This window comes from Lactuca virosa, chromosome 6 (genome assembly GCF_052849685.1).
Source record: "Lactuca virosa cultivar CGN04683 chromosome 6, Lactuca_virosa_CGN04683_v6, whole genome shotgun sequence".
Classification (NCBI taxonomy): domain Eukaryota; kingdom Viridiplantae; phylum Streptophyta; class Magnoliopsida; order Asterales; family Asteraceae; genus Lactuca; species Lactuca virosa.
Window position 1 is genome coordinate 82,568,166 of NC_136431.1, and position 72,089 is coordinate 82,640,254.

Consider the following 72,089-nt stretch of genomic DNA (forward strand, 5'->3'; position numbering starts at 1 on the left):
GTCCAGCTACCTTATCGTGGGTTTTCTCTATAATTGAGTTGTCCACTTAAAATCTTGTATAAATAAGTGTGTTTATTTTCCGATAGAGAGGCATCGAAAAGCATATACACTTCTCTCTCTATCTCCCTTGTAAGAATCATATTGTGTGAAATATAACTTGGAAGTTCTTAAACCTTTTTTTTTTCAAGTAAGTTTTAATAAATATGTTTGAATATTCTAAGATTTAGTCTTTGTTCTTAGAATAAAAATACTTTCTTACAAGTAAGTTTTAATAAATATGTTTGAATATTCTAAGATTTAGTCTTTGTTCTTAGAATAAAAATACTTTCTTAGAATAAAAATACTTTCCTGGTAAATATTTTTCAAGGATCACGAATGGTAACCTTTTGTTTGAATATCCTTATCACGAATGGTAACCTTTTGTTTGCAGGATCACGAGAAGCAGCCAGAGGCCAAGATGATAATGAAAGTAGCCGAAGAAGCAATCCAGGATAAGAGAATTAGTAAAGACCAAAGGATGGAAGAACTCAAGCAAATGCAAAGCCTTTTGGAAGAATTGAAGTTACTACCAAAACCCATAATCAAAACCAAGGACCAACCGCAGGAAGTTACTTACCCTTTAGCCCAAAGATTTACTCAAGAAAGTCTTTTTTTTTCAAGTAAGTTTTAATAAATATGTTTGAATATTCTAAGATTTAGTCTTTGTTCTTAGAATAAAAATACTTTCTTACAAGTAAGTTTTAATAAATATGTTTGAATATTCTAAGATTTAGTCTTTGTTCTTAGAATAAAAATACTTTCTTAGAATAAAAATACTTTCCTGGTAAATATTTTTATTTGGTATCAGAGCTTATGAACAAAGCGTTTATAAGCATGGTAGCTTAAAAGCCCATTCAAGGTTTGCAGGAAAAGGATATTTGTACCTTTCTTCTAGTTTTGTTTAAAAATCTTTGGTTATTTAAAGTAATATCGTCTGTATTATCCTAAACGGTTGTTATTGGATTTCTTATTTATGTGGGTCCTGTTTTCAAAAACTAATGTAAAAGCCAAAGTACACGCGATCAAGTACCCAGAAGGGGGAATTATGTGTGGAAACGTGAACATTTTTCAAAGAATTTTAGCATCCACAAGTCCAATAAGAATAGTAACTCCCTTAGTATAAATACAGAAGTTATTATTTTCTATGACTGATCGTTTTGAACAAGATATAGCAGATTGGTATAAACATTCCCGAACTGCTAACCTTGAATATCTCAACCTTGAAGAAACTCAAAAGGTCAAGCTGCCAGTTTTAAGTAATAATATTTCCTGTATTCATGATAAACTACTTTTACACGCAAAAGTTTGCATCAAACGTTTTCATCAGATACTTGAAAATCAAAAGGAATTACAACTTCGTTTAGAAACCTGTGAGGAATTGATAAGAAAAACCCAGAGTGAAACCAGAAAAAGCCTACAGCAAATCTCGTTTGAAGTACATCAATATCAACCCCTCACTAAAAGTCAAGTTCTCGATCTAGTTCAAAGAATAGCCGAGCAACCAAAATTGGTTGTGAAAGAAGCACTCAAACTCACGGAAGACCTTAATCAGAAGATCCAGAAGGTTGAACGCCTTCTGCATGAAGTAAGAGCCTTCTTAACCTCATGAGCCTAGCTAGTGTCAGAGCTAGTTCGGACTATCAGGAAGCCGTCGGTGCAACAGAAGACTTTGATTCACCTGCAGTTGGATTTGCAAAACCATCTGATTACAAAAGTGGTGTAGCAGCGCAAAACGCAGCCATAATTAAACAAAACAACACCCTATTATATCTAGTAATAAAGCAAAACCAGAAGCTTTCAGAAATAGAAGAAAAGGTTGAAAGACTACAAAAGGAAGTCAGTCGTGGAAAAGAAGCAACACCCGCAGACCTTGAAGAATCCATCATCAGCTTATCCAAACGGTTAGACAAAGTTTCAATTACGGAAAAAACAGTCACTTCAAGAAAACAAGGTCCTATATACTTTTACCAAGATCCCAACATAATATTTAAAGAAGAATACAAGAAAGACTCGAGAAAATGAGCCACAGGGCAGCCGTTCTTAACAGAGAATCTGTAACCCAGACTCAACCACCAACACAAGAAGATCAGATACGAGGATATCAACAGATTCAACGACTTCAGTACAACACAAGAAGAAGTCTTCAGAGGACGTTTGGAACAAGGTACAACAGAACCTTAGAATCCATGGTTAGCCCAGAAAGACAACTAGAACTTTCAAGAAGCAGAAGGGCAAGTCTCGTTCCGGCAGAAGTCCTGTACTCCAACAACAGAACCACAGTTCGTCACAGAGTGTATCAACACTATTCAGAAAGAAGGATACTGGTAACAGAAGGGCAACAGACAAATATAAGGCTCTGTAATGATCAAAGTTACAGACAACTTCAAGAATCAGGGTTGCAACATGTACACATGGGATTAATTATGATCCGCATACATGCACTCCATAGGAGAGGAGCAGGGACTATGGCACTAGCAGTACTCCGTGATACTAGATGGGAAAACAGTACAGCCATCATAGGGACAATGGAAATAGACTTATCTGCAGGAACGCAGTTAATCTATATGGTGCCAAATATGATGATAAGCACAGAAGATTTCCATAACCACATTGAAGTTGCAATCCAAACTCATGGCTATGAAGCATGGCAAGGAGGAGAAAGCAACCTCCTGGTAACCATTAATCTCACCGGAAGATTATCAAACACCAGCTACATGGGCTTTGAATATGAAGTCCAAAATGCAGTAGACCACCTGGAAACAAGCGGAATCATAGCAATTCCAGGCGAGAATCTAAGCATATCAGACCTTGAGGGAAGAAGTTGGCACCTTCAACCATCAACTCAAGCAACAGTCAGAGTTCCAATCGGAGTAGCTGTCAATAACAGGCTTGACAGATCACAAAGCTTAAAGTTCACAAGATACTCACGAAGGCCAGAACCTAGAAGATACTCTGTTGACAATAATGATAGAGAAGTCCTTGAGCAAGATGAGCCTGAAGAAGAATTTATTGGGGCATTTATTCAACAAAACAATTGGGATACTCTAGGAGAGCCATCTGGAAAATTTGACTATCTGGTCAAATATGATCCCCCTTCTGAAACAATTGCAATAGAGGACATCATACCTTCCGGCTGGGAGACGGATGATGAACAAGACGAAGATGAACATGATCAGAAAGACCCCTTTGGTGCGATAAACACAGAAAAAACAGTTGCCGTCACAACCGAAGAAGACGCTATGGAATATCCAAGAATCCGAAAGCTCAGAAGAGACCTAGAGCAGTTAGCCTTCCCAAATACAGAAGAAAGCGGACAATATGATCCTCCAAGTGATCATAATATGGGTCTCCCAACCTACCCACCTGCTAGACAGCAACAACAGCAGCAACCCACAGGGTTCAACTATCCAAGAACCAATAGAGTGTTTAAAGGAGGATATGGTGAATACTATAATCAGCAGTGGACATTACCACCAGCCCACCTCGGCACAGGAGTTTTACTAATCCTACCAGCAGATCCAGGCTTATGGGCAGACGTAATCTCCAGATGGGAGTCTATAACAATTAATAGACTCAACGACCAAGATTGGCCTGACAACAAAGCAAAACTTGCATTTGTTGAAAATCTATTTGGAGAAAATGAAAAAAGAATGTGGCAACAATGGCGAACCATGTACCCTGATGCCTACACCACACTAGAGGCTATAGCGGACGACCCACAAAACATTACTTCACCAGTTCGCCAAATTATTCTTCTGGAAGACCCCTACCGAGGATCTACTGAAGAACAAGATGCAGCCTACAGAGATCTTGAACGACTCACCTGTGAACACACAAAAGACCTATGGAAATTCCTTGATGAATTCAGGATTTTGGCTTCAAAATCAGGCAGGATGTTCTTCCCATCCACAACAGAGAAATTCTTCACCAAACTTCCACCAATATTATCAAAGAAAATTGAAGAATTATTTAGAGCCAAATATCCTGGTCTTGGATCAGGAGTCCTACCAGCGATCAAGTTCACACATAGCTTTGTTGCAGAAATGTGCAAAGAAGCTGCCCTACAAAAAGAATTAAGAGCACTTGACTTCTGTTCTAACATCCCAATCCCCGGATATTATAAAGCAACAAAGAAATACGGCCTCAGAAGATCAACAACATACAAAGGTAAACCCCACAAAACCCACATCAAGGTCTTCAAGAGGAAATATAAAAATGATAGGAGCAGGATTTCCAAATGCAAGTGCTACATCTGTGGAAAGGAAGGACACTTTGCACGAGACTGCAGAAGTGAAAAAGGGAATATGGCTAGAGCCGCCGTATTTCAAAATATGGAACTTGGTGATGAATGGGATGTCATTTCAGCCGACAATGATGATTCTAGTGTTTATAGTTTTTCCGAAGGAGAGCAAGGAAAAACAAATCAGAACATTGGGACATTAATCAATGAATCACCACTTGAAGAAACATGTTTTATGTTCCATCCAGGAAGTTCTTCACAAATTCAAAAGCAAACACAGGAAGTGGGCTCATGGAGGCCAGACAAACAACTTCCTCAAAATAGCAAAAATTGTCAGCATAATTGGGAAGAAAATGGTCTGACAAACCATGTGATGTGCTATTATTGTGGGATAGCTACAACACATAGGTCCAGGTTACATTGCTCACACTGTAAGCTCACAACATGTGCTCTTTGTCCCTTCAATTACCTTGGCAAAAGGATAACAATCAAAAGAGAAGAAAGAATTGTTGAAAGTACCCAACGAGAGGTTCAGTTGCTAAAAGAACTTTTGCAAGAAAAAGACAAGAATTTCAAACAAGCCCTCCAAGATCAAGCCAAGGAATATGCAGAAAGACTCAGGACTGAAGGGCATGCGCTCTTAAATAGAGACATTGACACTCTAAAACTGCAAAATGAAATACGAAGCTTAAAGGAAACTCTAATGGAGCAAAGAGTTGAAATAGCAAACATGCAGAAAGACTATGAACATCAGCTGCATAATAGAATTATGGATGTTCATATTCTTAAAGATCAGCTTAGAATGGCAAGAGAAAAGATAAAAGATTTAGAGGAAGAGATAAGATGCTTCCAAGAAATAAACACGCCCGAACCAGAAACCCCATACCAAGACTCTCAAAATCCTTACTCGAATGAACAATTCCCACCCTTAGAAACCCAGAAGTCAGCCAAAGTGTTCATCGAAACAGAAGTCCACCATTCAATGAATACAGTTGAAGAACCCAAAGTAAGAAAGGTGACAAACAAACTATACAATGTCACCGTTGAATTCGAAATCCAAGGCGTCCAGATGTTCAAAGTAAATGCTATTTTAGATACTGGTGCAACCGCTTGCTGTGTAAGCAAGGCAGTCATACCACAAGAAGCCTTAGAACCACTTGAACGAACTGTTTATTTCAATGGTGTTAACTCACGGCAACCTGCAGATCACAAAATTAAACCTGGCTACTTTGTGATTGAAGGTAATAAATTCAGAATGCCTCTGATCTATGTTCTTGATATGAGCATAAGTGATGGGATACAAATGCTCATCGGAACGAATTTCACAAGAGCCATGAATGGAGGAATTCGAATTGAAGGGGACGAAATAACCTTGTACAAAAGGGTTACAAAAATAATATCTTTCCCCCAGGCAGAGGTTGCTGCAGTCGAAGAAGTTCAAGGATGGGACTGGTACGACGATGAAGCTCATCAAATGTTACAGGAAGCATATGTAACTTCACCTGCTATACCAGAGATTAGTCTAAATCTCTCAAAAGATTTCAACCCAGTCATCCAAGAGCTTAAGCAACAAGGCTATATTGGTGAAGAACCGTTGAAACACTGGCGAAAGAATGGAGAGTTGTGCAAAATTGATATCATCAACCCTGATATCACATAACAAGACAAGCCTCTCAAGCACGTGACACCGGCCATGGAAGACGCCTTCAAAAGGCACATTGATGCTCTACTACAATTAGGAGTTATAAGACACAGTTCAAGTAGACACAGGACCATGGCCATGTTAGTCAACTCAGGCACAACAATCGACACCAAAACTGGTGAAGAGATAAAAGGAAAGGAACGTATGGTCTTCAATTATCGAACATTGAATGACAACACGTACAAAGATCAATACTCTCTTCCAGGTACTAACACGTTGCTACACAGAATCGGGAGATCCAAGATTTATTCCAAATTTGATTTAAAATCAGGATTCCATCAAGTAGCAATGGAAGAAGCATCCATACCATGGACTGCTTTTCTTGTACCAGGAGGATTATATGAATGGCTAGTTATGCCATTTGGGCTAAAAAATGCCCCAGCAATCTTCCAACGAAAAATGGATCGATGTTTTAGAGGAACGGAAAATTTTATCGCAGTTTACATTGACGACATTTTGGTCTTCTCAGAAAACGAAGAGCAACATAAACACCATTTAAGGATATTGGTTCAAAAGTGCAAAGAATTTGGCCTCGTCCTCTCTCCAACAAAAATGAAGATTGCAGTAACAGAAATAGATTTCCTCGGAGCAGTCGTTGGAAGGCAGAAGCTTAAACTCCAACCACACATAATTAAGAAAATTGCTGATTTCAATGAAGAAAATATGAAGACAAAAGCAGGCCTACGATCATTCTTAGGAATTCTTAATTACGCAAGAGGATATATCCCAAAGCTTGGTATCTTACTTGGACCCCTATATGAAAAAACAAGCCTGCATGGAGACAAAAGGCTCAAACCTTCAGATTACGAACTGATAAAGAAGATAAAGAGGCAAGTTCAAGAGTTACCAGACCTTCAAATCCCACCAAAAGAAGCCTATTTAATCCTAGAAACGGATGGATGCATGGAAGGATGGGGAGGAATTTGCAAGTGGAAGAACAAGAAAGGAGACCCAAAGTCTCAAGAACAAGTTTGCGCCTATACCAGTGGGAGGTTTAAAACTATACAATCCACCATTGACGCTGAAATCAATGCCTGCATAAACACACTGGAGAAATTGAAGATCCATTACTTAGATAAGAAGGAAATAACCCTCAGAACTGATTGCCAGGCAATAATTAGTTTTTACAACAAAACTAATTCCAACAAAGCCTCAAGAGTCCGGTGGTTAAAGTTTACAGATGCAGTTACAGGAACTGGAGTACAAATCAATATCGAACATATTGATGGGAAACAAAATGTTTTAGCAGACTCCTTATCACGAATGGTAACCTTTTGTTTGCAGGATCACGAGAAGCAGCCAGAGGCCAAGATGATAATGAAAGTAGCCGAAGAAGCAATCCAGGATAAGAGAATTAGTAAAGACCAAAGGATGGAAGAACTCAAGCAAATGCAAAGCCTTTTGGAAGAATTGAAGTTACTACCAAAACCCATAATCAAAACCAAGGACCAACCGCAGGAAGTTACTTACCCTTTAGCCCAAAGATTTACTCAAGAAAGTCCTTCAACCTTAAAACCACAAAGCATGGCAAACATGAATTTGGCCCAATTTCATGAAGCCCATAAAAAGGAGAAAAATTGTAAAACCCAATGGTATGAAGCAGAAACCCATGACGATAGCGGAAGATGGGAATGGTATGGAGCACGTTTTGGAACATACTCAATACGAGCTAATAAAGTTGAAGCCCAAAGCCAAACCAAAGCCCAAGGAAAAGAAATCATAGATCAGGCAAAAAGAGCCCAAAGGCCTAACAATTCCCTGTCAATCAACTGCATAACTGAAGAAGAGGAAAAGCCCATTTTCAGAAACAACCCGGTCCATGCATACAAGCCTAAAGGAGACTGGACTGATGAATCACAAGACACGAATAAAAAACTAGGCCCATATGAAACTCACAAATATTATCGTACGGGCCTCGGATACGTAAGGGATGACGATTCCACAGGAGACAATAACAAAGAGGAAGAATGTAACCGTACCAGTTACATTCTTGAAGATGACGGATGGGATGACGCTATACTCCATACACTAGGCCTTCTTTCGAAGAGAACCAATATACGTGGAGCCAGATACTGTCGACTCTAAAAAGCAACGTGTTCGGACCACTTTACAGCTGTTTGTCTGTTTGTTTAAATTATTATCCTACTTTGCCTGGTTTGTCAAATTTTCGCTAGAAACCTGCCCCACCTCACAGCAGTCCTGAGAATTATTGAAGCCAGCTGTGAATAAGTTTGAATAATAGGTGGTCCAGCTACCTTATCGTGGGTTTTCTCTATAATTGAGTTGTCCACTTAAAATCTTGTATAAATAAGTGTGTTTATTTTCCGATAGAGAGGCATCGAAAAGCATATACACTTCTCTCTCTATCTCCCTTGTAAGAATCATATTGTGTGAAATATAAGTTGGAAGTTCTTAAACCTTTTTTTTTCAAGTGAGTTTTAATAAATATGTTTGAATATTCTAAGATTTAGTCTTTGTTCTTAGAATAAAAATACTTTCTTACAAGTAAGTTTTAATAAATATGTTTGAATATTCTAAGATTTAGTCTTTGTTCTTAGAATAAAAATACTTTCTTAGTCGTGGAACTAACTCCCACGTATCATTTTCTTTTAACGCATTAAATTCATTTTTCATGGCATCTAACCGGTTAGGATCCGAGAGGGCTTTAGTGTAGGAAGAGGGTACGGGCGAAATAGTTTTAGAGGATTGAGTATGAAGGTTAAGCAGTTGTCTAGGTTTGACAATACCAAGCTGGGATCGAGTGGTCATAGGGTGTTGATGGGTACTGGGTGGAGGAGGTGGGATAGGCGGTGATGGTGGTGGTGGCGTGGGTGGTGTCGTTGTGGTAATTGGCGGTGTAGGAGGTGTGGGGCTGGAGGATAAGTGAGGGAATAGGGATGGCGGGAGGGAAGAATCGATGTCAAGGAATTTATACAGGAAGAAGATATGAGATTAGAAAAGGGAAAAGAGTGTTCGTCGAACACAACATGGCGGGATATGAGGACTTTACCGGTAGTGGGATCATAACAACGATATCCTCGAAAGTTGGTAGGGTAACCGAGGAAGACACAACGGATGGATCGAGTGTCTAGTTTGTTTGTTTGAGTAACGGAAGTATTAGGGTAGCATGTGCAACCAAAGACCCGTAAGTAATCATAAGTAGGGTGGCGGAGGTAGAGGGCATATGTAGGGGTATAGAAGTTTAATGTTTTAGTGGGTGTGATGTTATGAATGTAGGTGGCTGTATGTAGGGCTTCGACCCAAAAGGATGGGGGAAGATGGGCATGAGCTAATAGTGATCGAACGATGTCGTTTAGACGACGAATCATACGCTCAGCCTTACCGTTTTGTTGGGAAGTCTGAGGACAAGAGAAGCGAAATGTCAGACCATGTTGAGAGGCAAAGTTTTTAAACGCGGTATTGTCAAATTCTCCCCCTAAATCACATTGAAACGATTTTATTTTCCGGCTAAATTGAGTGTGTATGAGGGTATGGAATTTGGTAAAGTTGGTAAAGGTGTCTGATTTAAACTTTAGCGGGTAAATCCACACATATTGTGTGTGGCTATCGATGAGCACCATATAATATTTGTAACCAGATTTGCTAAGAACAGGTGAGGTCCATAGATCACAATGGATTATATCAAATGGTGAAAAAGTAATAGAATAGGAATCCATAAAAGGTAAACGTTTGTTCTTAGAAATTTGACAAGAATGACAAATAGGTGTCATTTTATGTTTATTACAAGAAATAAAGGAACGAGTACGAAGGAAATCTAAAGTTGCAGTGCCGGGATGTCCAAGACGGTTGTGCCAAACATCCCAAGAGAATCCCTTAGCCAGAGCAGTATGATAAGATCTAGGCGTGGTGAGTGGATAAAGGTCACCAGAGCTATTGTGGCGTGAAAGCATCCTCCCAGTCTTGAGTTCCTTCATAGAGAAACCATAAGGGTCAAATTCGACTGATACATTATTGTCACGTGTAAATTGACGAACGGATAATAAGTTTTTGATTATATGGGGGGTATAACAAATATTTTTAAGAGAATATGTATGGTTTGGGATTTTAAAATGGGTGTGCCCGGATCCTAATACAGGAATATGATTACCATTTCCAACGAAAATAACTTTGTTAGAAGAAGATGCAGAAGGATACAAGATTTTACCAGATTCGGCTGTCAAGTGAGAGGAAGCGCCTGTATCCATATACCATGAGGGGTCTGGTTTGTTGAGGTGCATTGCTTGGAATGCATGATGGAGCTCTGTAGGTTTTAAGGCATCGTAAGAGGGTTGGTGGTTCTGAGCAGTGGGCTGGGGCGATGGGTCAGTGGAATAAGCAACATGGGCCGCCTATGGATTGTAATTCGTTGTTGTACCGGAGGTTGGCGGGTTTGACCAAGGTGTGGACCAAGGTGTCCGCTGAGCCGTGGGGTGCGGGCAGGGAGGAGGAGCCCACCAGGCCCAAGGAGGGTATGATGGACCAAGGTATCGTTGAGGGGATTGGGTTCCAGTAGGGTAAAACTGTTGAGGGCGACCACGGTTGGAGGAACCACGTCCCCCGCGACTGGAACGACCCGGTTGGGTGTTACGACCACGACCCCGACCAGGAGGGCGATAGGAAGCAGCTTGAGAGCTGGTAAGCGGACGTTCATCAAGGGCTTGAGAAGAAACCATAGCGCTTGGGGAAGAGATGTTATGTCGAGCCGATTGGTGGTGTTGTTCTAATTGCAACATGCTGCGTGCGGTATCCCATGACGGGAGGCTTTGATTGATGAAGGAGGCGACCGTGTCGTATTCTGGTGGTAACCCACGGACAAGTTGTAGGACGAGGCGATTTTCAGTGACGGGGCTTTCAACGTCCGAGAGTTGGTCCGCTAGGTCCTTGAGTTTTTGGCAATACTCGTCCAACGAGGAGGCCGACTGTAAGGTGAGATTGGTAAATTCGTGTTCGAGAGTTGCCGCACGAGATCCTTTGTTGTTGGTGAAGATCTCTTGAATTCGTAGCCATGCTTTATATGCAGTTGTATCTGTGTCCAGAACTCGAACGAGGAGGTCATCGGAAAGTGTGCCATATATCCATTGAAGGACGATGGCATCAATTTCAACCCAAGAATCATAAGTGTCGCTGGTTTTAGCAGGTGGCGCCGTACCATCAATGTGATGAAGGACCTTATACCCACGAGCATGGAGCTTAAAAAGCTTGACCCAGGAATTGTAGGTGACCTTGGTACCGTCAAGAACTCTAATTTTGTGTTGAATATTAGTGACAGTATAGACCGGATGTAGGGGAGGTTTAGGTGGTTGTTCATTGGGAGCCATGGGGAAGGCCGTAGCACTTGGCTGCAGGAAGAAAAGAAAAAAAATTAAGTAGCTAGAAACCTAGGCTCTTGATACCATGTGTGAGAGGATAGAATTCCTTGCCTCCTATTGATAATACCGAAACATATATATATATATATATATATATATATATATATATATATATATAAAATAACAATAATCAAGCCTAACTAATAGCCTGACAAATAGGAGGTAATTATCTATCCTAAAAATATAAGATATGTACAATATTTACCATATAACAATATATACTAATACTAATAGCAGGTTGCTTAGTCATCAAGGTACAAAGATCGAAAAATAGACTCTATAAAATAAAACTCACACCTGGAAAACAAGTAAGCTTGGCGATGAGTATAGATGATGACTCATGGTTATGACATTCACGTATGGGTCACACAAACTTCAAGATGCTTGAAGAGATGACACGAAAGGGAATGGTGATAGGTATACCTCAGCTAACTAATCAATCACATATGTGTGAAGGTTGTATGATAGCTTAGCAACCAAGAAAAAGTTTCCCAAAAATGACCCATTTGAGAGGTAAAGAACCACTCCAGTTGTTACACGAAGACTGGTGTGGCCCCATTACACCTACAACAAAAGGAGGCAATTATTACTTTTTATTGATAGTGGATGACTATTTACGATAAATGTGGGTATATCTAATTAAAACTAAAGATGAAACCTTCAATATTTTCTAGAAATTCAAGCCACAAGTGGTGAAGGAGAGCAGTCATAGAGTCAAAATGCTATAAACTAACCGTGGGGTGAATTCAACTCTAATCAGTTCTTGGAATTTTGTGTGCAAGCTAAATTGAAAAAGGAAATTGAAGACACCATACACGCCACAGAAGAATGACGTTGTGGAACATCCCAATAGAAAAATATTGGAAATAACAAGATCCTTGCATAAGGCCATGGTGGTACCAGACCAGTTTTAGGGTGAGGCGGTGCGACACTCTGTTTACCTATTAAACAACGGAATTGGTACGAAGGAACTCAAGGCGGTAACACCATATGAGGCATGCAAGGGATTTATACCTTCGATTGCACACCTAAAGGTTTTTGGGTGTGTGGGATTTGTCAAGGAGCTGTGGGGCCTAACCAAGTTGAGTGATTGGAGTAAAACGATGGTTTATTTAGGAACGGAAGAACGAACAAAGGTGTAACACCTGCAAATTTAGTCTACACGTAATAAGTAAAAATTATGAAAATTAAATCCATAATTAAGATAATCTATTGTCGTGTGTGCTGCATACTATATAATATAAGTTTTGTATTAAGAAAAAAAAAAGGAAAAATCAGTTGCATCATCCATAAGTCGTAAAAATAAGAGCGCCAAAACATATATATATATATATATATATATATATATATATATATAGTACATGTCGTGTCGATCTCGAAAATATAAATTTTGTACAAATCTGACTCGATATGAATTAGATATGATTGACTTTAGGGTAAAGTCAGTCGCACATAAGGAATGTGTGACGTTAAAAGGTAATAAGAGAACGGTTGACTTTTGGTAAATGAAACACCAAAATCAGATTCCGTACGAGAGAGTTATAATTTTTGCAAAATCATTAAATCATATAAAAATAAGGGCTAAAAATAAAGTTAGAATTTGCCGATGGAGCCTAAAGAAAATTTTTAGTAATCGTCGAGAGCTAGCGTGGAAAAAAAGAACGTCAAAACAGAGTCTGTATGAAGAAATTATGAAATTTACAAAATCTGTGATTTGCGCCCCGCGCAACGAGCCAGGGGCATGCCGGGTACGCGACGCGTGCTTCTAGAAGGTGAAAACGCAAACCATAGAGAGCCTGACACATAGTACAAAGTGGCTGGGGAGACGTCGTACACCCCAAATTTGGCTATAAATAACTCATTTGTGCTCCTTTCCTTCCACACACATCTCCACAACTCCCTTCTCGATTTCCTTCAGTTCTAGCCTAATTTTCTCTTAGTTTTAGTCTTTGGTGAAGCCCTGCGACCCCTGCAGTAGTAGTAGCTAGCGAGTAGAAGCTCTGCCAGTGCAATTTCCTAACGTTTGTCAACAAGAACCTCTATAAGTTAAGCTACACTCTAATCTTTTCAGTGTAACTTATATTTATAGTCATAGTCGTTCTTATGAACTAATAAATAAGATTTATCAGTAGTTCCATGTCGTTATACTGATTATTCTACTTACGAGAGAGGTGTCTAGAATGGTCACGTTGGCTTGGTTGTTAGATTTCAGAAAAGCTATTATGTTGTAATGATCTTGCCTCCCAACTCACATGCCTGGTTGATCCTTACTTGATAGATCTTGATGTAAACATTTGTATTAGTGAGGAATCTCGACTATAGTTATAGTTGCCTGGATTATGAAACTAGACTAAGACTTAGTATTATACATTTAGGTCATTGAAAGTGCTAAGGCGAGGTTCTGCCCAAATTCTGCGGTATCCATTTTTATAAAGTGAGTGCATAGTTACCTTCATCTTACACATAGATATGAAATATCTAGATAATTACATGATTTATGTGCTTATTATTTGTGCCAAAAATGTTATGTGTTAGATAAAATAATATGAGATGACATTTAAATTGATTCGAACATATAAGTATTATGCACTTATAAATATATATTGGGTAGAAATAGGTGATGATAGATAGGAGATGATAGATATGTGATGGTAGATAGGTGATGATAAATAAGAGATGACTAGGAGATGCCCTAACGTTGACTTGAGATGTGGCAATGTAGTCATCTATGAGTGTATAGATGGCACCCAATGACTAATCTAAACAAGTCATATGGAAACACCAACAGGCTCATAGCCTGTAGGTGATGAATTATGAGTTCAGGCGATGTCGAAACTACGTATTCATGCAATGATACTCTAACACTTAACACTTACTAAACACGTATTATGGGAGTAATCCTCGAAACAGTATTGTCTACCCACACATAATTTAGCCACACATGTAAATGTGTGGGTAAATACCCACACATGTTTATATATGTGTTGGTAATCTTCAATAATATTTTTTTCATATTGGCCTCCACTTAATATATGTTGGTAATACTTTTTAGCCACATTTTATATTGGTGGGAAAATTTCCTCCCAAATTTATGATCGACTAAATTTAGAATACCCACACATGTATCAAATTTTAATTATGTGTAGGTAATATACCTACACATAAATAAAGATTTGAAGTATGTGTGGGTAATATATTGTCCTTTACCTACATATAATATTTATATATAAATATGTAGTTAAATAGATTAAATATTTTTTTTATAAGTGACGTGGAAAATTAAATACCTACACATGTTTATATGTGTGTGGGTAATAAATGTATATTCCGTACACATAGTACTCTTAAACTAAATGTGTGGATGAAATGTAAATAACGTGGAAGTCAAAATTATAATCGTCAAATAAAAGTTATACCTTATAACCTTATCAAAACATAACAAATATCAAATTCGGAGAAGATCGACACGATCTCTTCCGAAATTGGCGTGCCCATGACTATAGATGGACGGAGACGGTTGTTCCATTTGATTCGGCCTCAAAAAAACCTATCAAAACCTTACAAATATCAAAGGAAGAAGACAGTTCTAGGAACGAGGAAGGAGATTAACGATAATGAAATCTAGTGCTTAGAGTTCAATGAAATCTAGTGCTTAGAGTTCAGGGCAGTGTGACGTATTCAACAATTCCAGGTACGTTTACCATTTTTAGCTTCATTTCTATTTGGATCGACCCTTTTATTGGATTAATTTAGTTGTTGTCTTGTTAATGTCCCTAGCATACAGTACTTTTCCATATCTGTGATATCTATATTGGTTATGCGTACAAGATTCACCTTTATGAACGCAATTAATATTCTTCTACTTATTCCAATTGATTTGATGTTTAGGGATTTAGGATATGTTATGCGTATATAGTCTCTTCAATGAATCATCCATCCAAGCAGATTTGAAAATTTTTAGTCAGATTACATTATTAAAGTGTCTCTTTCATTTGACATTGTTCCTTTGGCGGAGTCATTTCTTTTCAACAAGTATCTTGGGGATTGAATTACATTATGCCTCGTTAAGTTATATAAAGTTTGGTTGTTGTCAAATTAAATGCAGTTGTTTTCAAATAATTAAATGATAAAGACTAACTACTCATGCAATATGGCATTGGTTAAGTCACATCTTGAACACGAATGTTGGCCTATTTTTGATGCTTCTAAAGGACCCCTGTCTCAACCATGTATCTCATCTTCGAATTAGTTTAGTTTTACCTTGAATAATAATTTATCACAGTAAACTATTTTATTCTGATTGGGGATGAGCATCTAGCACCAATTCCTAATCCCGTACCGGTCCCGAACTGGAACAGGTCACGAAAACGAACAAATTATATATGATAGGTCCGGTACCGGTTGTTTGATTTACATGGAATCAGTATTTCAGGTTCTGGTACCAAGAAAAATTATCCCGAATTAGAACCAAATACCAATTTGTATTTAACAATTCCCATATCATTTAAGAATTAGGGACGAGCTATAAAAAAATCAAGATTTACACTCCCTTGATTTCCTTATAATATAATAACTTACAAATCCTTACCTAAGATAAACATTATCATAAAATAAGAATCCTAAACCTAATACGTTTATTGAAGCAATAGGTTTGACAAACAAACTATATAATCTAAAAACTGAATATAAACACCACAAAATAATCTCAAACATTAAAACACTACACCTTATAGCCAACTAGACTCTACAGGCCATCTAAACTCTGAGCATGGTTAAAAAAATAAAATTGTCTACAAGAATCCAATAGACTAACATAGTGTCTTGTGAACAAAAACAAATTCAAGAAATCTTTGTCAAATAACTGCCCTATAATAGCAGCAGACATCACCTTGCCACTTTTTTAATATTTAACATTGTTTTATTTTGCATACCCTATAATAGCAGCAGACATCACCTTGCCACTTTTTTAATATTTAACATTGTTTTATTTTGCATACACTAGCCAACGATTCTCATTTTATATAATTAACTCTTTAACATGATTTTCTTTATAATTATCGGTTAGATTTATGTAACAATATTTCTATTGTTAAATTTATTATTATCGATTGAGTTATAAAATATTTATTTTTTTTACGGTTGTAAAGAGCATAATGTCAATAAGAGGCGGAAGAGGTAGACGTTATTTTTTTTACAGTTGTAAAGAGCATAATGTTAAATAGAGGTGGAAGAGGTGGACTGGGCAGACAAGATGGAGAACGTACTACTCTTTACAACATAGCAAATTCAGGTAACATTTTGTTCCATTTTCCTCAAATAATATTTATTACCTGAAATATGTATGTTTCTATCACACCCTTCTATTTTTATATTTTTATCTATTCCACCACCTCACTAGTATTTTTTTTATTAATAATTTTTACTTTTTGGACAATTTCTACACCTCTTTACTAAGATGACTGCTACAACGAGATCCAATCCCTCGTATATCAAGCTATCAACTTCATCCAATATCAGGTACAAGTAACAAGTTTTGTTCATATTTGTTACACTAATGTTGTGATCGTGACTAATTCTTTATCTTTGTAAATAGGGACATCTGCAACAAACGTGGTTATAGAGCGATCTCAAACAACCGAGCAACAACCTGGTTAGAAAAGATGTTCAATTTTACACTTTAATATAATTTATTATGTCATTTTGTAAATATAAACTTACTTTTACTTGCTTATAGACCCAAGTTCTGAGACCGAACAAGAACTTGGTACTGAACAAGAACATGATACAGATACTACAAGCACAAACGTGGATTGACATGTGGCAAGGGTGCACGAAAGACAATGAAAGCAGCCAAGAAGAGATTGACAGTGAAGTTCAATTTTAAAACAAGGCAAGTAATATGTGACAATGCCTCAGCTTTCATGTACGAGTGTGGCTACATTTTGCATAACAATTGTAGCATGCAATACAAAGAGTGGAGACATGTACCAGAAGAAGCTCCGTTGCCGTTATGCCATAGGCTAACTGTAAGTTTTGTTTATACTAATTAAGTATATGATTCTTAAAATTTCATTCACTAGTCAACTAATTATATTTGTTTCTTGAAGATACTTTTTGAAATTGATGTGGAGGATGCGAATGTTTGCAAAGTTATCGACAGCCACGTGGCAAGGGCTTGGAGAACCTACAGATCTCAGTTGCATGATTACTTTAAAGGGATTGGAGGACCAGTAGATCCAACAAAGGCAAAGACTACACCCCCTCCAAATATGGGTAGCAAAGATGATTGGGAGTATCTTTGTGATATGTGGTGTGAGCCAAAATACATGGTAATGTTTTAAAAATATTTGAAGTATAATATTATTAATCATTACTAAATTCCATCTAATATTTTTTTTGATTGATTTGGTTGTTAATCCTTAAAGGAGACTGCAGAAAAGAGGGTTATGGCTCGTGGAAAGCGTAAAATGAATAGTAGAAATTTGTTCAAAAAGTACAATAAGCTATCACATCGAACGTGGACTTGATTTGGATTCTTCAACGGGTCAAATTGAGACTTGGAGGCTTACACATTGGGATGAGAAAAAAGGGTGGAGATTTACCGATGCCGCTGCAAAATATGTAAGTTTACTTGCTCATTTCTTATTTGTACTTATTGAAATGGATTAGACTTTGTAATTGTAAATTATTAAGCATCATGCTTACATCAGACGTTGACAATGCATAAACATATTAGCATTTTAGGCATTGTATTTATTTAGCATTGTAGCATTGTACTTACATCGGTCCTTAACAATGCATAAACATATTAGGCATTGTAACTATTTATAAATGCCTAATGTAAAGAAATAATCTCATCTTCTCTATACCAACTGAATAACTAATTGCGACAGACTTGGACATTACATCATACATGGACATTTTGTCATGTTAGACATTGTACTTGCATATTAGCATTATAATTTGCACATATGTACCTAATTATTCTTTTAGTAGAGGATGTGGGTATTTTTCACTACTAGAAAAACAGCCTTTTACGACACACAATTTATGACGCGCACAGATTTACAATACGCAAAAGTGTGTGACGTAAAAATAACGTCATCTCTCCAAAATTTTGAACGATTTAGAACGCGCATTTTTGCGCGCCCTAGAATTTGTGTCAGAAAAAAATAAAAATAAAAACACGGAAGACACCCATCATAAGCGCGTGTCCTATGCACCATGTCGCTTTATAATTTTTAAACGCGCATTCCTATTACAAAATGGGGACCAAAACTAGGGCTTTTTTTCAAGAACGTCACGAGGACTATCATTCTCTCATATCTCACATCCTTCGTCTCTGCCCTAACCCACCACCACCGCCTCCAACACTCACCGTCTCTTTTGGCCTCACACAGCGGCGGCGCACCGGCCCTATCGACGAACGCTTCATCCACCACCATTCTTACAATCATACAAGCCAGTATAAAGCAAATAAAGCAGATAGAAGGTTTTCAAATTTGAGAGTTATGGTATCGGGAACATCGATAGGGTTGTTGAAACCTTCATGTCTACACGTGTATCGGGAACGTCTCTTCCACCTCTGCATACCACGAGTGACTGTCCTGCCTGCAATCTGCTATCAGGTTTCTTCTTCTTCACCCAAATTTTCTCCATTTTTTCTGCTTCGTTACTATTCCGGTACAGAACTCGGAGGAGGAGGTACGAGTGGCTCTGGACCAACTTCCTAGAGACGCAACTGATATCCTTGACATTCTTAAGGCCGAACAAGCGCCTCTCGATCTCATTTCACCATTTATAGTTCCATTACAGAGTTCATAACTATGAACATGTTCATTTAACCATTTATAGTTCCATTACAGAGTTCATAACCCTAAACAACAATCAGTGTGCTATATTTCATGGTTGCTAGCCCTAACCCTAACCCTAGCCCCCAAATTCTAATTTCATTGATATGTATATATAATATATTCCTTATTAGAACTGTTTGATGCTAGGGTTTATTCATTGGGAGGTCTAGTGGAATCAAGAGCTCCCAATGTAGCTTCTTAGTGAGAAACAAGTTGAACTTTCCTAGACAAAGAGTTCAAGCCTCTCAAAAAGCTCGTAAATGTAAGTACCTTATTACTATTACTATTATCTAGATTACTTAATCATGACAGGTGTGTTTTTTCAACTTATGTTGGTTGCAATAGTTATGATTTTGTTTAATGGATTCATGGAGGTTCCTATGTTGATAACTAAGCTTCCTGTTGTCTACAAGCATAGAGATTTACATTTATACCCCTGTTGGACTTACACACTTCCTTCATGGATTTTAAGTATTCCATCATCAATTATAGAATCCGGTGTTTGGGTTGTGGTTACATACTATCTTGTTGGATTTGATCCCCAATTTTCTAGGTATATTTTCAAGATTCCCTTTTCTTACTTTTGTTATGTTGACATCTTATTAAAATAACATCTTTTCTATATGTAGATGTTTGAAGCAGTTTGGGTTGTATTTCTCTTTGCATCAAATGTCAATAGGGCTTTTCCGTATGATGGGAGCTTTAGGAAGAAATATGATAGTTGCTAATACTTTTGGATCTTTTTCCATGTTGGTTGTTATGGCAGTTGGAGGATTCATACTTTCTAGAGGTATAAAAAATAAATATAATTATTTACATCTCAATATTATTACTAAATCAATTTTTAACAAATATCAATGTAGATAGCATTCCTTCTTGGTGGATTTGGGGTTATTGGGTTTCCCCTTTGATGTGGCGTGTATGGAAAGAAGGTGGGACCGGGTTTCTGTACTGAAGTTTGAGTTGACTTTTTCTCTTTCTCTTTCTCTTTGCAAGTTTCATATTATTGTTATTTCTATCAACATGCAATTGTCAAGTTAATAAATCAGATGTATTTCTTGTTATTTACAGGATTTCTTAAAATACAACGAATCATCTCTAATGAAGCTGCCTTGTAAGATATTTGATCCCATTCCACTTGGTGAAGCTGCTGGTGTTGGGAGGATGAAGGATGCAGATTCAGTAGCAATGTCTGAAGGTTCATCTTTATATGATTTGGTTCAAACCTGACATGATTTTGTTTTTGGGTGATTATTTTGATGGTGGCCCTGTTCTTTCCGATGATGAGTAAGGCAAAAAGAACACGTATCTTTATAAATTGTTATAATAGTGAAAAGGTTTGAAGCTGATCTTTTGTTGGGTGTTTCAGATGGCAGGATTCTTTAAATCGGTTCAGACATATTTTCGACCTTAAGAATCTTGAAAGAGCTACTGTGGAAGTTTCCTTCAAACTTCAACATTGGATGATTTCTAGAATACCATTCTACACATGTGGTTTTAATTTTTCAAGAATGGGTGGTAGCATGTTTGTCAAGAATGGATGGTAGCATGTTTGTCAAGCTTAGATGGTAATAGACAATTGAATTCATACATTCATTTGCCTATAAAAGGAAATGAAACCAAGCTTATTAAAAACACCACACCTCAAATTACATCTTCATTTTTCTCTCATATTCATACAAATATATATTTGATATATTTGTTTTTCTTTCCTCTATCTCTGTAAACACTGAATATTATAGTAAATTGGTTCTCGGCTTCCTCCGCCCGTGGTTTTTCCCGATTTGGGTTTCCACGTAAATATCGCGTGTTTTTTTCTTTTTATCGTTCGATTTATTCTTGGTTGATTATTCAAATAGTTTTATATTCCGTTGAATCGCTATCATGATATTTGGGTTTTATACTTCGATCTTGAAGTTATCGATTATTTATTGTAGTCGATTTGTCTACAATTGGTATCAGAGCTATCCGGGTTTTCCGATAACGATTCGTAAAAAACTATTTTCAACCATGTCATCGATGAAGTACGATATTCCTTTACTTGACAGAAACACAAGATTCCCTCTCTGGCAAGTAAAGATGAAAGATGTGTTGATCCAAATGGATCTCCACAAAGCACTATTAGGAATGGAGAAAATGTCGGCAACTTGGTCGACTGAGGAAAAGGAGATGAAAGATCTGAAGGCGTCGTCGCAGATCCGTCTGCATCTTTCTAACGACGTTCTCCAAGATGTGTTGAAAGAGACATCCGCAGCGGCTCTCTGGCTAAAACTCGAGCAGCTACTTATGACGAAAAGCTTGCCCAACAAGCTACACTTGAAGCAACGACTTTTTAACCTAAAGATGGGTGAAGATAGTTCTTTGTCTGATCACCTCTCTACCTTTAAAGAGCTTGTAGGAAATCTGGAGAATATGGACGTCAAATACGAAGATGAAGACTTGGCGTTATTTTTATTATCTTCTCTCCCAGACTCCTACGATCACTTTCGTGACACCATTATCTATTCTCGGGACACTCTTGTCCTTGACGAGGTAATGACTGCTCTTGATTCAAAGGAAAAGATGAAGCAGATAGTTGGGAACAGTAGCAGCGATTCTAAAGCCGAAGGTCTCAACATCAGAGGGAGACCTAACGAGAGAGGTAGCTCTTCACAAAACCGATCTAGATCTAAGTCCAAAGCCAATCGCAAGTATTGCAATTATTGCCACAAGAAGGGACATCTGATCGATGAATGTTTCAAGTTAAAGAACAAGGAGAAAGCAAAGGCAATCGCAAAGGGAAAAACAACCAATAACACCGTTGAAGCCGATGTTGCCGAAACTGGTTCCGATGGCGAGCTTCTATCCGTTTCAGACTACGGTTTAATGACCACGAGTGAGTGGGTACTTGATTCAGCGTGTACTTTTCATATGAGCTCCAACCGAAGCGTTTTTCATTCATATGAAAAGGTTAACGAAGGCCACGTTCTAATGGGTAACGACACTTCGTGTCGTATTATTGGACGGGGTACACTCAGGTTCCGCATGTTCGATGGCGTTGTTCGAACGATTCAAGATGTGAAGCACGTATCCGGTCTTAGGCGAAATTTACTAAGTCTCGGTACTTTCGAGAAGAAAGGTTACGAATTTGTTGGCAAAGACGGGAAACTCCATATTTTCAAGGAAGGTTCTGTGGTCATCCGAGGAGTTAGAAAATCCGCAAACCTTTACATTATGGATGGGCAAGTTATCTCCGGCGAAGTCTCGGTATGTTCTAAATCCCTCTCCAACGCTGATCGCTCTCGTCTATGGCACCTCAGGCTCGCTCACATGTCATACCATGGTGTGAATGAACTAAGTCGAAGGGGGTTGCTCGGGGAGCACAAATCAATCGAACTTGAATTCTGTGAAGATTGTGTATTTGGAAAGCAGAAGCGAGTGAGTTTTATCGGTGGAAAACATACGACGAAAGGGCCACTTGACTACATACACTCTGATTTATGGGGACCAGCGAAGGTTACATCGAAAGGTGGAGCCTCTTATATGCTCACGATCATTGACGATTTCTCAAGAAAGGTATGGTCGTTCTTCTTGAAGTCAAAGGGAGAAGTATTCCAAACTTTTAGAGATTGGAAAGTATTGGTTGAAAAGCAATCAGGTTTTGAAGTGAAATACCTTCGTACTGATAATGGACTGGAATTTTGTTCTGAAGAATTCAACTCCTATTGCCGTAGGGAAGGAATTACGAGGCATCGCACCGTAGTTCATACACCACAGCAGAACGGCGTAGCGGAACGTATGAACCGCACCATCATGGAGAAGGTCCGATGCATGCTATCTCATTCGAAGTTGCCGAAGTCTTTTTGGGCCGAGGCTGCTTCAACCGCATGCTACATTATCAACTGTTCCCCTTCTCGTGCTATTCAAAAGAAGACCCCATTTGAGCTTTGGTCCGGCCAACCTGCTGATTACACGAAATTGATTCCATTTGGATGTCCAGCATATGCCCGAGTTGATAACGGTAAATTGGAACCGAGGGCAATTAAATGCGTCTTTCTCGGATATCCGACAGGTGTTAAAGGGTTCAAATTATGGAGCCCGGAGCTAAGCAAGGTTTTGACATCTAAAGATGTGACCTTCGATGAAAAAGCCATGCTTCATCCTGTCTCCAACATTCAGACCAGAGAAAATGAAAATTCGGAAAAAGACAAAGTTCGAGTGGAGGTGGAGTTTCCTTTAAATTCATCTTTCGAGGACCAGTCTCATGAAGGTGTCGAGGTTTCTCAACCCTCGAATAATCAACATTCCTCTTCTCATGAGCCAGCCGAAGCTCCAAGCGAACCTCACAGTCCCTCCATTGCAAGAGATAGAACTCGCAAACAGATTGTACCTCCAAAGAGATATGTTCAAGCCAATTCTGTCGCTTATGCACTTACAGTTGCCAATGAAGTTGAGTCTGTTCTGGAGCCCACAAGCTACAACGAGGCCATTCAATCCAAACATTCTAATAAGTGGATGGTTGCCATGCACGAGGAGATGGAATCTCTTCAGAAAAATGGCACATGGGATCTCGTTCCAGCTCCAAAGGGTAAGAAGACAGTTAAGTACAAATGGGTCTACAAGTTGAAGGAGGCTATCCACCCTGGTGACAAACCAAGATATAAAGCTCGTTTGGTAGCCAAAGGCTACAGTCAAATCCCAGGTATCGATTATACCGACATTTTCTCTCCGGTTGTGAAACACACGTCAATACGTGTCTTGTTGGGATTAGTTGCCTCTCATGACTATGAATTAGAGCAACTTGATGTTACTACATCATTCTTAAATGGTGTGCTTGAGGAAGAGATATATATGCAACAACCTGAAGGTTTTGTAGCTCCTGGCATGGAAAGCTACGTATGCAAATTGAAGAAGTCTCTTTATGGCCTCAAGCAATCTCCTCGACAATGGTATAAAAGGTTTGACTCATTTATGACCAGTCACAAGCTGAAAAGGTGCACCTACGACAGCTGCGTTTACTACAAAAAGTGTGACGATGGTTCAATGGTCTATCTACTTTTATACGTGGATGACATGTTAATTGCAGCGAAGAATATAAAGGAGATTCAAAAGATAAAAGACCAGTTGAATGCTGAGTTCGATATGAAGGACTTGGGTGCTGCCAAGAAAATTCTAGGAATGGAAATAGTGCGAGACCGTAGTGCAAGAACTCTATACCTTTCTCAACAAAGCTACATTGAGAAGGTTCTGCACCGTTTCAATATGCATGACGCAAAAGAAGTCAGCACTCCTTTCGCAGCCCACTTCAAGCTGTCATCCGCCTTAAGTCCTACCACCGAAGAAGATATAGCATACATGGCAAAGGTACCATACTCCAGCGCTGTAGGATCTCTTATGTATGCTATGATTTGTACACGTCCAGATTTGTCATATGCGGTAAGCATGGTGAGCAGATACATGGCGAATCCAGGAAAGGAGCATTGGGTTGCTGTTAAATGGATTTTTCGCTACTTGCGAGGTACTTCCTCTTTATGTCTGCGGTTTGGAAAAACCGATAATGGAGTACTTGGTTATGTGGATTCCGATTATGCAAAGGACTTGGATAAAAGACGATCGATTACAGGGTACGTGTTTACTTTGGGTGATTGCGCAGTTAGCTGGAAAGCGCAGTTACAATCTACTGTAGCGTTATCCACCACTGAAGCCGAATACATGGCTGCTACGGAAGCAGTGAAGGAAGCCCTCTGGTTGAAACAGTTGATAGGTGAGCTTTCAAACAAGTTATCTGTTAACACTGTTTTTTGTGACAATCAAAGTGCAATATTTCTGACGAAGGATCAAATGTTCCATGATCGAACGAAGCATATTGATGTTCGTTATCACTTCATCAGAGATGTTATTGCTAAAGGCGATATTACAGTAAACAAGATCAGCACCAATGATAATCCTGCTGATATGTTCACTAAAAGTCTTCCAATAGCCAAATTCAAAGCATGTTTGGATTTGGTGGGTGTTTCAGATCGCATTTGAGCCTGATAGGCTCGTGGTGGAGGAAGTATATTTACTTTTCGAAATCAATTTTTTCTCATATGGTGTTTGTAGATTCTTATAGAGATTTGGAGTATGATGAGCTGTTGATAAACTGTTTTGCATGATCATTGTGCAAGTTAAAGTTTTTTCATCCTGTCTCATTTGAAGTCAAGGTGGAGATTGTGGAAGTTTCCTTCAAACTTCAACATTGGATGATTTCTAGAATACCATTCTACACATGTGGTTTTAATTTGTCAAGAATGGGTGGTAGCATGTTTGTCAAGAATGGATGGTAGCATGTTTGTCAAGCTTGGATGGTAATAGACAATTGAATTCATACATTCATTTGCCTATAAAAGGAAATGAAACCAAGCTTATTAAAAACACCACACCTCAAATTACATCTTCATTTTTCTCTCATATTGTGGAAGTTTCCTTCAAACTTCAACATTGGATGATTTCTAGAATACCATTCTACACATGTGGTTTTAATTTGTCAAGAATGGGTGGTAGCATGTTTGTCAAGAATGGATGGTAGCATGTTTGTCAAGCTTGGATGGTAATAGACAATTGAATTCATACATTCATTTGCCTATAAAAGGAAATGAAACCAAGCTTATTAAAAACACCACACCTCAAATTACATCTTCATTTTTCTCTCATATTCATACAAATATATATTTGATATATTTGTTTTTCTTTCCTCTATCTCTGTAAACACTGAATATTATAGTAAATTAGTTCTCGGCTTCCTCCGCCCGTGGTTTTTCCCGATTTGGGTTTCCACGTAAATATCGTGTGTTTTTTCTTTTTATCGTTCGATTTATTCTTGGTTGATTATTCAAATAGTTTTATATTCCGTTGAATCGCTATCGTGATATTTGGGTTTTATACTTCGATCTTGAAGTTATCGATTATTTATTGTAGTCGATTTGTCTACAATTGGTATCAGAGCTATCCGGGTTTTCCGATAACGATTCGTAAAAACTATTTTCAACCATGTCATCGATGAAGTACGATATTCCTTTACTTGACAGAAACACAAGATTCCCTCTCTGGCAAGTAAAGATGAAAGATGTGTTGATCCAAATGGATCTCCACAAAGCACTATTAGGAATGGAGAAAATGTCGGCAACTTGGTCGACTGAGGAAAAGGAGATGAAAGATCTGAAGGCGTCGTCGCAGATCCGTCTGCATCTTTCTAACGACGTTCTCCAAGATGTGTTGAAAGAGACATCCGCAGCGGCTCTCTGGCTAAAACTCGAGCAGCTACTTATGACGAAAAGCTTGCCCAACAAGCTACACTTGAAGCAACGACTTTTTAACCTAAAGATGGGTGAAGATAGTTCTTTGTCTGATCACCTCTCTACCTTTAAAGAGCTTGTAGGAAATCTGGAGAATATGGACGTCAAATACGAAGATGAAGACTTGGCGTTATTTTTATTATCTTCTCTCCCAGACTCCTACGATCACTTTCGTGACACCATTATCTATTATCGGGACACTCTTGTCCTTGACGAGGTAATGACTGCTCTTGATTCAAAGGAAAAGATGAAGCAGATAGTTGGGAACAGTAGCAGCGATTCTAAAGCCGAAGGTCTCAACATCAGAGGGAGACCTAACGAGAGAGGTAGCTCTTCACAAAACCGATCTAGATCTAAGTCCAAAGCCAATCGCAAGTATTGCAATTATTGCCACAAGAAGGGACATCTGATCGATGAATGTTTCAAGTTAAAGAACAAGGAGAAAGCAAAGGCAATCGCAAAGGGAAAAACAACCAATAACACCGTTGAAGCCGATGTTGCCGAAACTGGTTCCGATGGCGAGCTTCTATCCGTTTCAGACTACGGTTTAATGACCACGAGTGAGTGGGTACTTGATTCAGCGTGTACTTTTCATATGAGCTCCAACCGAAGCGTTTTTCATTCATATGAAAAGGTTAACGAAGGCCACGTTCTAATGGGTAACGACACTTCGTGTCGTATTATTGGACGGGGTACACTCAGGTTCCGCATGTTCGATGGCGTTGTTCGAACGATTCAAGATGTGAAGCACGTATCCGGTCTTAGGCGAAATTTACTAAGTCTCGGTACTTTCGAGAAGAAAGGTTACGAGTTTGTTGGCAAATACGGGAAACTCCATATTTTCAAGGAAGGTTCTGTGGTCATCCGAGGAGTTAGAAAATCCGCAAACCTTTACATTATGGATGGGCAAGTTATCTCCGGCGAAGTCTCGGTATGTTCTAAATCCCTCTCCAACGCTGATCGCTCTCGTCTATGGCACCTCAGGCTCGCTCACATGTCATACCATGGTGTGAATGAACTAAGTCGAAGGGGGTTCCTCGGGGAGCACAAATCAATCGAACTTGAATTCTGTGAAGATTGTGTATTTGGAAAGCAGAAGCGAGTGAGTTTTATCGGTGGCAAACATACGACGAAAGGGCCACTTGACTACATACACTCTGATTTATGGGGACCAGCGAAGGTTACATCGAAAGGTGGAGCCTCTTATATGCTCATGATCATTGACGATTTCTCAAGAAAGGTATGGTCGTTCTTCTTGAAGTCAAAGGGAGAAGTATTCCAAACTTTTAGAGATTGGAAAGTATTGGTTGAAAAGCAATCAGGTTTTGAAGTGAAATACCTTCGTACTGATAATGGACTGGAATTTTGTTCTGAAGAATTCAACTCCTATTGCCGTAGGGAAGGAATTACGAGGCATCGCACCGTAGTTCATACACCACAGCAGAACGGCGTAGCGGAACGTATGAACCGCACCATCATGGAGAAGGTCCGATGCATGCTATCTCATTCAAAGTTGCCGAAGTCTTTTTGGGCCGAGGCTGCTTCAACCGCATGCTACATTATCAACTGTTCCCCTTCTCGTGCTATTCAAAAGAAGACCCCATTTGAGCTTTGGTCCGGCCAACCTGCTGATTACACGAAATTGATTCCATTTGGATGTCCAGCATATGCCCGAGTTGATAACGGTAAATTGGAACCGAGGGCAATTAAATGCGTCTTTCTCGGATATCCGACAGGTGTTAAAGGGTTCAAATTATGGAGCCCGGAGCTAAGCAAGGTTTTGACATCTAAAGATGTGACCTTCGATGAAAAAGCCATGCTTCATCCTGTCTCCAACATTCAGACCAGAGAAAATGAAAATTCGGAAAAAGACAAAGTTCGAGTGGAGGTGGAGTTTCCTTTAAATTCATCTTTCGAGGACCAGTCTCATGAAGGTGTCGAGGTTTCTCAACCCTCGAATAATCAACATTCCTCTTCTCATGAGCCAGCCGAAGCTCCAAGCGAACCTCACAGTCCCTCCATTGCAAGAGATAGAACTCGCAAACAGATTGTACCTCCAAAGAGATATGTTCAAGCCAATTCTGTCGCTTATGCACTTACAGTTGCCAATGAAGTTGAGTCTGTTCTGGAGCCCACAAGCTACAACGAGGCCATTCAATCCAAACATTTTAATAAGTGGATGGTTGCCATGCACGAGGAGATGAAATCTCTTCAGAAAAATGGCACATGGGATCTCGTTCCAGCTCCAAAGGGTAAGAAGACAGTTAAGTACAAATGGGTCTACAAGTTGAAGGAGGCTATCCACCCTGGTGACAAACCAAGATATAAAGCTCGTTTGGTAGCCAAAGGCTACAGTCAAATCCCAGGTATCGATTATACCGACATTTTCTCTCCGGTTGTGAAACACACGTCAATACGTGTCTTGTTGGGATTAGTTGCCTCTCATGACTATGAATTAGAGCAACTTGATGTTACTACATCATTCTTAAATGGTGTGCTTGAGGAAGAGATATATATGCAACAACCTGAAGGTTTTGTAGCTCCTGGCATGGAAAGCTACGTATGCAAATTGAAGAAGTCTCTTTATGGCCTCAAGCAATCTCCTCGACAATGGTATAAAAGGTTTGACTCATTTATGACCAGTCACAAGCTGAAAAGGTGCACCTACGACAGCTGCGTTTACTACAAAAAGTGTGACGATGGTTCAATGGTCTATCTACTTTTATACGTGGATGACATGTTAATTGCAGCGAAGAATATAAAGGAGATTCAAAAGATAAAAGACCAGTTGAATGCTGAGTTCGATATGAAGGACTTGGGTGCTGCCAAGAAAATTCTAGGAATGGAAATAGTGCGAGACCGTAGTGCAAGAACTCTATACCTTTCTCAACAAAGCTACATTGAGAAGGTTCTGCACCGTTTCAATATGCATGACGCAAAAGAAGTCAGCACTCCTTTCGCAGCCCACTTCAAGCTATCATCCGCCTTAAGTCCTACCACCGAAGAAGATATAGCATACATGGCAAAGGTACCATACTCCAGCGCTGTAGGATCTCTTATGTATGCTATGATTTGTACACGTCCAGATTTGTCATATGCGGTAAGCATGGTGAGCAGATACATGGCGAATCCAGGAAAGGAGCATTGGGTTGCTGTTAAATGGATTTTTCGCTACTTGCGAGGTACTTCCTCTTTATGTCTGCGGTTTGGAAAAACCGATAATGGAGTACTTGGTTATGTGGATTCCGATTATGCAAAGGACTTGGATAAAAGACGATCGATTACAGGGTACGTGTTTACTTTGGGTGATTGCGCAGTTAGCTGGAAAGCGCAGTTACAATCTACTGTAGCGTTATCCACCACTGAAGCCGAATACATGGCTGCTACGGAAGCAGTGAAGGAAGCCCTCTGGTTGAAACGGTTGATAGGTGAGCTTTCAAACAAGTTATCTGTTAACACTGTTTTTTGTGACAATCAAAGTGCAATATTTCTGACGAAGGATCAAATGTTCCATGATCGAACGAAGCATATTGATGTTCGTTATCACTTCATCAGAGATGTTATTGCTAAAGGCGATATTACAGTAAACAAGATCAGCACCAATGATAATCCTGCTGATATGTTCACTAAAAGTCTTCTAATAGCCAAATTCAAAGCATGTTTGGATTTGGTGGGTGTTTCAGATCGCATTTGAGCCTGATAGGCTCGTGGTGGAGGAAGTATATTTACTTTTCAAAATCAATTTTTTCTCATATGGTGTTTGTAGATTCTTATAGAGATTTGGAGTATGATGAGCTGTTGATAAACTGTTTTGCATGATCATTGTGCAAGTTAAAGTTTTTTCATCCTGTCTCATTTGAAGTCAAGGTGGAGATTGTGGAAGTTTCCTTCAAACTTCAACATTGGATGATTTCTAGAATACCATTCTATACATGTGGTTTTAATTTGTCAAGAATGGGTGGTAGCATGTTTGTCAAGAATGGATGGTAGCATGTTTGTCAAGCTTGGATGGTAATAGACAATTGAATTCATACATTCATTTGCCTATAAAAGGAAATGAAACCAAGCTTATTAAAAACACCACACCTCAAATTACATCTTCATTTTTCTCTCATATTCATACAAATATATATTTGATATATTTGTTTTTCTTTCCTCTATCTCTGTAAACACTGAATATTATAGTAAATTAGTTCTCGGCTTCCTCCGCCCGTGGTTTTTCCCGATTTGGGTTTCCACGTAAATATCGTGTGTTTTTTCTTTTTATCGTTCGATTTATTCTTGGTTGATTATTCAAATAGTTTTATATTCCGTTGAATCGCTATCGTGATATTTGGGTTTTATACTTCGATCTTGAAGTTATCGATTATTTATTGTAGTCGATTTGTCTACAATTGGTATCAGAGCTATCCGGGTTTTCCGATAACGATTCGTAAAAACTATTTTCAACCATGTCATCGATGAAGTACGATATTCCTTTACTTGACAGAAACACAAGATTCCCTCTCTGGCAAGTAAAGATGAAAGATGTGTTGATCCAAATGGATCTCCACAAAGCACTATTAGGAATGGAGAAAATGTCGGCAACTTGGTCGACTGAGGAAAAGGAGATGAAAGATCTGAAGGCGTCGTCGCAGATCCGTCTGCATCTTTCTAACGACGTTCTCCAAGATGTGTTGAAAGAGACATCCGCAGCGGCTCTCTGGCTAAAACTCGAGCAGCTACTTATGACGAAAAGCTTGCCCAACAAGCTACACTTGAAGCAACGACTTTTTAACCTAAAGATGGGTGAAGATAGTTCTTTGTCTGATCACCTCTCTACCTTTAAAGAGCTTGTAGGAAATCTGGAGAATATGGACGTCAAATACGAAGATGAAGACTTGGCGTTATTTTTATTATCTTCTCTCCCAGACTCCTACGATCACTTTCGTGACACCATTATCTATTATCGGGACACTCTTGTCCTTGACGAGGTAATGACTGCTCTTGATTCAAAGGAAAAGATGAAGCAGATAGTTGGGAACAGTAGCAGCGATTCTAAAGCCGAAGGTCTCAACATCAGAGGGAGACCTAACGAGAGAGGTAGCTCTTCACAAAACCGATCTAGATCTAAGTCCAAAGCCAATCGCAAGTATTGCAATTATTGCCACAAGAAGGGACATCTGATCGATGAATGTTTCAAGTTAAAGAACAAGGAGAAAGCAAAGGCAATCGCAAAGGGAAAAACAACCAATAACACCGTTGAAGCCGATGTTGCCGAAACTGGTTCCGATGGCGAGCTTCTATCCGTTTCAGACTACGGTTTAATGACCACGAGTGAGTGGGTACTTGATTCAGCGTGTACTTTTCATATGAGCTCCAACCAAAGCGTTTTTCATTCATATGAAAAGGTTAACGAAGGCCACGTTCTAATGGGTAACGACACTTCGTGTCGTATTATTGGACGGGGTACACTCAGGTTCCGCATGTTCGATGGCGTTGTTCGAACGATTCAAGATGTGAAGCACGTATCCGGTCTTAGGCGAAATTTACTAAGTCTCGGTACTTTCGAGAAGAAAGGTTACGAGTTTGTTGGCAAATACGGGAAACTCCATATTTTCAAGGAAGGTTCTGTGGTCATCCGAGGAGTTAGAAAATCCGCAAACCTTTACATTATGGATGGGCAAGTTATCTCCGGCGAAGTCTCGGTATGTTCTAAATCCCTCTCCAACGCTGATCGCTCTCGTCTATGGCACCTCAGGCTCGCTCACATGTCATACCATGGTGTGAATGAACTAAGTCGAAGGGGGTTCCTCGGGGAGCACAAATCAATCGAACTTGAATTCTGTGAAGATTGTGTATTTGGAAAGCAGAAGCGAGTGAGTTTTATCGGTGGCAAACATACGACGAAAGGGCCACTTGACTACATACACTCTGATTTATGGGGACCAGCGAAGGTTACATCGAAAGGTGGAGCCTCTTATATGCTCACGATCATTGACGATTTCTCAAGAAAGGTATGGTCGTTCTTCTTGAAGTCAAAGGGAGAAGTATTCCAAACTTTTAGAGATTGGAAAGTATTGGTTGAAAAGCAATCAGGTTTTGAAGTGAAATACCTTCGTACTGATAATGGACTGGAATTTTGTTCTGAAGAATTCAACTCCTATTGCCGTAGGGAAGGAATTACGAGGCATCGCACCGTAGTTCATACACCACAGCAGAACGGCGTAGCGGAACGTATGAACCGCACCATCATGGAGAAGGTCCGATGCATGCTATCTCATTCAAAGTTGCCGAAGTCTTTTTGGGCCGAGGCTGCTTCAACCGCATGCTACATTATCAACTGTTCCCCTTCTCGTGCTATTCAAAAGAAGACCCCATTTGAGCTTTGGTCCGGCCAACCTGCTGATTACACGAAATTGATTCCATTTGGATGTCCAGCATATGCCCGACTTGATAACGGTAAATTGGAACCGAGGGCAATTAAATGCGTCTTTCTCGGATATCCGACAGGTGTTAAAGGGTTCAAATTATGGAGCCCGGAGCTAAGCAAGGTTTTGACATCTAAAGATGTGACCTTCGATGAAAAAGCCATGCTTCATCCTGTCTCCAACATTCAGACCAGAGAAAATGAAAATTCGGAAAAAGACAAAGTTCGAGTGGAGGTGGAGTTTCCTTTAAATTCATCTTTCGAGGACCAGTCTCATGAAGGTGTCGAGGTTTCTCAACCCTCGAATAATCAACATTCCTCTTCTCATGAGCCAGCCGAAGCTCCAAGCGAACCTCACAGTCCCTCCATTGCAAGAGATAGAACTCGCAAACAGATTGTACCTCCAAAGAGATATGTTCAAGCCAATTCTGTCGCTTATGCACTTACAGTTGCCAATGAAGTTGAGTCTGTTCTGGAGCCCACAAGCTACAACGAGGCCATTCAATCCAAACATTCTAATAAGTGGATGGTTGCCATGCACGAGGAGATGGAATCTCTTCAGAAAAATGGCACATGGGATCTCGTTCCAGCTCCAAAGGATAAGAAGACAGTTAAGTACAAATGGGTCTACAAGTTGAAGGAGGCTATCCACCCTGGTGACAAACCAAGATATAAAGCTCGTTTGGTAGCCAAAGGCTACAGTCAAATCCCAGGTATCGATTATACCGACATTTTCTCTCCGGTTGTGAAACACACGTCAATACGTGTCTTGTTGGGATTAGTTGCCTCTCATGACTATGAATTAGAGCAACTTGATGTTACTACATCATTCTTAAATGGTGTGCTTGAGGAAGAGATATATATGCAACAACCTGAAGGTTTTGTAGCTCCTGGCATGGAAAGCTACGTATGCAAATTGAAGAAGTCTCTTTATGGCCTCAAGCAATCTCCTCGACAATGGTATAAAAGGTTTGACTCATTTATGACCAGTCACAAGCTGAAAAGGTGCACCTACGACAGCTGCGTTTACTACAAAAAGTGTGACGATGGTTCAATGGTCTATCTACTTTTATACGTGGATGACATGTTAATTGCAGCGAAGAATATAAAGGAGATTCAAAAGATAAAAGACCAGTTGAATGCTGAGTTCGATATGAAGGACTTGGGTGCTGCCAAGAAAATTCTAGGAATGGAAATAGTGCGAGACCGTAGTGCAAGAACTCTATACCTTTCTCAACAAAGCTACATTGAGAAGGTTCTGCACCGTTTCAATATGCATGACGCAAAAGAAGTCAGCACTCCTTTCGCAGCCCACTTCAAGCTATCATCCGCCTTAAGTCCTACCACCGAAGAAGATATAGCATACATGGCAAAGGTACCATACTCCAGCGCTGTAGGATCTCTTATGTATGCTATGATTTGTACACGTCCAGATTTGTCATATGCGGTAAGCATGGTGAGCAGATACATGGCGAATCCAGGAAAGGAGCATTGGGTTGCTGTTAAATGGATTTTTCGCTACTTGCGAGGTACTTCCTCTTTATGTCTGCGGTTTGGAAAAACCGATAATGGAGTACTTGGTTATGTGGATTCCGATTATGCAAAGGACTTGGATAAAAGACGATCGATTACAGGGTACGTGTTTACTTTGGGTGATTGCGCAGTTAGCTGGAAAGCGCAGTTACAATCTACTGTAGCGTTATCCACCACTGAAGCCGAATACATGGCTGCTACGGAAGCAGTGAAGGAAGCCCTCTGGTTGAAACGGTTGATAGGTGAGCTTTCAAACAAGTTATCTGTTAACACTGTTTTTTGTGACAATCAAAGTGCAATATTTCTGACGAAGGATCAAATGTTCCATGATCGAACGAAGCATATTGATGTTCGTTATCACTTCATCAGAGATGTTATTGCTAAAGGCGATATTACAGTAAACAAGATCAGCACCAATGATAATCCTGCTGATATGTTCACTAAAAGTCTTCCAATAGCCAAATTCAAAGCATGTTTGGATTTGGTGGGTGTTTCAGATCGCATTTGAGCCTGATAGGCTCGTGGTGGAGGAAGTATATTTACTTTTCAAAATCAATTTTTTCTCATATGGTGTTTGTAGATTCTTATAGAGATTTGGAGTATGATGAGCTGTTGATAAACTGTTTTGCATGATCATTGTGCAAGTTAAAGTTTTTTCATCCTGTCTCATTTGAAGTCAAGGTGGAGATTGTGGAAGTTTCCTTCAAACTTCAACATTGGATGATTTCTAGAATACCATTCTACACATGTGGTTTTAATTTGTCAAGAATGGGTGGTAGCATGTTTGTCAAGAATGGATGGTAGCATGTTTGTCAAGCTTGGATGGTAATAGACAATTGAATTCATACATTCATTTGCCTATAAAAGGAAATGAAACCAAGCTTATTAAAAACACCACACCTCAAATTACATCTTCATTTTTCTCTCATATTGTGGAAGTTTCCTTCAAACTTCAACATTGGATGATTTCTAGAATACCATTCTACACATGTGGTTTTAATTTGTCAAGAATGGGTGGTAGCATGTTTGTCAAGAATGGATGGTAGCATGTTTGTCAAGCTTGGATGGTAATAGACAATTGAATTCATACATTCATTTGCCTATAAAAGGAAATGAAACCAAGCTTATTAAAAACACCACACCTCAAATTACATCTTCATTTTTCTCTCATATTCATACAAATATATATTTGATATATTTGTTTTTCTTTCCTCTATCTCTGTAAACACTGAATATTATAGTAAATTAGTTCTCGGCTTCCTCCGCCCGTGGTTTTTCCCGATTTGGGTTTCCACATAAATATCGTGTGTTTTTTCTTTTTATCGTTCGATTTATTCTTGGTTGATTATTCAAATAGTTTTATATTCCGTTGAATCGCTATCGTGATATTTGGGTTTTATACTTCGATCTTGAAGTTATCGATTATTTATTGTAGTCGATTTGTCTACAATTGGTATCAGAGCTATCCGGGTTTTCCGATAACGATTCGTAAAAACTATTTTCAACCATGTCATCGATGAAGTACGATATTCCTTTACTTGACAGAAACACAAGATTCCCTCTCTGGCAAGTAAAGATGAAAGATGTGTTGATCCAAATGGATCTCCACAAAGCACTATTAGGAATGGAGAAAATGCCGGCAACTTGGTCGACTGAGGAAAAGGAGATGAAAGATCTGAAGGCGTCGTCGCAGATCCGTCTGCATCTTTCTAACGATGTTCTCCAAGATGTGTTGAAAGAGACATCCGCAGCGGCTCTCTGGCTAAAACTCGAGCAGCTACTTATGACGAAAAGCTTGCCCAACAAGCTACACTTGAAGCAACGACTTTTTAACCTAAAGATGGGTGAAGGTAGTTCTTTGTCTGATCACCTCTCTACCTTTAAAGAGCTTGTAGGAAATCTGGAGAATATGGACGTCAAATACGAAGATGAAGACTTGGCGTTATTTTTATTATCTTCTCTCCCAGACTCCTACGATCACTTTCGTGACACCATTATCTATTCTCGGGACACTCTTGTCCTTGACGAGGTAATGACTGCTCTTGATTCAAAGGAAAAGATGAAGCAGATAGTTGGGAACAGTAGCAACGATTCTAAAGCCGAAGGTCTCAACATCAGAGGGAGACCTAACGAGAGAGGTAGCTCTTCACAAAACCGATCTAGATCTAAGTCCAAAGCCAATCGCAAGTATTGCAATTATTGCCACAAGAAGGGACATCTGATCGATGAATGTTTCAAGTTAAAGAACAAGGAGAAAGCAAAGGCAATCGCAAAGGGAAAAACAACCAATAACACCGTTGAAGCCGATGTTGCCGAAACTGGTTCCGATGGCGAGCTTCTATCCGTTTCAGACTACGGTTTAATGACCACGAGTGAGTGGGTACTTGATTCAGCGTGTACTTTTCATATGAGCTCCAACCGAAGGGTTTTTCATTCATATGAAAAGGTTAATGAAGGCCACGTTCTAATGGGTAACGATACTTCGTGTCGTATTATTGGACGGGGTACACTCAGGTTCCGCATGTTCGATGGCGTTGTTCGAACGATTCAAGATGTGAAGCACGTATCCGGTCTTAGGCGAAATTTACTAAGTCTCGGTACTTTCGAGAAGAAAGGTTACGAGTTTGTTGGCAAAGACGGGAAACTCCATATTTTCAAGGAAGGTTCTGTGGTCATCCGAGGAGTTAGAAAATCCGCAAACCTTTACATTATGGATGGGCAAGTTATCTCCGGCGAAGTCTCGGTATGTTCTAAATCCCTCTCCAACGTTGATCGCTCTCGTCTATGGCACCTCAGGCTCGCTCACATGTCATACCATGGTATGAATGAACTAAGTCGAAGGGGGTTGCTCGGGGAGCACAAATCAATCGAACTTGAATTCTGTGAAGATTGTGTATTTGGAAAGCAGAAGCGAGTGAGTTTTATCGGTGGAAAACATACGACGAAAGGGCCACTTGACTACATACACTCTGATTTATGGGGACCAGCGAAGGTTAAATCGAAAGGTGGAGCCTCTTATATGCTCACGATCATTGACGATTTCTCAAGAAAGGTATGGTCGTTCTTCTTGAAGTCAAAGGGAGAAGTATTCCAAACTTTTAGAGATTGGAAAGTATTGGTTGAAAAGCAATCAGGTTTTGAAGTGAAATACCTTCGTACTGATAATGGACTGGAATTTTGTTCTGAAGAATTCAACTCCTATTGCCGTAGGGAAGGAATTACGAGGCATCGCACCGTAGTTCATACACCACAGCAGAACGGCGTAGCGGAACGTATGAACCGCACCATCATGGAGAAGCTCCGATGCATGCTATCTCATTCGAAGTTGCCAAAGTCTTTTTGGGCCGAGGCCGCTTCAACCGCATGCTACATTATCAACTGTTCCCCTTCTCGTGATATTCAAAAGAAGACCCCATTTGAGCTTTGGTCCGGCCAACCTGCTGATTACACGAAATTGATTCCATTTGGATGTCCAGCATATGCCCGACTTGATAACGGTAAATTGGAACCGAGGGCAATTAAATGCGTCTTTCTCGGATATCCGACAGGTGTTAAAGGGTTCAAATTATGGAGCCCGGAGCTAAGCAAGGTTTTGACATCTAAAGATGTGACCTTCGATGAAAAAGCCATGCTTCATCCTGTCTCCAACATTCAGACCAGAGAAAATGAAAATTCGGAAAAAGACAAAGTTCGAGTGGAGGTGGAGTTTCCTTTAAATTCATCTTTCGAGGACCAGTCTCATGAAGGTGTCGAGGTTTTCAACCCTCGAATAATCAACATTCCTCTTCTCATGAGCCAGCCGAAGCTCCAAGCCAACCTCACAGTCCCTCCATTGCAAGAGATAGACCTCGCAGACAGATTGTACCTCCAAAGAGATATGTTCAAGCCAATTCTGTCGCTTATGCACTTACAGTTGCCAATGAAGTTGAGTCTGTTCTGGAGCCCACAAGCTACAACGAGGCCATTCAATCCAAACATTCTAATAAGTGGATGGTTGCCATTCACGAGGAGATGGAATCTCTTCAGAAAAATGGCACATGGGATCTCGTTCCAGCTCCAAAGGGTAAGAAGACAGTTAAGTGCAAATGGGTCTACAAGTTGAAGGAGGCTATCCACCCTGGTGACAAACCAAGATATAAAGCTCGTTTGGTAGCCAAAGGCTACCGTCAAATCCCAGGTATCGATTATACCGACATTTTCTCTCCGGTTGTCAAACACACGTCAATACGTGTCTTGTTGGGATTAGTTGCCTCTCATGACTATGAATTAGAGCAACTTGATGTTACTACAGCATTCTTAAATGGTGTGCTTGAGGAAGAGATATATATGCAACAACCTGAAGGTTTTGTAGCTCCTGGCAAGGAAAGCTACGTGTGCAAATTGAAGAAGTCTGTTTATGGCCTCAAGCAATCTCCTCGACAATGGTATAAAAGGTTTGACTCATTTATGACCAGTCACAAGCTGAAAAGGTGCACCTACGACAGCTGCGTTTACTACAAAAAGTGTGACGATGGTTCAATGGTCTATCTACTTTTATACGTGGATGACATGTTAATTGCAGCGAAGAATATAAAGGAGATTCAAAAGATAAAAGACCAGTTGAATGCTGAGTTCGATATGAAGGACTTGGGTGCTGCCAAGAAAATTCTAGGAATGGAAATAGTGCGAGACCGTAGTGCAAGAACTCTATACCTTTCTCAACAAAGCTACATTGAGAAGGTTCTGCACCGTTTCAATATGCATGACGCAAAAGAAGTCAGCACTCCTTTCGCAGCCCACTTCAAGCTATCATCCGCCTTAAGTCCTACCACCGAAGAAGATATAGCATACATGGCAAAGGTACCATACTCCAGCGCTGTAGGATCTCTTATGTATGCTATGATTTGTACACGTCCAGATTTGTCATATGCGGTAAGCATGGTGAGCAGATACATGGCGAATCCAGGAAAGGAGCATTGGGTTGCTGTTAAATGGATTTTTCGCTACTTGTGAGGTACTTCCTCTTTATGTCTGCGGTTTGGAAAAACCGATAATGGAGTACTTGGTTATGTGGATTCTGATTATGCAAAGGACTTGGATAAAAGACGATCGATTACAGGGTACATGTTTACTTTGGGTGATTGCGCAGTTAGCTGGAAAGCGCAGTTACAATCTACTGTAGCGTTATCCACCACTGAAGCCGAATACATGGCTGCTACGGAAGCAGTGAAGGAAGCCCTCTGGTTGAAACGGTTGATAGGTGAGCTTTCAAACAAGTTATCTGTTAACACTGTTTTTTGTGACAATCAAAGTGCAATATTTCTGACGAAGGATCAAATGTTCCATGATCGAACGAAGCATATTGATGTTCGTTATCACTTCATCAGAGATGTTATTGCTAAAGGCGATATTACAGTAAACAAGATCAGCACCAATGATAATCCTGCTGATATGTTCACTAAAAGTCTTCCAATAGCCAAATTCAAAGCATGTTTGGATTTGGTGGGTGTTTCAGATCGCATTTGAGCCTGATAGGCTCGTGGTGGAGGAAGTATATTTACTTTTCGAAATCAATTTTTTCTCATATGGTGTTTGCAGATTCTTATAGAGATTTGGAGTATGATGAGCTGTTGATAAACTGTTTTGCATGATCATTGTGCAAGTTAAAGTTTTTTCATCCTGTCTCATTTGAAGTCAAGGTGGAGATTGTGGAAGTTTCCTTCAAACTTCAACATTGGATGATTTCTAGAATACCATTCTACACATGTGGTTTTAATTTGTCAAGAATGGGTGGTAGCATGTTTGTCAAGAATGGATGGTAGCATGTTTGTCAAGTTTGGATGGTAATAGACAATTGAATTCATACATTCATTTGCCTATAAAAGGAAATGAAACCAAGCTTATTAAAAACACCACACCTCAAATTACATCTTCATTTTTCTCTCATATTCATACAAATATATATTTGATATATTTGTTTTTCTTTCCTCTATCTCTGTAAACACTGAATATTATAGTAAATTAGTTCTCGGCTTCCTCCGCCCGTGGTTTTTCCCGATTTGGGTTTCCACGTAAATATCGTGTGTTTTTTCTTTTTATCGTTCGATTTATTCTTGGTTGATTATTCAAATAGTTTTATATTCCGTTGAATCGCTATCGTGATATTTGGGTTTTATACTTCGATCTTGAAGTTATCGATTATTTATTGTAGTCGATTTGTCTACACATATTCATACAAATATATATTTGATATATTTGTTTTTCTTTCCTCTATCTCTGTAAACACTGAATATTATAGTAAATTGGTTCTCGGCTTCCTCCGCCCGTGGTTTTTCCCGATTTGGGTTTCCACGTAAATATCGCGTGTTTTTTTCTTTTTATCGTTCGATTTATTCTTGGTTGATTATTCAAATAGTTTTATATTCCGTTGAATCGCTATCGTGATATTTGGGTTTTATACTTCGATCTTGAAGTTATCGATTATTTATTGTAGTCTATTTGTCTACAGCTACCAATAATCAAGTATACTTCCTTTCAGGAAACCATGATATTGGTTATGCAGCTTATCACTCTCGCATGCCTCAGGTATATATTTTCATATTACATATATATATGAATATATGTTTTTTTCTATTATTGTTAAGGTCATGTGTCATGATTCATAACTTGTTTTATCTACTTAATAGGTAATTAATCGCTATGAAAAGGTATTTGGTTCAAGAAACTATAACTTCACAGCAGGAAAAGTGGAATTTGTTGCTGTTGATGGCCAAAATTATTGAACCTGATTACTTTAGAGAAAATAAAGTACGATTTCAAGAATAGTTTCCAAAATTTTAAAAAGGGTTCTTGTATAATTTATATAATGATGGTTCTATTTTTGCCAGGTCATCCACAACAAAACCAGACCTCTGCTGCATGGAAGTTTGTTACTAGCGTGTCAAGGGGTATGTATGTAAATTGCACTACTTTATCTGATGTATAGTTTTCAATTTAAATTGGAGTAACATTATTTGCATTTTTATAGAAACTCATTCACCTCCAAGGGTTTTATTAACTCATATACCACTCTATAGACAAGATTCAACATCCTGTGGTTCTCAGCAACGTTCTTCCCCAATTATAAATAAGGTAATATAAGTACTTTCAAGTTGCTATTTGTTTCTATATATCTATTTTACTTCTATTAACCTCTCACTTTTCATGTTCAGAGAATTTCTCGTGCTACAGATGACCATGAAATCGTGTATCAGAATTATCTTACAGAAGAAACATCAAACAAGTTATTGGATTATGTCAAACCCGTAACCACTCACTTCATTCCATTAACAAAAAAAATGAAAAATATGTCATTATAATTATAAGCTGTTGTCTCTTGTGTAATAGGTACTTGTTTTGTCTGGACATGATCACGATCAGTGTAGTGTTACTCATTTAGCTGAACATGGGCCTGTATTAGAGGTATATATATATATATATATATATATATATATATATATATATATATATATATATATATATATATATATGGTCCTAATCATAAAGGGTATGTGTCTTTAATCTTTATGATGTCGTGAATTAAAAAAAAATGTGTTGTAATTTGTGTAGGAAACTCTAGGGACAATTAGCTGGCAACAAGGAAACTTGTATCCATCTTTCATGCTACTAACAGCAAGTAAAGTTACAGTTTCTAATGACTGGGATTACGTGTCAACTCATCTGTGTTTTCTTCCTACACAGCTCTTCATTTACATATGGTAACCATATATAATTTTTTGTTTGTTTTTGTGATTTTCTCATGTATTAATAATTAATTAGTTTAGTTTGCTTAAAATCTCAGGTATATCGTGTTATTTGTGGTTACTCTTGTTGTGGTTCTGTTATGGCCTACAAATGGGTTGAACATTCAACTACATATTGGTGAGTTGATGAGTGATATGTTAGGCATCTTCAAAAGTAGCAAAGAGAAAGATGAAGATGAAAACTGTGAGTATGAGATGGTTTGGGATGTAGAAGGGTCGATGCATTTAATCAAGAAAGCCTCAAAGATCGTGCCTACACGTTCAAATGAGAGGGTAGAAAGGTAATTTTCTAAAAACTGCTTCCTGATATGTAATCAGAAGCATGTTTTTATGAGACTTTGAGGATTGTAAGTAATTTTTGTACAACAGGGCTATATATATATATATATATATATATATATATATATATATATATATATATATATATATATATATATATATATATGGTCAGTATAACAGTTGGTTCACATTCACTGAATTCGAGGAGCCAATGACTGTTCGCTCATCGCGTCCAATTCATGCTAAAGAAATTGCCACGGTTAATGAGTCTGTTGTCATTGTAATATTCATTATTTTTTAGTTTATATGTTAAAGGTTGTAGTGATTCAGGTGAATGCATTTCGTTCGATGATGCATGATAACATGATGGTAGGTGCTTTCTCTCATTCAACAGTAGTTGGGAAGCTAAGGAAAGATTTACCAGATGTTCCTACAGTGACAGTGAATTGTTTGTTTTTGTTGTTTGATAGGACATTGAGTACCTGAAGCTGTATAGTTCAAGATATGGGCGTGAAGAAGGGGTTGAGATTCTAGAAAAAACAGGGATGTATTTAGGGCCAGAGCGATACACTCTTGACCACGCCCCAATAGACATGATGCGGGGTGAGATTTTCAGAACATGTCGTTCTCAGTAGTTACTTTGTAGAGAAGAATCAAAATCACAGAATAGTTGCAGGTCATGTTGCTTTTGCTTAGGGCATGACATGCCATATAACACACGTTCCAAATGAACTTTCCAATGCTTTTCTTAATTTTGCATGACCTTTAGCTTTAAGCATTGTAATCTTTGTTGGAGATGCAACACAATGGTACTATATTTTATAGTTTATATTTTATATTTTAATTCTATTGTCAATTTTGAAGTAAAATTTAATCTTATTATTCAGGGAAAATGAGTTAGTGAAGCGTGCGAAAAACTTAAAAGTAAATGCAGGAGTAGAACCTGATGCTGACTTAGGTCCAGTTATTAGCAAACATGCAAATAAAACTTAATCTTAAATCTTAAATATTATCATGTTATGTATACATAAAGCCATAAACAATAATTCTTATTAATTTTTTATTTGAATTTGTTTTTATATTTTTCAGGCAAAAGAACGAGTGTGCAGATTGATCTAAAGTTGAGTTGAAAGTGGAGCTGAACTACTGCTTGATGGAAGAGATATTGTGGTATTTTTTTTAACTTCATATAATTCTTTATGATATAAGGGCAAAATGGTCATTTAGTCCCATTAAACAGACATTGTGTTGTTTTGATGTTGACTAGGTTCCAGGATATGAAGAAGGAAACTTTGTTAGGCCCACAATCTTGTCTGGTGTTACTGAAGATATGGAGTGTTACAAGGTATAAGCTTTCTAGTGCTATTTTCAGTTATGAGGATGAGGAAGGGTATTTATGTCTTTTGCACAAAGTATGTTACAAGATTTAAACTTTTATCTAAATGCAGGAGGAAATCTTTGGTCCAGTTCTTATTTGCATGCAGGTCTGTTAATACTTTCTATATATAATACTTATGGGGAAAATAACATATACGCCCTATAAACTTTTTAGGGTTAACTCTTTTAGCCACTTAACTTTGTAAGTGGCTTTATGAGGGAACAAACTTGTGGTCTACCTGTATTTTTAGTCCTCTTGACTTGCTATAACCGGTTTGAGTGCCAGATACCCAAAACTTGGGCCCCTCCCTTCTTCCTCCTGCCGAGCAACACCACCACAAACACCCATGTGTGAGATGCTTCTACCCTCAAACATCAGATCGGCCATGATGATGGCCAAATCGAAGTTGAAGGCCACCGGAAATCGACCTCCCCACCTCCTTCTGTCGGTCTTTTGTCGATTGAATCGGTTTTATGCCCTAAAATTGTTTTCGATTGTTACAGTTGAATTAATTTTTGTATTTCCTATTGAAATTTATTTGATAACCAAAAATTCTGGATCGATGATACATTTTGTTCTTCCTATGATTGCTTTTCAAAAATCAAGTTCATATGTTTGTTTTGATAACGGAAGCAGACTTGTTTCAATTTATCGATTTTTGGGTTGTATGGATTGAGGTTCGGAATTCATATATCTCGACGGTTAATTGATGAAAATATTTATGGGTTCTTTCAATGGTTCTTGAACGGTGTTGTAATAATTCAGAATTGGGACAAAATAGCCCCAGGGGAATCTTAGGAAAGTTACCTTTTTATATCATTTTTGTGTTTATTTAAGATTCTGTTAGTATAAATAGGGATAATGCTTACATTAATTTCATTCAGTTTGTAGACATTAAAGCTAATATACTTGCAGCTTAAGTAAATTCCCAAAATTTCATTTTTCTTCTCATGTTCATGTTCTTGCCCTGTTCCTTTTTCATTCGATTTTATCCCTTTTGTGATTCCTCTGTTCTAGTGCTTTGTTTGTATGATATTCTCAGAGAATCAAGAGAATTGATTCTCAAATAACACTTCTGTCTGTTAAAGTTTTTTCATTCTTTAGAATCAAGTGAATTAATCCTGTTCTAGTGTTTTGTTTGTATGATATTCTCAGAGAATCAAGAGAATTGATTCTCAAATAACACTTCTGTCTGTTAAAGTTTTTTCATTCTTTAGAATCAAGTGAATTAATTTTGCATAATATCATTTTTAAAGAACCAAGCAAGTTGGATTACAACAGAGGGATTTTCGAATTCTGTTGACTGGTTTTTCTTTGGTTTTGAGTTTCGATCGATTCGATGGAAGATGAAGATACATCAAAATTATTTTTTGTAAAAGCTAAGGTCCCGGTAACAAGAAAGTAGAAATTCATGACAATGATTTTGGAAGAAATGTTACTGGTGTTTACTTTGTAACATGTAACATGATTGAGGAATATCATATCAGATTGGGAAGAAGATGAATAGTCCTGGGTTAAGGAATAATCGGTCAACAAACATCTGATGTGGCAAAGAGGTAACCGGATGACCCTTTCATTTTGCCCAAAAGGACCTAATCGACCCGACAAAATGTCATTCGTTCCCTTATAAAGCCACAAAATAAGTTAAGTGGCTAAATGGGTAAACCCTAGAAAGTTTATAGGGCATATATGTCATTTTCCCTAATACTTATTTAACTGATCATGTTCATAATTCATTCTCTTGAGGGCTAATTTTGTAATTTCACCTTTTTATTTTTCAGGCCGACAGCTTGGAAGAAGCCAAAAATATTTCCAACAGAAATAAGTAAATTTTATTTCTCTCTTTATGAAAAAACGAACTCCCATCTTTTTTGCTTTCATTATTTAAAATTTTAAAAAAAAATTGTTGCAGATATGGCAACGAAGCAACTATTTTCACAACATCTGGTGTGGCTGCTAGAAAGTTTCAAACTGACATTGAAGCAGGGCAGGTAAGTAATTTTACATATCCTATGAATATTATGACTTAAGAAAATATTTAAACTATTAAAATATGTAAATTCTTATTATTATTATTTTTGTGTGTTCCAGGTTGGGATAAATGTCCCGATTCCAGTTCCGTTACCATTTTTCTCGTTTATGGGGTCGAAGGCGTCATTTCCAGGTGACCTTAACTTCTATGGTGGGTGGTGAATTTATGAATATGCCCTTGTGATGTAGCTCAAAATGCGGTTTCTGTGAATGAATTTTTAGGAGATACTTGGGATAAGAAACTGGTTGAGATTGAAAAGTCAATAAAAACAAGTTTTTTTTTTTTTTTTTTCATTTTGACATTTTCTGATTATCTGTTGACCTTTTGACTTTTTTTGATTTGTAGATAAACAGAATGTGTATTTGAATGAGTACCATAATCCACATGGGAAGAGAACATTCAAGCAAAAGTAACAAAAAACATTACAAATTGTTAAAGCATGAAAATTCTCCTTTGCCAGGTGTTCCTTCTCTCTCCCTCTCTCTCTCTCACTAGTAGTTTTTGTCCCGTTATAGCATCCTACTTTCATTTCCTTCCCTATTACAGCATTGTACTTTCATTTCTTTTTCTGTTACAACATTGTATTAAATAAAAAAAACTACTCAATCATAGCAATGTCTGTTACAAAAGGTTTGATCTCAATGTCTTGTGAACCACTTGTTCATTTTGTAATGTAGATCTCAGTGTTGGAGATGGAGAAGGAGAAGGCTTCAAGTTTTCAGAATTTGGATTCTGTTGTAGATTTGGAAACAGAAAAAGATAAGGATGCCATTAATAAGTATGAAAAGGTTTGACTTCATGACTTTATGATGATTTGTTTTATTATATATATATATATATATATATATATATATATATATATATATATATATATATATATATATATATATATATATATATATATATATATATATATTGCTATTCTTTTTTTAATCAATTCATTTGGTATCTTGTAGCAGCTATACAAAGAGCTTTTGGTTGCACAGGAGGAAGCCCATTTGGCTTTTCAACAACTTACCTCTTCAATGGTACGTAATAGTGGAGAAATTTTGAATACTAACAACATACAATACCACTCTTAACATACGACTCATGTAATGCCATGTAGGATGAAGACTGTGAAGCATTGGCAAAGTTATCACCAGACATCCAAGAAATCACATTTGAGATTCAACAATATATATATTCTCATATGTATCTTTTTAACAGGAATAGGTCCAAAGGCAACTAATGTTGAATCATCAAATAAAGCAAATGTTGATCTTCTAATGTTGTTCTTTTACAATGTTGTTCTTTTATAGGTGGTTGGAATTGGACCTAAAGTTGGTTGCTGATATAGGAATAGTGGGTGCTCCAAATGTAGGAAAAGCATGTTTTTAAGTGTTATTAGTGTTGACATGTAGTGTTGTTTGACATGTAATGTTAGGTAACTTGTTTGACATGTGATATGTTTTTGAAATGAATTATCGTTCTTATGTATGATATTTTATTTTGTATTATGATAATTTCAATCAGTTGTTTAATTTGAGAATTAGTAATTCTATCAAAAATATACATATTTTTAAAACATTTAAAATTATGACACACAAATGAGTGTCGTCTTCCTTTATGATAGGGGCTTCCTGGATACGCATTGCGTGTCATAAACACGCGCGTCGTAAGGTTACGACACGCAAATGCGTGTCGTCTTCCTTTATGACAAGGCCTTCCTTGATACGCATTGCGTGTCATAAATGCGCGTCGTAAATGTGCGTCGTCTCTCGTTATGACAGGGCCTTCCTTGACACGCATTTGCGTGTCGTCTGAGCGTTTTACGACGCGCATTGCACATCGTAAAAGGATGTTTTTCTAGTAGTGTTTTAACATTTTTTATCATTCATTTCAACATTTCGTGAACCATTATTGGAGTATGACCTGACCTTACTCATTGTAACCGATTCTAAATGTGCTTTATTTGGTAATTAATTGGTTTTTTGTACTTGCCTTATAATTTTTCCTAACAGGAAGAAATGATGAAGCTGAGAAACGAGCATACTGTGGAATAAATGAGCGACAAGTCTATTCTAGAGAAGGTACTTGGATGAAGCTTTGTCCGTTTGTCAGGGTGGGGACGTGATCCTATTGGTATTAGTAACACCACGAGTACTAATAAGAATTCAAAGCGCCCTACTTATGATGAATTAGTGGATGATACTCAAAATTTGAAAAGAAGATGTGCAATTATGGAACAATTGTTGATTGACAAAAACATCATGCCTCCTCCTTCAAGTACATCACTGGGACTGATACATTTGACTGTGATACATCTACCCACTCCCAGTATGGACATTCTCATGGTGAGAATATTGATGAGCTTGATCATATGGAAGGAATATTCAAGAATGTTTAGTATTTTCCTAATTCTCGTACCTATTTATAACTAGTTTTTTAGTTAGTAGTTGAAGTATTTCAATTTTAGTAGTTGAACTTTTTATTTGTGGTTTGAAGTTTGAACTATGTTATAACTTTTTTAATTAAAATTAGTATTTTTCCCGCATATGTTCCTAATTACACCAATCCATTTTGTATTTCTTGTGCATTTTAGATCATTATTAACTACATATATTAAAGTTAATGCCCACACATAACTATATTTTTACCAACACATCCATATTTTTTCCAACACATAAAAAATTAATACCTACACATCTACAAGATTTGCCTACACATAAAAATACTTTTACCAACACATAAAATACTTTTACCAACACATTTTTTATAACACGTGTCACTAACACTATTTTGGGGCATTTCATGTAATTTTCCACGTTGGCATCCACGTCATCAATGAAGACCCATGTCATCGTCCATGTCATCAGACACATCATCGGCCATGTCATATTCCCAAAAAATCATACAGGACCTTTACCAACACATAAGTATTAGTTTTACCTACACATACATGTGTAGGTTTTGCTTACTCTATGCCCACACATTAACTATGTGTGGGTAAATATCTATATCTACAGTCATGAGCCAACACATGTTAACACTTAATTTATGTGTAGGTATAACGAATTTCCAACACATAATGGTCTTTTACCTTCACATAATATGTGTGAGTAAAGGGCTAAATTTCTTGTAGTATAAGGAAATGCGATGTAGGTGATGATAGGTAAATGTGATCTAGGAGATGACCCTTAGGATAAATCCTTGTGAAAAAATAAAGAATAAAACGAGTATGAGTAATTGGATTAATTGTTTGATAATTAAACATATTAAATACATTATTTTGGGTTGAAAACCCTATGTACTCACCAGGTTTCCCAACTTGACCCACTCAATTTATTTGAATTACAGGTTATTAAATAAAGACAAAACTTCAAAAATGGTCCATGTGGTTTCCGAAAATAGCAAGTTTAGTCCCTAAGTTCAAAAAACCTCACAGATGGTCCCTGTGGTTTCAAAAATTTTAACAAATGATCCTTTTCGCTAACTCCGTTAACATTTAGCCGTTAAGTGAAGGGCATTTCTGTCCTTTCACAACCACAGGGACCATTTATGAAGTTTTGCCTTAATTTTTTTTAAAAAAAGAAAAATAAATATAATTATTTAATATTAAACACCCTCTCTCTCTCTTTCTCTCTCTATCTCTCTCTCTCTCATGAATCAAATCATTATTCGTTGCCCTCACCATTGCATCATTCCTCACCGTTTGTCACCACCAAATTCTACCACCGGTTCCTATGGTAAACACTCTGATCCCCATCCCATCCTTCTCTTCCTTCCTAAAAGTTCACCAATAAATTAAGCCTGAGTAACAGACATGAAATCGATTAGCAACCCCAATGAAATCATTCACAAAATCAAGAAACGGGTTCTCCGTTTTAGTCACCGGAGCAGCCAGAACACGAAATGGGGACAACCTTCCTCCACCCCTCCTCCTGTTGATCGGAAACAACCAAACACCCCTGAGGATCGCTGATTCCCTCCGCTGCTACTTCGTTGTTTCCTTCCCTTCCTCCCTCGTGTTTTTCCAATGGAACAGAGAAGGAACAACCAAGGAGGCCACCGGAGCAACCCCCTCGCTGTAACAGTCACCCAACATCATAAGTTGCCTTCATTTTCTTCCTTCATTTTGGCGATTGTCCAAACCCCCACCGAACCACCACTGCTTCCATTATTCTTTCTCCATTCGATCCAGTGTTTCTCATTCCCCTCGATTTGTGATCGCCGACGACGAGAGAAGACCCAAGGGGAGTTTGCCGGAGATCGACTCCCTTCTTGCGATCTATTTAACCATCAGACCACCATGTTGACTGCTTCAATTTGTGTTCCTTCTTCCTTTTCTCAATCAATGAAGAAGAGGCGTAAACCAACAAGGGGTTATCAGTCTCGACGGACACCTTTTTCCCTCCTCGTGATTTCCCAGCCGCACCGGACCTCCCATCGATCTGCCTTTCGTTCGTCTGTTCCTTCCCCAATCTGATGGATACGATGATTATTCAAGGTCAAAGTTGGTTTGGCTTTTTGGGGAAGATGAAGCTATAAGAATACGTATTGTACAAGTCCCAAAGCAATGGGGGGAGAGAGAGAGAGAGAGAGAGAGTGAGAGTGAGAGAAAGATCAAATTTCTTTCATTTTTTTTAATAAAAAAATTAAGATAATAAGAGAAAACCTCATAAATGGTCTCCGGATACTGAAATGACGAAAATACCCCTCACTTAACGGTAGAAAGCTGACGGAGTTAGGCGGAAGGACTAAACATTAAAAGTTTTGAAACCATAGGGACCATCTGTGAGGTTTTTTAAACTTAGGGACTAAACTTGATATTTTCGGAAACCACAGGGACCATTTTTGAAGTTTTGTCTTAAATAAATATGCACGGATAAAGATGTATGTGAAATTCAAAGAAATGTAGACCATTAGAATATCGAGACATTGTAGGTCTCCGTTTATGCTTATGTTCCTGTATTGACAATGATATCCGAAGCTTTATAAATAAACCACGTTTTTCTAAAAATGATTTGATAATATTATTATCATGTTTTTGTGAAAAATTCCGCATAATTAATATTTTTAAAACTATACTCTGATTTAATAAGCATAAACAAATCGGTTTTTTTTTGCAGTAAAAATGGGGATGTCTCAAATGGTATCAGAGCATTAGTATAAGCGAATTAGGAATTTTATGGAATTTCTAGACTTAAACTTAGAATGCTAAACAATGATTGTGAGGTGTGTGTCCATATTATTTTAGGTAGTACACCTGAATTAACACAAGCACTAGCTTACTTTAGGATAAGATACCTAATTTGCTTTTATGTGCTAAATGATTTGTAGCATGCTTTTGGCTGCCTAAATTGCTATTTATTAACTAGATTTAAGTTCTGTTGTCGACCTACATATATGAAATTTTATGTATTCAGGTTTCTAATGTTTGATTACGGTATTAGAAATGGCATATAACTTTTCGGAGTAATAAGGAGGATTACATGTGACATCCCCAATTTCACGGCCAGAAAAGACCGATTTTGTTTATGCTTTATATAAAAATCAGAGTACCTTTTGAAGAAAAAGGTTGCGAAATTTGTTCCCAAAAATATGATAAAGATTTTATCAAAGCATTTCTGAAGTAATGTACTTTCATTATACTAAAACCTCGAGATGTCATTGTTAATACAGATCAAAAGCATAAACAAAAACAACATAAGCCTTACAACATTATTTATTACTACTGGCCTATAATACGTAATCTCTCATCAGATCATCGCATCTATACTCTTGTGCCACCACCTCTAATACAAGAAACTGTGTGGGTCAGGCTTGGGATCCTGGTGAGAACATATGGTTTTCAACCCACAATAATTAAGTTTATTAATTTCATCAAATCAATCAACCTGATTACCTGTTCCCGTTATCCCCACTTTTTGGTCCCTAAAGCATCTAATTCAAGGGACCTAGCCTAAGGATTATCATCGGGATTGACAATACTGCATAGGGGGTTCCTCAACAATATATGTCCGTAAGGCAACCATGAGGAGGATGGAGTACACCGGTGAACACATCGTTCACAAACACCTACAGGTTGCGAGCCTACTAGCATTCCACTAGACTGTCTAGAATAGTCCGTGGTCGTCATCTATACTCCGCTAGATGAATGAATCTATATTATCTACCCATCTTTACCCATCATAAATATAGGTATAAAATATATATACAGTTTAAATCAAGAAAAACATGTATATTTTGTTCATCCAGCATAGATATCAAGAACACAGATAATATGCACACATAGCATGTAATTTATACTAAATATATCATATCTATGTGTAAGATAAAAGTAACTATGCACTCACTTTTTAAAGTGATGACTCCAAACTTGGGCAGCGCTTCGCTTCTAACAATTTTATTTTCCTTCGACAAAACCTAGTATCATTATTACTAGATTTTAGTCTAATGTTTATTGCGACTAATTAACTCAAGGTCTACGAGAAATATTGTTTTTCTTGTATTTTATAAGTGTTAAACAACACTTTTCAACTACTATGTGCATACAGGGCCAGACATGAAGCATCGAAGGACAACACCATTTTAGCAATTAAGTTGTTCTGAAATCCAACAACCCAAGCGGCGCTTCGAACCAAATTCCTTGTACCGTGAGCAGTTAAAAGGTATTATAATTTATAATACTTAGCACATGTATTGTTTATAGGTTTATAATAAAGATAATTAACTTAAACATAAGTTATACTATGACAGCAGTCAAATTTAGGTCAAAAATAAATTGATCAATAATTGTAATTGGGATGAACAAAGTGGTAGAGACTGTAACAAGGTTTCCAAAAATATAAAGAACACTGAAATCCGAGTTATAACGAAGAAGTTATGACCAATCGAAAATCCGCGACAAAACCGGCAAAAAACTGTTCAGTGTAAAAAGTGAATTTTCGATAAAAGGCTTTTTAGCCTTAACAATCTAAATGAAAGTTGTAGAATATGTTAAACCGAGAACGTTCATAAGAAGAACGTAAAAATCTGACTTCGTATGAGAAAGTTATGATTTTTCTAAGTTTCGGTTTAGCAGTAGACAACTAAAAATTCGAAATATAAATCGATCGATTTTTAGCCGACACAACTTAAACGAGAATCGAAGGTCTCGTCAAAAGTAGTACAACGGTAAAAAGACAGACTAAAACGGACGTCGGATGAAGAAGTTATGAATTTTTAACAGATTTCGTGTCCCGGTCTGTTAAAAATAATAATATTAAAAATAAAGTCAAAACTAGCCGACCTAGTCTAAACGAAAGTCGTAGAGTATAATCTTACCTACGCGTGCATAAAAAGATCGCCAAAAACGGAGCTCGTATGCGAAAGTTATGAATTTCACTAGTTTTTGGCACGAAAATCAAGAAAATCTAGAAAACCGGGAAATTTCGCATGGGTGACCTTCGGACACGTCACCGTCGCATGCGAGCCTCCACGTGTCACCTTCTGATAGGACCGAAGTTCGCCGTGTCACCATATGATTGGACCGCAGCCGAGGTCCAGTAAGCAGCCGACACCTTCGCATGAGACACCCCCCGGACACCCCTCGGACACCCGCCTCGGACACATTCCCTCTTCCCATTGGACCGAAGTTCGGCCCACTCAGAAGCCGCCACATCCGAAGCCTCGCCCCGTGTACCCTTCGCTTGACCGACGCGTGTGCTGCTGACTCCTTCCTTCGCCACCTGTCCGAACACGTGGCAGCCTCGCACAGCCTCGCATAGCCTCGGATCCGAGGATAGCCTCGGATCCGAGGCTCCGGCCTATATAAGGCATGCGAGACTTCCCGGCTCCTTCACCATTTTCACCCCATTTTTCACCCTTTTTCACATCTTCCACCCCTGTAAACTTTCTCACGACCCCTAGGCCCTGATATCGTGTCTAAAACCCGAAGCAAGCCCCGGAATTGTCGAGAAGCTAACCTCTTTCCAGTCGAAGTGCTGCCCGCATAAAGCCCAATTTTTATTCAAAAACTCGAGGTTTCTTCGAGAAAGATCATCTATAGAAATGAAACGTTGTCCAAATCACCACTTATCAAAGTGAGTTCATACCCCTATAATTTACCTTTTTAATGGTTTTTTAAATACTTTTTAGGGGGGGGGGGGGAATACAAGTTTAACACAATATTAAATTGTGTTAATAACTGTATGTGATAATAATCACACAAAGGGTTTCCTTATGCTTTCAAGGATTACCAAATACTTCCAAAATGACTTAAAGCCATGTTAAATCTTTAAAGTCATGTAAACTCCGTTAAAATTCTTTGAAAAAGGTTTTATAAACTATTTCAAATTATAAATGTCAAAATCATGTTTATATATGTATAAATATATAAATAAGATTTGAAGGGATTAGGACTAATGAATTATCTTATTTCCTTTTCCTTGTTTGGATGTGGAATTAAGGTTGTGTTATTTGTCCGAAGGTCGTTTCCTTCTTAATTATATATATATATATATATATATATATATATATATATATATATATATATATATATATATTATACATATATGAGTATAAAAGGTTACTCCTTTCGGTATCATTACCTTTGTATCATGCTGAGCAAAGGTGTTCATCCATGAGAAATCGTGTTAATCAGATAGAACATATAAATTATAATAGGTATAATTTATGATTCAAAACTAAAGATAAAATTATGATTCAAGATTGTATACTTTCCAAGGAAATTACCAAAATTCATTTAACTATACCAGGATATGTGTAATACCTTTAATATATGAACAACATATTAAAGAAGTAATAATACATCATACCGGGTTTGCATTAACAAAGGTACAAATACAACGTACCAGGGTTAGCAATCACGAGGTAATGATACATCATACCGGGTTTGCATTAACAAAGGTACAAATACAACGTATCAGGGTTAGCAATCACGGGGTAATAATACATCATACCAGGTTTGCATTAACAAAGGTACAATACAGAGTACCAGGGTTAGCAATCACGGGGTAATAATACATCGTAAATCTCATTGAAACAATAAATTTGTGAGACTCTCCATGGTGTACTTATCTAAGTACGACTTTAAAGTCCTGACTTATTAAAGAATCTCTTGTAGGGAGAGCGTGAATTTGTGTATAGATCTATATGGGACTGACAATCCCGCACCTTTGCTGTTCGCTACAGTTTGGCCGGCAGGCCTAGGGTGTCAAATGTCATATCGTTTCCGACGTCTGAAGAACGTCGCAGCAGGCATATCAGTCATATTAGTATGGTTAATAGAACTCACATGGATAAAACAACGAGTAAATTACCTAGTAATATACTTCTCTTAAAACAGTAAGAAAAGATAATTACATCCTAACCATATATACCTTCTGTTAGTTTTTACATACAGTAAAAGCTACGTATCATGAAATCAAGTACGGTAAATATACTTGTACTTCTGGTTTTGGAATATTAAAAACCACAAGGCAGTATTATGGATAATATAATATTTTCCAGGATTAATACTAAGGTTTTTACTATAGAACGGATATAACTAAGAATACCTTTACAAATGAAACGGTTTATGGGATTAAACCACTTTTACAAAGGAAACGGTTTATGGGATTAAACCACTTTTACAAAGGAAACGGTTTATGGAATTAAACCACTTTTACAAATGAAACGGTTTATGGAATTAAACTACTTATCAAATGGAACTTAGTCATTCAATCTCTTTAAACTAGTATAACACAAAGGACCTTTAGTGGTTAATTCTATAATTCCTTAGTTTCTACATCAGAGTTATACATAAGTAATATGCGATTGACAGTGAAATGTGTGACTTCCGCCTTACTTCCTGTTCCTTGTTTGATTGTGGGCTTAGGGCAGATACACCCATTTAACTGTCCGTTTGATATTGGGTTATATATAATTTGTATAAACTAAGTAATTACAGAGGGAAACTATTGAGGTTATCAGTTTATCACCTCAGGAAATATAGGACTTTCTGGAGGAACCAGTGAACTTATCCAAAGAATTTAGGGTATGCTTAACAGAACTAAAATACTTATGAACTCACCAGCTTAAATGTTGATCTACTCTTTCCAAATAACTTGTATTCTCAGGAATCCAGTAGACAGGTACACTCCTGAAGCTTTTGATAAGACTACATAGTACCGTACCGCGACTCTTGTCTTCTACTGAACCTACTTTGGTGTTTGAATATGTAATGTTTAAACACTTATGTAAAACTTATACTTATTAATGCAATGGTTGTTTGTACTTTGATTACTATATTGCATGTGTTGTGATACTTACCTGAAGTCCTCCGCCCCCGAACGTTTCCGCCGTTCTGGTTTGGGGGTGTGACAGATTGGTATCAGAGCAGTGTTTATAGTGAACTCAGTATATCAGTCATACAAGATATACAACTATAAACCCATTGGGATAAAAACACTCTGACCAAGAGTTATACTTTAAAAATATAACAATATTTTATAAAAGTATAAGTACATGCAGAATATATATACTAGAATGAATATCACAAGAAGAACAAAACAAAAGTATTTAGATGTTGGACATTACAGTTACCTAGACAGTGACGTAATCATATTTGGGATCAATATAGCCTGATCAACTATATATTCATTTGAGATATGACCAACATGTGTTTGGGGAGTGATTGTAGTGTTGCAACAGGTCTAAAACTTACCTAAGTACCAGAAGAATTCTAGAACCAAACATAAAGATTAAAATACTATGAGAGTATTTTAGGATGCCATAACAAGAAAACTGAAAACTTGTCAAGTTCTTATATCTAGAAGTCCAAGAATCAAACTTATAATTAAAATACCATGGAGGTATTTTAGATACCTTTGGGGAAATGTTAAAAAGATCTTTTCTGATAAGTCTATAATTACTAAGTGGATACGTTAAGGTTATATATAGCCGAGATTTTATAGACTTAGAATATGTGATTTTCACTCTACTTCCTTTTCCTTGTTTGGATGTGGTTTTAGAGTAGGATTACTTATTCGAAGGTCTATTTGATTTGGACTATATATAATCAGTACACACCATGTGATTATAGAAGGACCAGAAAGAATCACCTTCGTAAAAATTTAAAATTTTCTCATAGATTCTTTAGACATTCCCATTCTCGTGTAAACCCCTTAGATAAATGTAGTTATTCCGACAATCAGTAGAAGAGTCAAGGAGGATTCAACAGAATTTCATTAGGAGGATTCCGAGAAAGAAACAGATGATAAGTAAATAAACTATAGAAATCATTTATTGCCCTTACCCTATTAAGGACACCAATGAGAGATTCGCATGAACTTCCGAGATTCAAAATCTTCATTTCGAAGTAATGGGGATCAGTGTCAGAATCGGAAGTAAGACAGCTCGGGAATTCAATATATCTACAGAGGAGAAGGACACCCTATAGATACCAGGAGGAAACAAATCATTACCACCCAAAATAGAACAGAGAACAAAAGAAAACCACGTGTAATTCATGTGAAGTGTTTGGGCGCCTTTTCATCTAAGTAATAACTAGTAAATCGATGCAACCTAATGAGTTAGTGATTTAATTACTCACATTAGGTTTTGAGCTTATCCTCTTTTCCTGCCACGGCTAATAACAATAAATCAGATCACGAAATCTTAATTGATAGTGATTACTTCTCAAATTCATAACTCTATTTTATGTAGACACTGTTATGAATTGTTTTCGAATATTTTCGAAAGTTGGAAAACGATATCCACCAATCGAAGGTAACTTAGTTCGGATGATACTCGGTTCATAACCATTCTAGAAACTTATTTTTGTACCTTACCAGGACTGCATCATGGGGATGCAGGTCGAATCATTGAGAGCAATATAACAAAACGAAATATTTATACATAAATACAAATGGTTAGAATACATCTAGAGACAACGATAGTCGCTCACGAGCTCATTTTCTTATCATGAAACAGAATCATGTCTCCGAAGGAATGTAACCAAACCACCGGCAAAACACCAATCCTTCAAATAGATGCGGCTACGTTTCAAGCTGCGGTCACAGCAGCTGTAGCAGCTGTCATGGCACACCTTAATGCTAACAATGCAAATGTTAGTAGTAATGCTATCGGTAACCCCGATCGTGGTGATGGCCAAGTACAACAACGAGTACCTATTTGTAAGGACACTTCGAACCTTAAGCCTAATATCCTGAAACGAAAGTTAGAAAACAAGAAAAGGAGTTGTTCAACTCAAGAACCTAACAGAGGGCAACGAACTGGGGCAGTCAATACCCCCATCAGCCATGTTATTCTAGCACCGACCACGCCGTACTTAGGAAACCTCCCACACTGCAGCAAGTGCAACTACCATCATCATGGAGTTTGCCGAGAGCTGCATTGCAATAGATGCAACCTAAAGGGGCATACCGCCCGCATCTGTAGAACTCCGGTTGAGTTCATCACTTCAACTACCAATGTTGGAACCATTCCCATATGTCACCTTTGTGGTGAAATAGGACATTACAAGAGGGACTGTCCAACAGAGAAGAACGACGGGGGAGCATGAGGGATTTGGCCCTAATGCATGGGAAGGCATCAAAGAACCCTGCTATATTTTGGTACGCTTCCAAACCCCGATAATTATCTATAATTATGATGTCTCTCCCGTTCAAATTAAATCACAACATTCATATAAAATTTGAAACCCTAACAGGTAAGCTATGATGACCTAGTGTATACATAAGGGTCATTTATAATTAAGATTTGTAGACTTAGAGTGAGTAATCCCGCCTCATTTCATGTTCCTTGTTTGGTTGTGGATTTAGGGCAGGGTTGCTCAGTCAAAGGTCTTACCAATCTTAATTATACTTGACTTGTATACACCAAGCGATTACAGAGAGACCTAGTAAGGATCCTTTCATAAAAGTTCATAATTTCAAATTATCAGAACCCTCGTTTTGGTAGTACCCGCCAATTTCGAATCGAAAAAGGGTTCATAGCGATAATAACAGAATATAACCTGAAGCGCTGAAAACTTAGGTACATAGGATATCATCCTAGTAATCATTCCTCCCAGAACGACTTAATATCTATTTCGTTTGGAAGATTCTGACATCCTCATTCGACATGGTTTGGCCTGGCCCTTACCATGTGAAAATTCTTATGCTGTGTAAGAGAACTTTTTCCTTAATCAGCAGTAAGATGAAATTCTTCCAATCCATAACGCAAACCTTAGATTGTCTCTCATTTCAAAACTTCAGAAGTACCCATGCGAGGGTACCATACCATTTTAGCCTACTCAGTAGATAGGAAACTTCAAACGAAAAGCACCGAACTAGTCTTAGAAGTCAGTAACTACCAAAGTACCCTAATAGATCTCATAGGAAAATCATTGTACCGCAGGTCAAGTTCAAGAATAGAGACTAAGAACTCATTAGGTTAATCTATCGCTGCTAAGTGTATACACGAGAGTGGTATATAATTTAGACTTAACAAGATTAAGGATGTGTAATTCCTCCCTATCTCATGTTCCTTGTTTGGTTGTGGACATGGGGCAGAGTCACCCATCCGAACGTTTTGTGAAATCTAAATTATATACGACTTGTATACACGAGGTGATGGTGGATGAGTCAAGTATGAGTCTTATCATGAACTTCGGAGCAAAAACCTTCATCATATATTCTACCAGGTGGAATTCAATGTGAGACCACAACAGTGGGTCGAGCTACTAAATGACTACGAATTCGAAATTCGTTATCATCCCGAAAAAGCCAATATAGTAGCTGACACCCTAAGTCGGAAAGAGTACTCAGGTCATAGATCCAATCATTGACTATGATAACCCATTCAAATCTGTCCACACAAAGTAAGGAGGCGCAACAAGAAGCCTTGAAACATGAAAATATGGCAAGTAGAGAAGATAACTAGAATGTGTGAGTGCACGGTATTCCAATATCTGTTATCTCCGTTGAGATAATAGAATCATCTCCCAATTCAGGCAGTCACTCAAAAATCTCTGGGAACTAGAGTAGTCATGAGCCTATGTGATCAACTATGGTAAAGAATGGGATACCCATTTACCAATTAGTCGAGTCCTTTATCACACTAGCATTCAAGTTGCTCCATTCGAAACCTTCTGTGGTCGCAAGTGCAGATCCTATCTCCACTGGACTAAATTAGGTAATACGCAACTAGCTAGAGGTCCAAATTTCCACACAACACCTTCGCTTATCTGGAATTCATCCGAGAAACTACCAAAAACAAAATACGAATCAGGAAGCGACATAAAGCTTCCAGAGTTAATTAGAGAAGCTACGGCTTCGATAAAAGAAAACCCTTGGAATTCCAGGTTGATGACCTTGTCATATGAAGGTCTCACCCCGGAAGGACAAGATACGCTTGAGAAAGCGTGGAATACTAAATTCAAGGCACATAGGACCATTTGATATTCTTACCAGAATCGGTCTTGTACTTATAAACTTAAACTACCATAAAAACTTAATAACATTCATCCCACCTTTCACAGATCTAATCTAAAGAGGTGTCTATCCGATGAAAAACTTGTTATTTCACTCGATGAAATCAAGTTAAATAAAAGTCTACACTTTGTAAAAGAACCAATGAAAACCATGGATAGGGAAATCAAAAGAACCAAGCAAAGTCTTATCCCGTTAGTGAAGGTTCGCTGGATTACAAACCGGGGACCTGAATTCACTTGGGAAAGGGAATATTAGACCTAGTTCATGAGTATCACTTTAGACTTAATTTCGGGACGAAATTCCCTCTAACGGGGGGATAATGTGACATCAGTCAAATTTAGGTCAAAAATAAATTGATCAATAATTGTAATTGGGATGAACAAAGTGGTAGAGACTGTAACAAGGTTTCCAAAAATATAAAGAACACTGAAATCCGAGTTATAACGAAGAAGTTATGACCAATCGAAAATCCGCGACAAAACCGACAAAACACTGTTCAGTGTAAAAACTGAATTTTCGATAAAAGGCTTTTTAGCCTTAACAATCTAAATGAAAGTTGTAGAATATGTTAAATCGAGAACGTTCATAAAAAGAACGTAAAAATCTGACTTCGTATGAGGAAGTTATGATTTTTCTAAGTTTCGGTTTAGCAGTAGACAGCTAAAAATTCGAATTATAAATCGATCGATATTTAGCCGACACAACTTAAACGAGAATCGAAGGTCTCGTCAAAAGTCGTACAACGGTAAAAAGACAGACAAAAACAGACGTCAGATGAAGAAGTTATGAATTTTTAACGGATTTCCTGTCCCGGTCTGTTAAAAATAATAATATTAAAAATAAATTCAAAATTAGCCGACGAAGTCTAAACGAAAGTCGTAGAGTATAATTTTACCTACGCGTGCATATAAAGAACATCAAAAATGGAGCTCGTATGCGTAAGTTATGAATTTTGCAAGTTTTAGGCACGAAAATCAAGAAAATCTAGAAAACCGGGAAATTTCGCATGGGTGACCTTCGGACACGTCACCCTCGCATGCGAGCCTCCACGTGTCACCTTCTGATAGGACCGAAGTTCTCCGTGTCACCATCTGATTGGACCGCAGCCGAGGTCCAGTAAGCAGCCGACACCTTCGCATGAGACACCCCCCGGACACCCCCTCGGACACATGCCCTCTTCCCATTGGACAGAAGTTCGACCCACTCAGAAGCCACCACGTCCGAAGCCTCGCCCCGTGTACCCTTCGCATGAACGACGCGTGTGTTGCTGACTCCTTCCTTCGCCACCTGTCGGAACACATGGCAGCCTCGCACATCCTCGCATAGCCTCGGATCCGAGGCTCCAACCTATATAAGGCATGCGAGACTTCCCGGCTCCTTCACCATTTTCACCCCATTTTTCACCCTTTTTCACATTTTCCACCCCCGTAAATTTCCGAAGTGCTGCCCGCATAAAGCCCAGTTTTTAATCAAAAACTTGCGGTTTCTTCGAGAAAGATCATCTATAGAAACGAAACGCTGCCCAAATCACCACTTATCAAAGTGAGTTCATACCCCTATAATTTATCTTTTTAATGGTTTTTTAAATACTTTTTAGGGGGGGGGGGAATACAAGTTTAACACAATATTAAATTGTGTTAATAATTGTATGTGATAATAATCACACAAAGGGTTTCCTTATGCTTTCAAGGATTACCAAATACTTCCAAAATGACTTAAAGCCATGTTAAATCTTTAAAGTCATGTAAACTCCGTTAAAATTCTTTGAAAAAGGTTTTATAAACTATTTCAAATTATAAATGTCAAAATCATGCTTATATATGTATAAATATATAAATAAGATATGAAGGGCTTAGGACTAATGAATTATCTTATTTCCTTTTCCTTGTTTGGATGTGGAATTAAGGTTGTGTTATTTGTCCGAAGGTCGTTTCCTTCTTAATTATATATATATATATATATATATATATATATATATATATATATATATATATATAATACATATATGAGTATAAAAGGTTACTCCTTTCGGTATCATTACCTTTGTATCATGCTGAGCAAAGGTGTTCATCCATGAGAAATCGTGTTAATCAGATAGAACATATAAATTATAATAGGTATAATTTATGATTCAAAACTAAATATACAAGTATGATTCACGATTGTATACTTTCCAAGGAAATTACCAAAATTCATTTAACTATACCAGGATATGTATAATACCTTTAATATATGAACAACATATTAAAGAAGTAATAATACATCATACCGGGTTTGCATTAACAAATGTACAAATACAACGTACCAGGGTTAGCAATCACGGGGTAATAATACATCATATCGGGTTTGCATTAACAAAGGTACAAATACAACGTACCAGGGTTAGCAATCACGGGGTAATAATACATCATATCGGATTTGCATTGACAAAGGTACATATACAACGTACCAGGGTTAGCAATCACAGGGTAATAATACATCGTAAATCTCGTTGAAACAATAAATTTGTGAGACTCTTCATGGTGTACTTATCTAAGTACGACCTCAAGTCCTGACTTATTAACCAGAATCTCTTGTAGGGAGAGCGTGAATTTGTGTATAGATCTATATGGGACTGACAATCCCGCACCTTTGTTGTTCGCTACAATTTGGCCGGCAGGCCTAGGGTGTCAAATATCATACTGTTTCCGACGCCTGAAGAACGTCGCATCAGGCATATCAGTGATATTAGTATGGTTAATAGATCTCACATGGATAAAACAACGAGTAAATTACCTAGTAATATACTTCTCTTAAAACAGTAAGAAAAGATAATTACATCCTGACCAAATATACCTTCTATTAGTTTTTACTTACAGTAAAAGCTACGTATCATGAAATCAAGTATGGTAAATATACTTGTACTTCTGGTTTTGGAACATTTAAAACCACAAGGCAGTATTATGGATAATATAATATTTTCCAGGATTAAGACTAAGGTTTTTATTGTAGAACGGATATAACTAAGAATACATTTACAAATGAAACGGTTTATGGGATTAAACCACTTTTACAAAGGAAACGGTTTCTGGGATTAAACAACTTTTACAAATGAAACGGTTTATGGAATTAAACTACTTATCAAATGGAACTTAGTCATTCAATCTCTTTAAACTAGTATAACACAAAGGACCTTTAGTGGTTAATTCTATAATTCCTTAGTTTCTACATCAGAGTAATACATAAGTACTATCCGATTGACAGTGAAATATGTGACTTCCGCCTTACTTCCTGTTCCTTGTTTGGTTGTGGGCTTAGGGCAGATACACCCATTTAACTGTCCGTTCGATATTGGGTTATATATAATTAGTATAAACTAAGTAATTATAGAGGGAAACTATTGAAGTTATTAGTTTATCACCTCAGGAAATATAAGATTTTCTGGAGGAACCAGTGAACTTATCCAAAGAACTTAGGGTGTACTTAACAGAACTAAAATACTTATGAAATCACGAGCTTAAATGCTGATCTACTCTTTCCAAATAACTTGTATTCTCAGGAATCCAGTAGACAGGTACACTCCCGAAGCTTTTGAGAAGACTACCTAGTACCGTACCGCGACTCTTGTCTTCTACTGAACCTACTTTGGTGTTTGAATATGTAATGTTTAAACACTTATGTAAAACTTATACTTATTAATGCAATGGTTGTTTGTACTTTGATTACTATATTGATGAGACAATGAATCAAGTATTGAACGAATTAGAGAGTAAATTCAAAGTAGAATTGAAAGATTTGAACACCGATGTAAATATGATCTGTTTGGCTCTATTACGCTTTTGCAAATTTTACAGAGTACAATGAATATTCTGTAAAGATTTCGTTACTAAGACACTAGTAACCACTCCTATTTATAGAAGAGAAAAGCATACAAAAAATATACTAAGGACTAAACATGAAGCTTCGAATATTATGCCCTAGTAAAAATACATTATAAAAATGTTCGAAGACCCTAAATACAAACTTCGACTATTACAACATTTCGACCCTAACAATCTCCCCCTTTGTAATCAAAGTCGAAGTCTTCAGTTTGTAAGTAGAGTAATGGAGTACAGCAAAACTCTTCGAACCTCAGTATACCAAGAAATAATTTTCTTCAATTCCTTCTTGTCTCCTTCATTATTCTTTTTGCAGTGGTTCATACGAACAATCAAGTTCGTATATTGAGATGTAGAATATCTCTCCACTTCGCTAGCTTGGAACAAAAACCGCTTCGCTTTTCCAGCTTTATCCTTTCCAGCAAAAACTATTCCAAATGGTTTTAAACATATTTCTCCATCAGCATATTTCTTTAACTCAGACTGAGTCAACGAAGGAGCCATTGGAACTTTTACTTCCATTCCCTTTGCAGTAGCCAACTCCACATCAGTCAGTGCTAGGCACTCATAATAATTCTCAATGAAGATTTTGATGTGAGCAACTCCAAGTTTGAATTCCTCTGGATCTGTGTTTTGCAGAAAAGAAAAGGATTTGTCTTTCAGAAGCAATGCCACTTGTATAAGGTCATACAAGTTCATCAGAGGAAAATCTGCAATAGTGAATTCGTATGTTTTTCCATTTGCCTTGACTACAACATATTTAACATTTTGAACAATGTTTTCAAAGACCACATCCTTTTTCATGCTTATCACCTTCTTGATCTTGATCAGTGACCATACATCCTCAGGGGCTTTGCCAAGTACTGCATGAAAACGAATTTTCATATGAGTCCCTTCATCTTTTTCTTTAAAATTCCCTTCAGCTTTGAACTGAGGCATGATGAACATCATCTCATTTATAGGGAAATCCAACTGGCATGCATCAGTGTTTGTAACCACATAACTCTGTTTTGGCTTCTTATCAAATGAGTACATGTGATTAAAGGCAACCAAGGCTTCGATTGTTTCATAGTTGTAATGTTTTGCTGGATCACCTTTATTCATGCCCTTCGGATCACCAGCCCTCTGAGTCATGATGCTTTGAATAAGCCTCATTTTCTCGAGTTCAGCTTCAGCTTCAGCCTTCTTTTCTTCTTTAGATTTTTCAACCAGAATTGATTTTCCTTTATCTTTCGAAGCAGATTTTTCAGTTACATCTTTTAGCTTCGAACCACTTCCACCAGATTCCAAAGGTTTACCAATTACAATTCCTTTCGAAATTGTTCTTGTAGTTGGTAATGTTGTTACGATTGTTGAGGTCACTGGTTGAGCAGACACAATTACTGGTTTTGTTCCATGCGAATGATCGATGGCAATTCTGTTCCATGCGAAAAAGAATGAATCAAAGGCGCTGAATAAAAGATAACACAAAGTCATTCAGCATTCAGAGGTTACTGTTCATAGTCAACGCTTCGAACGCTTCGAATTCGCATGATTGTCACTTATTTTCAGCGTTGAGTTAATGGTTACTGTTCATAGTCAACGCTTCGAACGCTTCGAATTCGTACATTTGTCACTCTTCAAGGAATGCCAAATATTCGTCTGTTTAAATCAAAATTTCAAAAAGATTTTCTTTTGTCTTGTCTTTAAATTTTCGAAAAATCAAAAAATCAAAAAGATTTTCTTTTGTTTTTTCTTTAAATTTTCGAAAAATCAAAAAATTCAAAAAGATTTTCTTTTGTTTTGTCCTTAAATTTTCGAAAAATCAAAAATTCAAAAAGATTTTTGTTTTTAGACTTTTGTTGCAGATTATGATGATGATTCAGAGGGGACAATGCAGGCAGTTTTAGGGTCAGGTAAAATTCTTCTTTTTCGAAATTGCTCTAATACCAATTGATGAGACAATGAATCAAGTATTGAACGAATTAGAGAGTAAATTCAAAGTAGAATTGAAAGATTTGAACACCGATGTAAATATGATCTGTTTGAATAAAAGGCAACTGCCTCATCATCTGAGTTCATGATGAACCCTTCATCTTCGTCCGAAACATCTTTCTCAGCATCTTTTTCAGAGATCTTCGAAACCAAAGCTAGTGGACCTCCCAACATAGCCTTCGATTCTTCAGCTATTTCGTTCACTTCGCTTTCATGAGTCTTAAGTTGGTTGTACAAGTCATTCAATGTTGACGTATCAAAGCTCTGTTGATTCTTCACCATCATGCTCACACTACGCCATTCCTTTCGAAGTCCCATAACAAATATCAGATTGAATTCCATGGCTGATCTAGTGATACCATATCGATTGCATCGATATATCAATTCATTAAGACGATCGTAATTAACTTCAATTGTTTCACCATCTTTCTGTCTGAAGTCCTTCAGCTCCACTAAACATTGCTTCACAGAATTAACTTTCGTCTTCTCACTTCCCTGAAATTTTTCCTTGAGATTGTTCCAGATTTCCTTTGCAGTTGTACAACTCCTCACGTAGTTGTAAACAACTGGAGGCAAAGCTCCTCTTAGCTCTCTTACACACCTTTTCTCCAGCTTTTTCAGACGATCAGATTGATTTTCAACTTCAGAGTTTCCAGAGGAAGAACCAATTGGTTGAACATTCGATGGTGGATTGAGATTGCCAGAAATGCAATTCCACAGTTCTTCATCCAATCCATTGAGATAATCCTGCATACGATCAACCCACTGATCGTAATACTCAGGGATGAGCATAGGAATTTTGGTGGATGATCCTAGAAGATGAGAAAATGAAGTCATGGAATTCAGATTGAATGACGCCATTGTTGTACGGAATAGATCCTTGAGAATTTTTTGAAAAAACTTTGAGAATTTGACAACAAACTGTATGATTCAAATCACAATCACTCTTAGAACACTCGATTCAATGAATTAAGTGCAGAATCGAATCACATACTTAGATCTAAACAATTTTTCACTTTCAAAAAGTGCGGAAACTTTTGAATCAAAAAGTTGACTCAAAAACCTTTTGAACAAAGTGAAAATCAGATCAGAGATATGATTCCTGCTCTGATACCAATTGATGAGACAATGAATCAAGTATTGAACGAATTAGAGAGTAAATTCAAAGTAGAATTGAAAGATTTGAACACCGATGTAAATATGATATGTTTGGCTCTATTACGCTTTTGCAAATTTTACAGAGTACAATGAATATTCTGTAAAGATTTTGTTACTAAGACACTAGTAACCACTCCTATTTATAGAAGAGAAAAGCGTACAAAAAATATACTAAGGACTAAACATGAAGCTTCGAATATTATGCCCTAGTAAAAATACATTATAAAAATGTTCGAAGACCCTAAATACAAACTTCGACTATTACAACATTTCGACCCTAACATATATTGCATGTGTTGTGATACTTACCTGAAGTCCTCCGCCCCCGAACGTTTCCGTCGTTCTGGTTTGGGGGTGTGACCTATACTTAAAGTAGGGTAAGCATAACTCACTTACAAGGGGGTTTAGTTAAGAGTCGGGCTCTGTGGGGCAGAACTTCTGAGCCAAAAGCTCTTTTTCTCGGAGCCTTCTGGCACTCCGGGACTCGCCTCTAGCACTTAGGATGCACAAGCGAAGGGGAGGGAGAGTTTGGGGGTATTGAGAGAGAAATAATGGTAAAGGTGTGAAGATATGTGGTGATCCTCACACCTATATATAGGCTGAGGCTTGAGACTACGCTGGGTGTAGCTTCAAAGTACGATGCACGTACTCGGTACGCTGGGCGTACGAGGCCCTACACTGTGCGTACGAGGGGCAGGTGTCATCATCCAATGCGAAGCCGTGGAGAGAAAGGAATGGCCCTGCTTCGCCCACGTGTCACCCTCGCATCCTTCCATAATTTAATGAACTTCTAAATTCCGTAACTTTCGCATACGCGCTCTATTTTTTACGCCCTTTATATCCACATGTAGGTAGCAACGTGATCTACAACTTTTGTTTAGACTCTGTTGGCTAATTTTGACTTTATTTTTAAAGTTATATTTGAACAGGATTAGACAGATAAAGTCCGTTAAAAATCATAAATTTCTCATCCGACGTCCGTTTTCGTATGTCTTTATATTGTTGAGCTCCTATTAACAAGATCTTCGATTCTTGTTTAGATTGTGCCGGCTAAATATCGATCAGTCTAAAATTTGATTTCCGAGCTGCATACTACTATTCCAAATCGTAGACAAATCATAAATTCCTCTAACGAAGTCAGATTTGTACATCCTCTACATCCACGCTCTCGGTTTAACATATACTACGACTTTCATTTAGATTGCTAAGGATAAAAATTATTTTATCGCAAACTCACTTTTTACGTCACACAGCCTCGTGCCGATTTTGTCGCGAAACTTCGACGGGTCATAACTTCAGGCTCTTCGATTAACCTCTTATTTTCATCCATCCTTAACTCTGAAAGTGGAATTATATCGGGAACTTCTCCCGTGAACTTCCTCAAATAACACACATCGAAAGTGTTATGAATACCATCTAGTTCTTCTGGTAATTCCAGCTTGTATGCTTGGTTCCCAATTCTTTGAAGAACCTTGAATGGTCCAATAAATATTGGACTCAAATTTCCTCTCTTTCCAAATCGTATAAGTCCCTTCCATGGTGAGACTTTGAGTAATACGGAATCGCCCACTTTGAATGTCATTGGTTGTTGCTTTTTGTCAGCATAGCTCTTTTGGCGATATTTAGCTACTAACATCCTTTGTCTAATCACTTTTAACTTTTCAGCAGTATGGTGGACTATTTTGGGGCCCATAAACTACTTTTCTCCGGCCTCAAGCCAACAAGACGGCGTACGACACTTTTTTCCATACAAGGCTTGATATGGTTCCATCTTGATGCTCGAATGGTAACTATTGTTATAGGAGAACTCCATCAAGGGTAAATACTTATCCCAGTTACCTTGAAATTCTAGGGTGCATGCTCTTAGCATATCTTCCAGTGTTTGAATTATTCTTTCTCTTTGACCACCAGTCTGCGGATGGTAGGCTGTACTTAAACACAACTTCGTACCCATTTCCTCTTGTAGACTCTTCTAAAATCTTGATGTGAAACAATTGTCATGATCCGATACAATCGTTAATGGTACACCGTGAAGTCTTACTATCTCCTTCACATAAGCATTTGCAAGCTTATCCATAGACCATCTCTCATTGTCTACTATGAAGTGTGTACTCTTTGGGAAACGATGCACGACTACCCAAATCATGTCATGACCGTTCTTCGTCCTATGCATGTTAGTCACAAAATCCATGGTGATGTCTTCCCATTTACCCATAGGTACAGGTAAAGGTTCTAAACCCCTATACGGTTTCTGATGTTGTGCTTTAACTCTTGCACATGTTACACACTCTTCCACATACTTTGCAACATTGGGCTTCATCGTTGGCCACCGGTAGTAAGGTTTCAGATCCCTACACATCTTAGTGCTACCGGGATGAATCGATTAGATGGTCTTGTGAGCTTCTTCCATCAAAAGATCTCTTGTTCCTCCCATTTTAGGCATCCAAATCCTATCTTGGAATACCTTTAATCCTTGACTATTTGTACCGAATACCAACATTTTTCCTAAACATTCTTCCTTTCGGACATTCTTCTCTAAAGTACGCTCCTGAGCTTTCTTGATGGTTTCCATGATTGTTGAGACAACTTCTATTCTTAACTCTCTTTTCCTTCTTCTTTTCAGGTTTACTTTTCGACTTAGAGCATCTGCCACGACATTTGATTTACCAAGGTGGTGAAGTATCTCACAGTCGTAATCCTCTAAACAATTCTAGCCAGTTTCGTTGTCTCATATTTAATTCCCTTTGATCAAATAGATACTGGAGACTTTTATGATCAATGAGGAGTATGCAATTCATGCCATAAAGATAATGCCTCCATATCTTTAATGCGAATACTACTGCTGCAAACTTCAGATCATGAGTGGGGTAGTTCTTTTCGTGCTCTTTCAATTGTTGAGATGCATATGCTATCACATTATCTCTCTAGGTCAGAACACAACCTAACCCAACTCCAGATGCATCGCTATAGACTTCAAAGTCTTCAACTCCGTCAGGTAAAGAAAGAATCGCTGCTTCACACAACTTCTTCTTTAATTTCTCCAATTCTTCTTCATGTTTCTCACTCCATGTATATGTAGATCCTTTATGAGTCAAAGTTGTCAATGGAGCAGCTATCGAAGAAAAACCTTGGATAAACCTTCGGTAATATCCAACTATCCCAAAAAGCTTCGAATCTCAGTGGGATTTTTTGGTCGTTCCCATTTCATCACAACTTCAATCTTTGCTACATCAACCATTATCCCTTCTTAGTTAACCACATGACCCAAGAATTGTACTTCTGGAATCCAAAAATCACATTTGGAGAAGTTTGTGTACAATTTTTGCGTCTTTAAAACTTCTAACACTTCTCGCAAGTGCTTGCCATGCTCTTGCTGGCTCATTGAGTAAATCAGAATGTCATCTATGAACACTATTACAGATTTATCAAGGAATGGTTTACAAACCCTGTTCATCATATCCATTAATGTTGTTGGAGCATTGCTTAGTCCAAATGACATAACCAAGAGCGCATAGTGTTTGTATCTTGTTTTTAATGTGGACATCTTAATATACTGCTCTCTTACCTTCAACTGATGAGATCCTGACCTAAGATAGATCTTTAAGAAATAGCTCGAACCTTACAGTTAATCGAATAGGTCATCAATCCTTGGAAATCGATACTTTTTCTTTACTGTTGCCTTGTTTATCTCTCTATAGTATATGCGGATTCTCATGCTCCCATCCTTCTTCTTCAGGAATAACACCATACCTCCCCAGGGCGATGAACTACGTCTAATGAAGCCGTTGTCCAACAACTCCTGAAGTTACATCATAAGCTCCTTCATCTATATCGATGTTAACCGGTATGGTGTTTCGCTGTTTGTGTCGATCCTGGCAACAAGTCTATTCGAAACTCCACTTGTCAGTCAGGGGAAATTTAGGAAGATCTTCGGGAAAGACTTCCGGATAGTCACACACCACTGGATTCTTCTCTTTCTTTGCATAGACCATAAATGCCAAGTATGATGTGCACCCTTTTGACATACATTTTCTGCCTTTCATCAGGGAAATGATTCCAGAATTTACTCTACGTTTTTCCCTATACACCATAAATGACTCTCTTCCAGGTGGGTTTACTCTCACCATCTTATTTTTGCATACTATCTCGGCATGGTTTGCACTAAGCCAATCCATTCCTAGTACGATGTCGAAACCATTCAACTCAATAGGTAACGATTCTTCGTGGGATTTTTTCCCGTTCAAGTCGATGATGATGTTCTTAATGCAATCGCTAATAGATATGAATTTTCCACTAGCAACTTCTACAACTAGAGCATTACCAAGTTTATCTACATGCAATGTTAGTCTTCCACCAAATTTATGTGATATAAAGGAGTAATTAGCTCAAGAATCAAACAATACATTGGCAGGGAATCCATTTACAAGAAAGCTACCTGAAGCGACATCTGCTTCATCCTTTGTTACTTCAAGAGTCATCTGGAATGCTTTTGCTTTTGGCCTTGGCAGAACATTCGGCCTTGCTGCCTCTTTCTTCTTCGGGCAGTCCGTAGAAATATGTCCTTATTTATTACACCCATAACACACCTTCTTGTTGAATGTGCACTCATTCGCATAATGCCCAGTCTTTCCAAACGTAAAACATGTCACCTCCTCGAGGTGACTCTAAAATCACCAATAATCCTCCCCAATTTTCTTCCTTAGGTATAGG

The 72,089-nt window shown here is 37.9% G+C and overlaps 2 protein-coding genes across 2 annotated transcripts; one reads left to right on the top strand and one right to left on the bottom strand.

The window, feature by feature from the left end:
* Positions 1 to 9,661: 9,661 nt before the first annotated feature.
* LOC145120667 (uncharacterized) lies at positions 9,662 to 11,712 on the bottom strand. Its single transcript, XM_079056465.1, has 3 exons — positions 11,648 to 11,712; positions 10,147 to 11,320; positions 9,662 to 9,910 (listed from the first exon to the last, which is right to left on the bottom strand). The coding sequence occupies exons 1-2, from the start codon at positions 11,690 to 11,692 to the stop codon at positions 10,331 to 10,333; spliced, it is 1,035 nt and encodes a 344-aa protein (XP_078912591.1). The 5' UTR covers positions 11,693 to 11,712; the 3' UTR covers positions 9,662 to 9,910; positions 10,147 to 10,330.
* An 8,701-nt stretch (positions 11,713 to 20,413) lies between these two features.
* LOC145121699 (uncharacterized protein C630.12-like) lies at positions 20,414 to 42,524 on the top strand. The gene is made up of 10 exons (XM_079057406.1): positions 20,414 to 20,490; positions 20,573 to 20,629; positions 40,944 to 41,022; positions 41,124 to 41,212; positions 41,317 to 41,384; positions 41,465 to 41,568; positions 41,649 to 41,741; positions 41,824 to 41,898; positions 42,046 to 42,194; positions 42,278 to 42,524. The coding sequence occupies exons 1-10, from the start codon at positions 20,414 to 20,416 to the stop codon at positions 42,522 to 42,524; spliced, it is 1,038 nt and encodes a 345-aa protein (XP_078913532.1).
* The last annotated feature ends 29,565 nt before the right edge of the window (positions 42,525 to 72,089 follow it).

Bases quoted from the DNA above. Each gene is read 5' to 3' on its own strand.
- LOC145120667 (XM_079056465.1), bottom strand. From the start codon at position 11,692: ATGAGTCATCATCTATACTCATCGCCAAGCTTACTTGTTTTCCAG. The intron at 11,321-11,647 runs GTGTGAGTTTTA...TTCTTCCTGCAG, and splicing joins CAAGCTTACTTGTTTTCCAG to CCAAGTGCTACGGCCTTCCC.
- LOC145121699 (XM_079057406.1), top strand. From the start codon at position 20,414: ATGATTTGGTTCAAACCTGACATGATTTTGTTTTTGGGTGATTATTTT. The intron at 41,569-41,648 runs GTAATATAAGTA...TTTCATGTTCAG, and splicing joins CTTCCCCAATTATAAATAAG to AGAATTTCTCGTGCTACAGA. The intron at 41,899-42,045 runs GTATATATATAT...TAATTTGTGTAG, and splicing joins AACATGGGCCTGTATTAGAG to GAAACTCTAGGGACAATTAG.